At 39.2% G+C, this 72,089-nt stretch overlaps 3 protein-coding genes across 4 annotated transcripts; all 3 read left to right on the plus strand.

Annotated features, from left to right (window-relative positions):
• The first annotated feature begins 5,545 nt into the window (after positions 1-5,545).
• On the plus strand, positions 5,546-21,413 carry LOC116254472 (uncharacterized). Of its 2 annotated transcripts, XM_031629873.2 has the most exons (11): positions 5,546-5,788; positions 6,663-6,858; positions 6,951-7,025; positions 8,159-8,245; positions 8,849-8,905; positions 9,792-9,884; positions 12,443-12,515; positions 14,524-14,599; positions 14,689-14,779; positions 15,703-15,841; positions 21,274-21,413. In XM_031629873.2, exons 2-10 carry the CDS (start codon positions 6,808-6,810, stop codon positions 15,823-15,825), a joined length of 726 nt encoding a protein of 241 aa, XP_031485733.1. In that variant the 5' UTR covers positions 5,546-5,788; positions 6,663-6,807; the 3' UTR covers positions 15,826-15,841; positions 21,274-21,413. The 2 variants fall into 2 exon arrangements, with proteins under 2 accessions (XP_031485733.1, XP_031485731.1); XM_031629871.2 differs by lacking the exon at positions 21,274-21,413 and having other exon boundaries at positions 15,703-16,169.
• LOC116254473 (uncharacterized) lies at positions 18,453-21,634 on the plus strand. The gene is made up of 2 exons (XM_031629874.2): positions 18,453-18,786; positions 21,274-21,634. Exons 1-2 carry the CDS (start codon positions 18,600-18,602, stop codon positions 21,393-21,395), a joined length of 309 nt encoding a protein of 102 aa, XP_031485734.1. The 5' UTR covers positions 18,453-18,599; the 3' UTR covers positions 21,396-21,634.
• Positions 21,635-29,922: 8,288 nt separating this feature from the next.
• LOC116254168 (vacuolar-sorting receptor 1-like) lies at positions 29,923-39,491 on the plus strand. The gene is made up of 12 exons (XM_031629345.2): positions 29,923-30,534; positions 33,665-34,357; positions 34,469-34,557; positions 34,717-34,786; positions 34,927-35,010; positions 35,132-35,208; positions 35,296-35,377; positions 36,595-36,677; positions 36,751-36,817; positions 36,911-37,039; positions 37,831-37,937; positions 39,170-39,491. Exons 1-12 carry the CDS (start codon positions 30,147-30,149, stop codon positions 39,266-39,268), a joined length of 1,968 nt encoding a protein of 655 aa, XP_031485205.1. The 5' UTR covers positions 29,923-30,146; the 3' UTR covers positions 39,269-39,491.
• The last annotated feature ends 32,598 nt before the right edge of the window (positions 39,492-72,089 follow it).

The raw sequence follows: 72,089 nt of genomic DNA on the forward strand, positions 1-72,089 counted from the left end.
CAGCTGGTTCTTCTCCTTCAGTTATCCAGCAAAACCTTAATGTTTGAACTTTTTTTCCAAATAATCATTCCACAGGAAAGTGCATGAGAAAATAGTTGGATGGTAGATATTTTTCCCATATAAAGCAAACAGGTTTCCTATATCATGGGGAATCACTTTGTTGTTTAGATGAAAAATGGTTTTTCGAAATTACCCTTCATAGGTTTCCTGCTTGTTTACAAAAGTAACAATGTCATATTCTTGAGCGGCTTTCATGGAAACAGGTTCCTAGAAAAAAGCAGATTTTTTGGTTAACTTGCTTAAATTATTATTTGTGTGCAAACCTGTTCTTGACAATGAGCAGAAAAACTGCACCAAATGTGAAAGTTGTTGGCTGCGTGTATTTTCAGACAAGGAGTCAATTTCATATGGTAACTCATGGTGTCTCGAGATTTTATTAGATCTTGTAACATTTAACATGTATATATTTTGTGAATTTTCCCAGTTTTTTCAATTTTCTATCTTTTTAGCATTGATATTATCATGGACCCAAATATAAACTTAAGTTAAATTATTTTCATCATTTTTATTATCGTTAAAACATCTTTTTCACTGTTATATAGTTTTATTAACGTTTTCTTATCAGTTTCTCATTTATTTGTACATAACTTTTTTATTTTTTAAAATTTTCTAAGTTTTCTTGAGATTTTCAAAAAAAAAAAATTTGCCACTAAAAGTCTTGCGTTAAAATCCCGAGAACGATATTTATGATAATAGTTGAAAGTATATCAGTAATGCTTCGTTACATATTGATTACTTGCCAATTATTCTTGAGATACTTTTCCTGAACGTAGTTACAAAAAGCTGCCTTAGTCTTGTTAAATTTATCGAATTGTACTAAAGATTTTGCGACAACTGGTGAAAACTAATCTATTTTTGCAAATAAGCTTCAACTGAGGAGTAAATGACACAGAAGTAATTGCTGTAAGAGGAAATGACAAAGTTAATTTCAGAAAACGAGCCTTCCTCGTATGACCGAGGGTCGGTTTTGTCTGATTGCAGGCGTGAATCCAGATCCATTTAGTTGGACCAGTAAAAAAAAAAAAAAAGGTCTGAATAGCAATTGGATTTGATCTGATATGCAGTTATTGGCTACATCCAAGTATAAGTCTAGTATCTAACACGGATCCGACCAAACTACATGTAGGAGTCAGATCTGATGCCTATTCTATCCAGATTTAGTATTAGAAGGTCAACCGCAAGTGGATCTGAACTGGGTTTGAAAACGTTATACCTAAAGTTGTAACAGGGTTATTTTCTAGCGTTTAGTATCAGATTAGGGGCTTTAAATATCAATTTGTAGGGCACTTGTAAGATTTATAGACAGTTGCAAGGGAGATCCACTTAGTAATCTCAACGGATCAGATTCGAATTGGATATATCCTTAATCATATTTATTTTTTGGATATTCAGAAATCCAGATTCGAATTCGGATACGAATACAAATAAAAAAAATCATATCTGAATCCAAATCCAATCCCAGTCCAATTTTTATATCCATAACTGAATCCAAAACCAAATTTTGAACTGGCCGATTGCTTGGATATAAGATATTTATTTAAAACTGAAGCTGATTTAAATTCATATCTGAATCTGATCATATGTCATTTGTTTTGTATCCAACCCGATTTTTGAATGGGATATTAAATTATTTTTCATATCGGTTTTTTTCAAACATGTAACCGATCCAAAACTAATATATTGATATCTATAAATCCACTGTTTGTTTATAATGGATTTTGGAAGCACAGTTTCCAAATCCCTTTTACACTATGGGCTTGAGATCCAATGACATTCCAAAGATGGGGCGTGGGCGGGTCTGATATGACATCAACAGTTTTCAAGTTTGAGAGAGAGAGAGCTTGTATTTTATGAACTTTCCAATATATTTTCACCATAAGCATCACTACAAATAAATGCTGGGAGGATCCGAAATCAAGTCCAACTCTGCCACTCCGCCGTGAGCTTGATCCTCCCGGAAGACGTACATCAGTTTCAAATGAGATTTTTTTTTTTTCTTCCTTTCAATAAGTGGATCTGATAATTGATACGAGACAAACTTAGTGGTTGGGCAGCTGTGGTTGGTAAAAACATAGATGTAGTAATAGCAGGGATTCTTGAAAGACATGTGCTTAACAAAATTAATTATTTCTTATTTCAATTTATCTTAATAATTAGTTAATTTTAACTATCTTAACCAATATAATCATTGTTTTGGCAATGATATCTTTCTTAGAAACACTACCTTTCTTTAGTAATTTTCTCATCTATCTATAGATGAAGAGATGATATATATATATATATATATATATATATATATATAGAGAGAGAGAGAGAGAGAGCCGATAAAATGAGAATATATAACAAAATTTGAGGACAAGAGGCCCCCTAAATACAAAAACAATCCGCAAAGAGAGAGAGAGAGAGAGAGAGAGAGAAGTTGGTAAAAACCAAACCACTTAAGTAAGAGACAAAAGCATGATTCATTAAAATTAACTACTACGATATTTCTTTTACAATCTAACTTTATAGATATGATCTTAAGAGTAATTTGGTGAGAAACATATGTTAAGTTGGTCAATTTTTTGACGCTAATAAGTAATAACATTTTTTTAATAATAAAAGGAATGAATGACTCTTAGAACATCAATTTTTTAATAATAGAAATGTCACTTTTTTTTGTTACAAAAGTAACTTGAATTGAAACATGATTTACATTAAATTAGTGTTTATAAACACATTAGGAGGTTCACGCTTTGTTTAAAATAACTTTTAATACATACCTAAAAGGTATGATTTTTATCCCTACCCAAGTGGTCTGGTATTTACCAATCTCTCTCTCTCTCTCTCACGCACACATACACACAAACACACCAGTATCCTTACACATACAGGCAATACCTATGTAACATAAATCCAGAGTCCAATACCCTGTTAGAAAACAGTTATCCATCATTTGAGGAGCATATAGTGAGGACAAAAAAAAAAAGTCTTTGAAAATAGTTGTCCAAATAATTTCAATTTTAGGTCCTGCTTCTTGAGAATCAAGCACTGCCATTACCAACCCATGAAATTGTTGGGTGTTTCCTTCATTGTTGATGTTGTATTTGTTGTCTTTTCATGTTATTTAAGTTCCAAGTTTGTCATTGTGTTCTTGCTTCTTTGAAATTGGAATTGTGCACTAAGGATCAACCATTTGCTTTATTTGCTCGGATTAGAATACTGTGCTTGGTTTCTTTTGTTATTAAGCTTTCAAGATTGCCGTTGGTTGCTTGTAAGTTTGAGTTGTACATTTTAGTTTTTTTTTTCCAATTTTCATAATATATATATATATATATATATATATATATATAGTTGGCAAAGTTGACCATCTTATGCTTCAACTAATGCCTCACCTCGCTTCTTGCCTTTTTACAACATTGACAACTTTTACTAGATCTCTAGAGGCGTACGAAGCTTTGATTATCATGCGCCCTATTAGATGATGGCAAATATTTTTCTTGCAGACATTACAAACAAGTGTTAGTTGATAATCACTTTTGCACTTGAGAGCATACGTGAATCCAATATCTTAGAAAAAGAATACAAATTTAAGGGGCATTTGATATTTCCAGAATCATGGAATGTTAAATCAATCTGCTCATTTTCTTCAAAGAAAAGGAATTATTAAACAATCAGAGTGTTTTGTTTCTAAAATCAGGAAACTAAAAGCTGAAATTTTGATTCTATTCCAGTTTGAAGGGGAGTTATGATCCTGAAAATTTCCTTCTTGAATGAATCAAAGTGCCAAACCACCAAACGCCTCATTACAATAGAAAATGCAAATAGTATGTATTTCACTAGAAAAATAAGTTCACCAAAAAAATAAAAGTTAAAAGCTTCTTTCTTCATTGCAAGATTAATCTGTTATGCCCAAAAAAGTCCCCTAAAATTTCCAGGAGGCCTATATGGATGATGCAGCCCTGTAATGTATGTATCATACATGCGATGCGACAACATAACACCCCTGAAACTAGTTTCAAGATGACGTTGATTTGAAGGGTAGAGCCAGAAATTTGTTTTCACAGTGTTAACAATTTTTCAATTAAGAGAACGTGGCGGCTTTCTTGAATGTTGAGGCGTTTCTACATACATGTGTGAAAGGCCATAGGGCTCCGTGTGTGAGAGGGCAGGCCAAAACTAAAACTTGGATGGAATGCATCAGGTACCAGAAATCAGACACTCGGATGGCTTTAGGATTTCAATGCTTTCCAAAGTGCAGTATGAACATCTGGACGATAAAAACGAAAAGTGCAAAGTAATACTTATTTTTTCATTATATGTGAATTAAGGCTGGGCATCTTGACAAAAGTTAAGCCCGTTAACGTTATCGGGCCAGCCCAAGACCGGGCCCGTTTATGGCCGGGACGATGAAGTATCGGGTCTCGGGCTTGAGATTGTGCCCGAAGCCCGGCGCGGCCAGGCCCGATTATCTGCCTGGGTTGGGTTTGGCCTCCTGCAGGCTGTAGGGTCTCCACTTTTCAAGCTTTCCCTTCTTTTTTCAGTTGTTCTTTCCTCTTTTATTTTTCATTGTCTTTTGGAAGGGAACACTCCATTCTCGTTGATCATATGTTCCCTCTTCAATCTTTGTAATGCGATTATGCAAAGTTGTTGTGCAAGATAGGCAACAAAAGGAGTGAGACTCACAGCCATTATGCTCTAATTTGACATAAATAAAAAAGAAGGAAGAGAGACAGGCCTCTCTCTCTCCCCCCAACTCTGTGTTGCTTTCCTTTTCTTGTTTCTTTTTCCCTTTTCTTGTTGCTAGAATGTTGGGAGATAGAGGAGAAAGTCAGATGAAGCACTCGTCATAAGTCGTCCCCCATGAGATCTTAAGAATAGAAAAGATGTGGCAGCCCAATACCAGGTGAGTGAGAGAAAGAGGGAAGGAAAGAACATGGGGATGGTGGTGATGGTGTGGGGATGACGGCAGTCGTAGAGCGGTGGGTGATGGGCAACGGGCAGGACTCGTGAGCGAAGTCATGACATCGGTTATGGGGGAGAAGAATGAAAGGAAAGTATGAAAAACACATTGAAACGAAGTGGAAATCTGAAACCCTAACATAAGTAAAAGGGCAAAAAAAGAAGTTTTTTTTTTAATTACGGGCTTGTCGGGCCGTCGTCGAACGTTTGATCAAGCTCGGACTCGACCCGTTAAGTATCGGGTCGAGCCGAACTCGATAAAATCTGGCTCGTTAAGGATTTTTCAAGACCTGAGCCCGGGCCCAAGTGGGGCCGGGTACCCGGCCCGGTGCCCAGGCTTTATACGACGGATGTATAGTGTACAAAAAACGTGTTTTTTATATAAAAAAAATCGCGTCTTTTTTAAAATATGAAAATAAAAATAAGGTAAAAACACGTTTTTTTGGCGCCTTTTATGGGTCCAAATTGTTTGTGTTCCGTGGCATCACGTAAAATAATATTTGAAGATTAAAACGGCAAAACGGGAAAAAATGTTAAAAAGAAGGTCGCTTTCTCCGCCTGAAGTCGAGTTCGTTGGACTTGGGCTTAATTTTTCCTCACGTTTGGGGAGGAGGAGCTTTCTAGGGTTTTGGGAAAACTAATAAGCTCGACGTATCTGGGGATTTTGCTTCTGCTGAACTACTCGACAGATTTGTGGAACCTCTTCACTTTCTCTTACTTCTCTGCTGCATTTCTACACCACCGGCGGTTCTGTCAGCCTTTCTCGCTCCTTGTTATATCATAACAGGTACTTTCGCCATTTTTTGATTTTGATAGGAAAAATTAGCGAAACATGTTGTCCGCTTATTGACGCTGCTTCTTGCTTGACGTTTTGCCTGGCTTTTTAATTCGGTTTTGCATAAGGGTTATAAAGTATAAATTATAAACTTATATTTTTATATATGTTGGCTGCTTTCCCGTAGTTCATTAATCATAACTTCATAGGGTTATTTATTTTATTATATATTATTGTTATGTAATACTACTTATATTGTTCTTTTTAGTTTTTAATTACTAATGCGGTCGTTTATTTTATTTTCCCCTAATTTTTAGGATTTTTTAATTTTAAAAACTTTACTGTATTTTGCCAGTCCCCTCCCTTTTTTTCAATCTCGCAGTATTATACCTGAGAAAAATCTCTTTAAAACTCCAAAATGATATTTATGACCGTATAGAAAATTAGAAATATATAGCTGCAAGTACAATCAAACAGTTAATATATGGTTAAACCGTTGAAGTGCATATTTAAGCTATATTTAGTCTCTGAGTTTGTGTATTATGGATAGTGTGGTATGTTCTTTATGTTTTTAAATTTCATGCTTGATTTGTTCATTTGTTGCAATTCTTAGTTGCTTTGCTTTCGTAATAACTGTGTTCATGTATTCAGTTACTTCACTGGTGTAATTTTGCATTTCTTATGTCCTCCATTGATTCACTTGAATCATTCTTGAGAAGCATGTATTTTTTCTATGATTTTAGAAGTTGATAATGATACTTGCTCCTCTCTCTGCTCTCTTTCGCTTTTCCGTGTTTCTTCTAATGGGGCAACACCTAAGCCTTCTAAGTTCTAAGTTTCCAGTAACTGAAAATTGCCTGGTGCTTTTGGCTGTCTATTGCTGCAGTCCTTTGCTAGGTGCAAACAGTTGCTTTTCAACAAGCTTTTGGACACAACTTGGAGTCTCTTGGCATCCCCAAATTATCTGTAGCTCCACCCATTAATCTTGTAGGCGCCACTGTTTCAGAATCACTCAGAGAGGCCATAAAAGAATGGTGAAGGAAGAATCCTCAAACATCTCACCCTTGGTTGATGAACTTGTTGTTAGTCGTCTTCTCCTTCCCTGTTTTGTTTCCTGATTGTTGGAGAGTGTTTCTTTCTAGAAATATTTCATTAACCTTTTTGGTTTGTTCAGGCACCTGGAGATGTGGTTCTTGATTTGTCGAAGATGGTAAACCAGACATTGAAACTTGGAAGAGGCCTTCGGCAGGTTAAACAAATCTAACATTCCTCTTGTACCATTTCGATGGTTGCATGCTATTGCTTTTCCCCTTTAATTCCTTAATTGCGGAAATTGGGAGTTGCTGGTATGCTTATAAAATAGAGCAGGCTTTTGGGGAGATACAAGCACACGCATCTGCCCTTGCTTCACCTGCACCCAAGTTCTTTTGGAATAAAATAAATACGGCAGAAGCGCTTTGCATATGCACTCTTGACATAGTTGGTGACAAAAAGCTTTAGTTACTTTTGTTCCTTATCATAATATGATAGCTACACACTATACTGAAGTAAGTGTATTAGCTTTGTTGTATTCAGTTTTTTGGTTGTTTATCTAGTTACCATGGTTGAGGTTACTCGTCTTACCTTGTTCTACTACGCACTTCCTGTGGCAGTGCACTAAATATATTTAAGATTTCTTATAGATGGTAACAACTAAAGATCCTGAGTTGGGTCATTGATGTTTTTCATACAGCTTTGTTTGTTTGATTTGCGATATGATGTTACCGTGCATGGGATGCATATGTATGGTTCACCAGGGCAAGTTATTGTAAAGCTCAGGTCCCGTAGTGAAGGGCGTATAATAGACGGAGTCCTCAAGGCATAGGCTCAGCTCGAGGGCCTATCATTGTATTATTACATCGTTTATCACTTCCTTCTTCTTGCCTGCTATCTGCATCGAATTTCCATCTTATGTCAGTTGGGCTTCATGAAAGAGTTGAACAAGATAATTTTGTTGCTAAATGTTCATATAAATTCATATCTTTGAAGCTTGTTTAGATTAACTTTTTTATTTTCAAGTGTATGTAGAATACAACTGGAGATTTATAGTTCTTTATTGCTTCACTGTTCTCTTTTAAGTGATTAGTTTAGAAAAAGTATCATATGATGCTATGAGCATATGGCTTAAGCCTTTTGGTGTGCTCTATGTAGATAATCATTTTCTATAGCCAATTAATTGACGTCTTTGGAACTTTCTTTGTTGCTGTTTTCTTATGTTTGTTTACTTTTCCAACCAAGTGTTTATCTTATATGCATTTATCTCCTTTATTCCCTCAAAGTCACCTTATTTTTTTATCCTTTTGTGACTTGAACCTTCATGCATTGTTTACATCTTGATTTCAGGATTGCGATACAATCTCTGTGACAGCTGCTGGAAGACTTAGGTTTTCCAAACCAAATAAATACTGGGTAGAGAGCTCCCAAAAGAGGGTAAGTATTGTTGAAAATTGGCTGATTTCAGCCTATTTTATATGTCTTATGAGCTGTATGATCATTTAGGAAATAAGGTGTGCCTCTGATGTTTCTAATGTGTAGCTCTGGTCCATCTGAGCCCTAAGCATTTGGCATACATGATTACTTGTAAATATTATACAACTTGCTACCTGAGACTTGTCCATTTTCTGGAACCTGTTTGACCTTCCTTTATTTCACGGTTTCCTTCCTATCTAATAACTTAGCATGTTACAAGTTGCTTCTGTGGGAGCTGTCAGTTACGTCTTATGATTGCAGGGGAAGCATCATTTATGTATTTTTCTCCCTGTTATGTTGATAATAATGCCTTTAGTGTTGTAGTTAATGTCATGATAGAACATGAGAAGATAATTTTTCTAGAATCTTTTCGACTTTCCTTTACGCCATGGTTTCCTGTTCGTCTAAGAACTTAACAGTTAACATGTTATAAATTACTTCTGTGGGAGTTGCCTCACCATTGCAAGGTATTTGTGTAGTTGTCTCCTTGTTATGTTGATAGTAATGCCTTTATTCTTGTAATTATTGTCACTGCAGAACCTGACCCTGTATCTGTCTTTGCAGTATTTACCATCTGTTGGCGACACAGTTCTTGGCATTGTTGTTGATTGTAAATCAGATGTAAGCATTGTGGATGTATCTCATCTGGCTTTATCTGATTTGATAGTAACATGGTATCTGCTCAACATTTGCAAGGGTTTGCAATGCTTTGTTATTGTTTCTAATTTGCTGAGCTCATTATTACTTGGTATCGTGTCTAGACTGTATCTATAATGTGAATTTCATATTTCATGCATCACCTTACCATACTTACAAAATGTAAAGGAACCTCCTCATTTATCAACTCATACTTTGTGTACTTCTCTGCATGTTCTGTTTTCCTGGAACCTTCTTCAAGGCACTTAATCTAGGTGCCTTGTTTTCCATTCATTTGATTTCTTTTTCTTGGAGCTTATGGTGTTTCTGGGCATACTTGGTTCTGAATAGATGTCAATATTTGATATTGTATAGTTCTAATTTTTGTTGTCCTTTTATTGTTCCAAGTTCCTAACATCCTTATGTTTTGACAAATATGGCTTTAATCTTATCCTTTGATTTTATAGAATTTAAATGTGCCTGAATATTTTGTTGATACTTTTAATTATACATTTCTTTCGTTAGTTTTGAATCTTATTGAAATGAGTTGCCTCTGGTAAGAATATCACTTTTCCAAAGATTTGATTTTGTAATGATTTGGAGTGTTCATAATTTGTCAATCATATGTGCAGTTTTTCACAAAGAAAGTTATTCACCTATGCATGTTTCAAAATTCAACTAGCAAAGTAATCTAAGATTGATTAGCTTATATTCTTTCTTCCTTTTTCTCCATTCATGTAGATGCTCATGGACTCATGTGGTTACTTATCTTTCTGTGGAATTGTGGCTCTTTATTAATTTTTAACTTTATCATTCTTTATCCTTGTGTTCTGAGCTTAATAGTGTGGTCTTTTCATTATTTTCCGAGCAGAACTTTTGGGTGGATATAAAAGGGCCAACTGTTGCCTTCCTCCCTGTACTTGCATTTGAAGGTGGAACGAGGAGAAATATACCAAAGTTTGAGGTAAGGATTACAATGAGGGCCTTGTTATTATGTTGAAAGAACCTTACAATTTTTCTTGCTTTCTGTAAGTTGTATAGTTTACATGCAGCTGCTTTGATTGTATTGCTTATCAAGATTTCTAGGTCTTGGTTTTTTCCCTCTGTCAGCCTTTCATATTCCTTTCTCTATGTTCAGTCATGACTTCCTACTGGAGTTCAACTTTTTTGATTGCTAAATTGTGGCGGATTCTATTGAAATAAGTGATCTTTATGAAGTAATACAACATTGGCCACACGTTGTGGAAAATGGTCTACAGATTCTACACTAAGTGCTATATGAGGCATTGGCTTGCAGCACTGGAAAATCATGTCTACTTGCATCTCATTTTCTTTAATGGAATCAGTGGTAGGAGAAAATTGACGTTGGCTTGGTATTATGGTTCTTGATTTCAGCTGATGTTCAAACTGTTAAGTTTCTCTTTCATTTCATTAAAAGAGAAATCTTGTTCTGTCCTTGTAAGAATCTTATTGAGCATTGACATCACAAGTGCTGCCTATCTGGCTATCGGATTCAAGACCTTCAAGTTGAAGATGAATAGTTTTATTAATTGGATAAGTTGATGCATCTCTCAGCATAATCTGGTCCTTGAGCCCAGTAGTTAATTGGTTGCTGAGAAGCTTCAAACTTCAACTAGTTCTTTAGATGTACAAAGATTTGGTAAATTGTCAAGCGTAGGCCTAAACATTTGGGGATAACAAAAAGTGCACCTTTTTTATGTTGCTAAAAACACACTTAAGTTTTCCCATGGTTAATCAAAGAGATTCATAAGCTTTTTTCTGTCAAGTCAGTTGTTAAATCAGTGAAAATGTACTGTTTTACCCGCCAATAAAATGACATGAAAAATATGCCTCACTTAAATTTCTCTTGGGTAAATTTCTAGCATCAATAAAACAGAAAAAAATCACCTAACTAATTTAGAACTTCGATATTAATAAAGACTAATAGTTAAACATGTGCTAATGTTATTGGGCATAGTTAAAATGGCTAAGGCAAAGTGTGACATAAAATTTAATTTTGCGGAGGGTATTTTAGTAATTTACAACTCCAACCAAACTAAGCTTAGTGATGATAACCTAGGTTTAATTTTATTGAAGTTTAATTTCGATTAAATGCACAAATCCAGGTGTGTTTTTGTTTTCCGAAAACTTCCAAGACGAAATGCAAGTACTGGAAACTGGAAGGGGATCTACAGTATGAAATGCTACTTTTAGTCTTTAACAAATCCAGGGTGTTCTTAATACTTAATAGCACTGTCTTGATTGTCGTACTCAGAAAAATATAGGCAAGGTTTTTCTTGGGTATTTTTCGGCAAAGTTGTTTTTCTTAGAAAAATTTTGGGTAATGGTAAACTTTAAACAAATAAAAAATCTTAAAAATTAAAAAATAAAATAAATGATAAATTAATAAAAAATCTTAAAAATTAAAAAAATAAAATAAATGATAAACTAATTAAAATCTAAAAATCGTCAAAAAATTGTGAGAAAATCGCAAAAATTTTGCGATAAAATCGTGTGATATTCATTTTACTGAGATTTTTAAAATCTTATGAGGTTTTCATGATATTCTTTTACTTGTTTTTCTCATAAATGTCATGAGGTTTTCAAAAATCTCATGATATCTGTGATAGTGCTTCATAGAAGATTTTCCGTAATCTTCAATAATTGTCACAGCCCATAAACTACGTCTGATGAAAATAAAGGCTGTTGATCTATTCATTTTGACTTGGCTAAAGAGCTGTCATGCCTTTGTTGATGCAGCTAGGCATGCATACAGGCTGGGTTTCGGCTTTGGCCCAACAAATTGGTCTCAGGTGTGGTCCGCACACCCCACACACTTTTGTGTGCAAATCTAGGCTTGATCAACATTGATTAAGCCCTATTTTGTTTTTTCCTTTTTTTTTTCTTTCGGTTGGGTGGGGAGGAGTAGAGGTTTAAATAAAGCTCAAAGAGGCAACAATCCTTCTTCCCCCTTTAGTGGATCGCCTCTTGAAACTAGTTTCTCAATAAGAAGATGATTACACTGATCGAGTCAACTATGCCACAACCCTGGCTTGTTATGCTTGGAAAGACTAAAGCAGACTTAGTACAAGGCAAAATGATATAGATTGAAAAGGCTATATCTCATAGTCCTGTACCAACATTTCAAAAAAATGACCATTTGTATGTTCAGCAGGCACGTTGCATCCCAGGTTCATATCCATATCTAGATGACATCATATTTAGGAGCCAAAATTTTCTTGGGTCTATTTATAGTACAGTCTGCATTTGCCTATCCAACATGTTACATTTGCTTCAGTTATGTTGATGATGAACCTTTTGGTTCTTTGGGTGGACATTCAGATAGTTTCTGTGCTGTTTTGGTTCATAATGGATAAGCTTGAAGCTGAATCGAGCATTTCTGGAGACCATTTGACTGTCTTTGCTGTTTGCCTGTTTAAAACTAATGGTGGCTATCTTTGAAAATGTACCAGCATAATGGTTGTTTTGGATTTCTTTAATTGATCCAATTTTACAATGTAGATAGGTACATTGCTTTATCTCCGGGTGGTCAAAGCTAATAGTGGCATCAATCCTGAGCTCTCCTGCACTGACGGTAACTGTATAAAGATTTACATGATTTGATATCTCTTGCATAATTGAATTTGCTGTTGATAGGACAATGTGGATAATTGTTATCTTGTTTGTTTTTTGCCATTTTTTATGATTATTTGTTGTTGGACCTTATGAAGGTAACCTATGTAATTCTTTGATAGGAAGTTGCTTTTGGATCATGTAATTGGAACGAGTAAGTAGGCATTTTAAGGACCTCAAAAATTAAAGGTCATGAATGTCTTGTTTCCATGTATTAAAAGATTGTTTTTGTGACTCAATTAATGAGTCAATTGTTAGCAAAATATCAATTTGTGAAACATGATTTTGAAGCCATGTGTGCATGCATATCTGAAGAGATAAAAGAGAGGACTATCCGATATTAGCTGCATTTAATTGATTAAAATGATGAACTCCTTTTTGCAAGAACAAAAGGAGTCGGGGTAGACCTTTGCTGTGTGGTGTGCAATAAATCTTACAAGTATCATGGCCGTCACTCATGGTGTGAGACTTATACTATAAGTGTATAAGTTGGAGTTAAAAAGAAGCAAACCCAAGTATTCTATAGCAGCCTTATACACGATTTACACATGGTTTTCTTTCTTAATTTATGTGAAAAATGTGTAATTGTTGCATAAAAAATTACGTGAGAACAACCTAAGTCAACCTTTCTACCTCCTTCCCTATCCTAATGCAGATCGAGGTACTTGAGGACTGAGGAACAATGTTATGATTATCTGTTTCCATCTCATACAAAAAGCTTGAATGATTGCCCTATTGGCTGATACTTGTTGTCCTATGTCAGGTTGTATCAGCTATAATAGGTAATTTCTCAAAGCTAATTCCCTAGAACAAAGTTGATATTTTGCATTGTTGTCTGTAACTATGAGTCTGTGATAGCTATGCTCCAGGACAAGCAAAATTGGATTTGGTTTGTAAGACTTTTTAAGCATGCTATGCATTTTACTTGAAAATAGTAAATATCATTTGATGATTTTACATGTGACAACACAACATGATTCATACTTTTATAGGACAAATTTGATTGCTTGAATATTTATTTCTGGTTAGTTGATTCAGTATCATCACTGAAGGCACGAGAAATGATTTTCTGTTTTTAGATGATTTTGGGTACACATTATTTGTTCAGGAAAGGCCTTCCAATTCTTATTTTCCTGGAAGAAAAAGGACCAGTTTACCATTAAGTAACCATGTGATTTTAGGAATTCAATTATATATATTTTTTCTTTTTGTTCTCCATTGTGGCAATGGTTAAATGCAGACAAGATTGAACAAGTATATTAGATAAACGGCTCATTCTCGAGTATACCAACTTTTGAATGACTGAAATTATTATCATGAAAATTTTGAATTCATGTTCTGTTTTATTTCATTATGCGAATAATCTCATTATACTCCTTAACTTTTGTGCAGTTACTGCAATATTTCAATTTTTAACGCAGTGACACATAGGGTGTCCATCAACTTGAAGAATTTACTGATTATTTACTTCAGAAAAACAATTAGAAAGAAAAAGTTTGTTACATAAAAAAGCCTTACATTCTCTTGCTCTTTGACACTCAGGAATGGTTATAATATTATCATGCAAACCCTTTTGTCTTAATATCTTAGCAATGCCAGTTAGTCGCATGGTTCAGTATGGGTTTCATTTTGGGTTGGGGCAACAAATGTAACCTGCTAAAAATAACAGAAACTGGCAATCTGTTTGCATTTGAGATGTGATTCTATGTTCAATCTGTTTTCTCATGTTAAACGGCCTGAGTTTAGGATTTTTCCCTTTTAATATTTAAAATGGTAGGAAAAAGTTTCTTGCAATTGTGCAGTCTGAATAGTGTGTCAAGCTTTTAATTTAAGCACACTGGAAAGTGTTACGTGCATCTTTCTTGCATCAACCGAAGTGTTTCAAGTGGCTGACATAGATTTTGGATAATGGGCTCTAAGAGTTCTTTATCTCCCTCTGCGAATTTCACTAAGTTGCTTCATAATTGCAGAAAGTGGAAAAGCTGCAGAATTTGGAGCTCTAAAGGATGGTTATATGTTTGAGACATCAACAGGCTTGGCACGTCTGTGAGTGGCATTGATACTGTTCTTTTTTCATGTGCAATAAAAAATAACGGCCATCAAGGTTAGCTGCAGTTACATCTGTTTTGTGTCAGGCTGCTGAGCAAGCCAACTTGTCCAATCCTTGAGGCCCTTGGGAAGAAGCTCTCCTTCGAGATAGCTGTTGGTTTGAATGGACGTGTCTGGGTATGTTTTTATCTGGCTCAGGAGTTGACTCTTTTTAATCTGGTGATATTTTGAAAATATAATGATTCTATTGCTGGGGGGGAGAAGCTGACTTTTATTGGGAAAACGTCCCGATAGTATTGTGATATTTTCCTTCTAAAATCCTTTATTTATATGTAGTTGATTTGCTTTTAAAGAAAAATAACAGAAATGTTTCACCTGGTTAGATTAAAAGAAACTAGATCAAATAGAATGTTCTAGTAGTAATTTTGACTTTTGAAGGTATTTCTTTTGCAAAAAAGACGACATAATGATTCTTTTTTTTTTTAAGTAGATGGCCTTGATCTGTCTAAGGAGAAAAATAATGTAACCAGTGTTTGCAAGGACTTGGAACCCATGACCAATACAGTCAACACAAGCAGCAAAACAGCATAACAGAGGGTGGAGCAGCAACACAACGGTGTGCATAAGAGAGGAAGAAAGAACAAACAAGGGATAACATGGGAAGGAAGGAAGAGGCAGAGTAAGGAAGAAATAAGGAAAAAAGCAAGGGAACTAGTGGACATTTGCATGCTGAGACATAGTTTGAGGGGTACTGTACGGGTCAATTTTCATCTGCCGAATCATACAAAAATTCTCATCTTTTCGACCTTTATAAAGGAAAGGAAGAAATGAGGAAAGGGGAAGAGAAAAAGGGTAGCAAAGCGAATTAAAGAAAGGAATACAGGCAAGGGAAAAAACACATGAGAAGGGAAATTAAAAACTCCTACCTTGAAATAGAGATTATGTTAACTGTTTTGCATCTTATTTTTGTAAAAGAAATTATTAGCAATGGTTAAAGGTTTTGTCGTGTTACTTTTTTGCCAAGAGGGTCTCTGGATCTGTTTACTAGCTGTTACCAAACATTGGTAATCTTGATTCTGTCTTGTAATCCTCTTCTGCAGGTTAATGCATCCTCACCATCAACAGTTGTCCTCGTAACTAATGCAATCATGAACTCGGAGCAACTGAGTGGAACACAACAAAAAATCATGGCAGAAAAGCTTTTGCAGAGGCTTCAGCAATGACATTTGACTCGATAAGGTGCGACTAGCTAGATTCCTTGCCTATTGTTCTCCTGGATTTGGAGCTTTCGACCAGATGTTTTATTGCACCGCGTGAGAGGTTCGCAGATTGTGTGTTAGTTTAGCTTTTAAATTGATTATTTAGACGCCATTTCTAGATCCTAATTATATTTATGGGAGTGGTCGGGTATGAGTCTTTGTAGGGTTGTACTCCATTGTAATTGAATCAGCGGCAGATTTGATGTGTCTTACACAGTTTAAGTCAATCTCCTCCTGCTGGCTGTTATCAAACTTCGTGCGATTGTGCCCCAGTGCAAATTTTTAGTTGCAGGAGTTTCCTGATGTCACCCAAGTTTTTATTGCAGCCTTACTTGGTCATCAACCAACATGGAAAAGTTAATGCTGTTGTGTGTTGGATAGTTGCTGGATAGTTAAAATTTAAAAAAACCATAAAGGATGATAAATCATCACCAAAGATACAATAAACCAACATTTTACGATAACTGTGCTAATACTAATATAGTGTTGTTCTTTAATGATATATTTTTTAATTTTTAACATTCAGGACATAATATATGTATATATATATATATATGTATATATATATATATATGTATGTATATGAGAGAGGGGTAGAGAGAAATTTATTATGAGAAAAAAACATTACTAATTACATTACTAGCCACTAAGACGGAGTTGGGAGGCAAGATGTACAACAATAGTAGTTACATGTGTGATGGGCAATGTTATGTCTCAAAAGATGACGCCAAATTACAATGGAAGTAACGTCACAAATCCCTCACCTAGATAAAGTTGTGATCTGTTGAGCGCTGTGCAAATGGCATTGTTCATTGCTATTCATACAAACAACCATGTTTCAGGAAGCCAAGTTTTCGATGGCAATCAGTTGCCTTTAGAAAAGAAACAAGCTGGTGTCCCCCTTACAACATCTCTAACAAGTGAATGCCTTCTAGCCAACACTTAGTATGTAGTTTGTTTCATGCATGGGCAATACCAAAATTGTAACAAAGTTCACACCTATTAGGAAGTTGAAAATCCCACCATCTCAATCATCATGAGTTTGCAGCTTTCCTTGCACATTCAACTATGCCATACAAGTGGCTTTTTTGTCCCATGAAAACCCATTGGGAACAAATCCATACGCGGAGAAAGTAATCAGTGATATACCATAATAGCATACTCACTAGAAGATGTAGATACCCATGCAAATTAGGTGTCACTATGCACATCTTCGTCGTTGTGCTTCCATGACAAATTTGTTTTCCTATCGGCTTTGACAAAGCAGTTTGTGTGTTTGGGTAATAAGACCAAAGCACTTTTTTTTTTTTTAATTGAATAACTTGAGGTGTCACCGTGTCAAGTTATTCATCCCCTCTAGGGCTGTCAATATATCCGACTTGTATTGGATATCCAATTATACCATTCTGAAAAAAATCAGATATGTAAAAAAAAAATTAATATCCAACTAAAAAATCAGATCAGATTTGGATTCAAAAATGACATTGGATTGGATTTGAATATGCATAAATATCTGACACGATTGAAGTTGAGATTTGGGTCAGATTTAGTTTTAAACAAATTATCTATACTCAACGCTCTTACATTTTGAAAATGAGCAAATATGAATGTAAAAAGCATATTCAGATTGTGAAATTGGATTTTAGATTCGGAGTCAAACATGACTTTTCTCTTGTTTCTTCTTTTATTCTTATAATTTCTTATCCATAATACATGGTTGTTTGTTAATTCCCTTAGTATCCTATTTTGAATTACAAAAAACTGACGCATTCAATATCAATTTTCAAAATTTAATTTGATTGACATGCTTACGGCCAATTTTTGTAAAATTATTTGTGAAATTCGCAAGTATAAGATTCACGTCAGTTTGAAGGGGCTCCTACTCCTCTTGCCTACAAGGTCTTAAATAGCGTCACAGATTAAGGTGAAGTATCGTACATCTTTGATGTGTCATGACCCTACAGTTGACAGTTATGTAGTGGAGTAACACCCACTCAATCGCAATAGTAAAAAAAAATCCCTCCCTCAATTTCTCCTTTTTTTTTTGGTCTGTATTGAGGGTCCGGTTCCCATGTTGCTGCCTGAAGGCCTAGAAAGCGACTTCCTGCCGTCTTTGACTTTTTCTTGGTCAACAGATCTTCGGCCTCAAGGTACAGCGGCTGTTTCTTGAAATATCAAGTTTTTCTCTCAACTTTTAAAACGAACCGTTTAGGCTCCTCGTTTTCATGGTTTGTTGTGCCCTTTTGTTTTGGGGTTCCTTTGTGCGGCAGCCTTTCATTTTATAGCCCTAGCTTTGATTATTATTCAAATAAGCGGTTCTTTTATATTTTTCTAACAAATGCTTGACTTTTCATAAAACTGTCAAAAAAAATTTGAACTGCAATTTAATTAATTTGATAAAAAAACGTTGGTCAAAACTATAAACATGTGCGTTGAATCCGTTGATAGATGAAAGGGAATATTAAAAAAAAATATAAGCTCACCTTTATTTATTAAATTCAAATTCTTTACTTCGCGAATTGGGTATCAAATAAGCAATAGGTCTAAGCGAGAAATTCTATTTTTGTTTTATATATTTAAAAATCTCTTTCTTCACGATTTGTCCGAGGAAAAAACTTTGTCACGGAGTCACGAGAAAACAACAGCTGCTTCTTCCTTCTCCTCTCTCTCTCTCTCTCTCCCGGTGCAAAAGTACCTTCCCTTAGGCCCTGGTCTCTCTCATTCGCAGAACTGCTTCAATGGCTTACGTCGATCACGCGTTCTCCATATCAGACGAGGACGCGTTGGAACCGTCCGGCGCCGTCCAGAATCGTTCCCCTGTAAGGGAGGTCTCCCTTGCCATTGCCCTCCTTGTCTTTGGGACCCTATCGATCGCCTTCGGTCTCTACATGGCCTCTAACAAGATCGGCGGCGATAGAATTCATGGTGATCTCCTTCTCCTTGTCCCCTTCTGACATTTCCTTAATTTCGAATCCTATTTGCCTATTGAAGGGTTGTTCATTCGGTTGACTGGATGAATTTTACGTGTTGTTGTTTCATTTGACAAGTCTTTGGATTCTTCCTTCCTTCCTTAGTTGTAATACCGCTGGTACTCCAGTGATCTTCTGTGGAAATAAAATTCGCTCTGTTCTGTGTTGGCTGCTTTATATTATTTTTGTTGATTCAACATTGCAGAGTGTATCTACTGCAGATCGAGTTATGGGCTCTATCTCTCAAATTGGCTTGTTTTTTATCTAGAGCCCTCGTGGACTTTATCGCTGTCGTTATAGTGAAATCATGCAATCAAAATTTTCAAGTGCTTGCTGACGCAGGAATGTAAATTCTGTAATCATGATTCTGAAAATAATACGCATAGAAATCGTTTACATATCGATCAACTCTGTGGGTCGGGATATAATGTTTCTTCTTCCTCTTTAATGCAGTCATGTAAAAATATTTGCAAGTTAATTGGAATTATTGGAAAAAGTTCATGTACGCCGTACTGCCGTTATAATTTAATTTACTGTTTAAACTTTTAATCAACCTCTTCCTGACCTTTTTGCCCGGAAAACTAATTCAATCTTTTCTAACTGGTTAGTTCATGAATGGCGCACATGTTCTATTTGTGATGCTCCTTATAAGTGCATGTTTGCGAGGGATGGAGATGATGAAGTCTGCTTTAATATGGATTTTGGTGGTGAAAGGCGTTGTTGTTTTTGTTGATGGTGGCGGTCTCCTTTCAGTTTTTTCTTATCATTTTCTTGTTGTTCAAGCTTGGCACAATAGCTTCCACCTCAACTATGAAATGAAATCTTCCATAATAGTCTTTTAGAATTCGGAACATATCTAGCAAGAAAATTTCCAAATTAAGGTTGTGTTTTTTCTATATATCTTCCATGATACTCTTTGTAAAATTGGAAGATATCTAGAAAGAAGATCTCCATTTAAGTGTTCATCAATGTTCTTCTAAAGTGAAAAATAATGAGAAAAGATTGTCAGAAAAAAAGAATGCCAGGCTGCTCTTGCTTGGAACCATCTGGTCTTGGACGCTAAGATAGTCAAAGACTCAAAACAAATAATATTTTGAGACATGCATATATACTGGTAAATGGTGTTGAACCTCATTTTTCCACCCCTGTCTACTGACAGTCTTGTCGGTCTTTTTACATACCCTCTCTTTCTGTGTCTAAGTCACGTTTGAGTCCTTAGAAGTTTAAAACATGTTATCCATATTCCTGTCGGCCTCTTCAAGTTAAGAGTCCTGTCATTTTTAGCTTTTTATTTTACAAAGCTTAATGTCTGCTGTTAACAAGTTATTGATATTAATATGGTATCATGGAACGCTACTTCAAGAGCCTTACTCAAAACTACAATAAGATTCAAAGTTTGCATTGTATCCAGAAGCCATTTTAGCATGGTGTAATGTGTTCCAGATCATGGTCTCACAATCTTTAAAGATTCCATACTTTCTTTTTTTCCTTTGATGATACTCGGTGCCTGAGAATAGTTGGTCATATTTTTCACAGGGTTGCATTGTTTATGTGTGAACCCTGGAAATTAATATGTTGTCTTTATAATTTAAATTGAAAGCTGTTTACAATATATGGCAGCCAAAGTATATGAAGTTTATGTGCTTATGACAGCAACAACTATGAGCTTACAATGGCTCGCTTTATTATTAAGAACCTGGGTACATTGGATGGTTGTTTTATTGTATTCTCCAAAGACTTTTTTTTTTTTGGTTGAATGTTTATACTTCAGTAAGCAATTAAACAAAATAGCATGGAAGCAAGCTCATTTGCTGTAGTATCCAGCGGAAATTGTTAAAGCGCCAAGCATTGGCTAGCTAGGCATGTCTTTTGACCTTCAATCTCTCCTTCTCACTGGTAAACGGTAAAGAAAAATTGTGTTTTCCCTTTATTTGAATCTGAACTGCACCTTCCTATTGTAGCAAGCTTGTTCCGGTTATACTGACAAAAATATTTTTTCTTTTGCTATTGTGGCATATTGGAGCATTAAACCTGTCAAAGGCATATAAGATGTTGTCTATGCCTTCAGGCGTTGCTTTTGACATTGGCTAGTCAATGTCTTGTGGTCAAGTTCAGGCTATGACAAACAAAACCCATCAGATTTTAAGTGAACTATGTTATTAGCATAGGAGCCCTATTTAAATAGACAAAGAAACATTTAATTACGTTTTTTTTACAAATTTCCATGTTCTAATCATATTATTCAACAGGTTAGCACAGGTAACGTTTTAGTCTTATCACAGCAGTAATATGGTTGCTTCCAGTTCTACATTGGAGTTTATTCATGTTATCAACTGAAGGGTTTTCGTTTCTTGTGGGATACTTCATTTTGAAGTTATTTGTAAACCATATTTTCACTGAACTTTTTCTTCTGATTCTGAGTGGGTTGTGCTTTCCAATGCAGGTATCTTCTTTGCGGGATTAGGATCAGCTCTTTTTCTTCCTGGGTTTTATTACACAAGGATTGCATACTACGCATACAAGGGTTACAAGGGATTCTCATTCTCAAATATTCCACCAGTATAGACCATATTAAAATGTTTGCCACCGCAGATGGCATTTCTGGCACAACTTCGGTGGTGTTACAATTGTCTATGTACAGATCCATTTTTCTGTTTTTAGTTCATAGTCTACACTCATATCTTATGTAAATGGTCCCTCATAATCAAATTTCCACAAATGTAACACCACCTATAAATTTCAGATAATATCCTCTGTGATTATACATAACACATACGTAGAATTACACAAAAATTGTATATCTACCATGCATTATTCAGTTGTGTTTATGTTCGTAGTTATGTCAGATGCGACAGGAACACTAACACAGAGTTCCATGAATCTGTCCCAAAACTTTCGGTAGGGTGGCTTAGGTCAGAGTTTGAACTGTTATTATAGCCTTGCTTATTCAATGAATGATGTATCCCAGTCGCTAATTGACACCCCTCATATTTGAAATCCTGATGAGAGACACCCAGAAAGGCAAATTGCCTCAGAGATCCAACCTTGCCAGAGATGGATCCATGCGGCACTAGATTGAAACTGTACAGACCTGGCTCAAACAATTATGATCGGCTAGATTTCAGGTGCCCGACGAGGGTAATGTCTCAGCAATGCTCTTTTGTGGATAAGGAGACTCATCTTTCTTCAATAGGATCTTCTATGTCTTCAAGTGCCTGAGAAACGTCTCCTGAAGTGACCGATGAAAAGGACAACTTCCCTAAATATTCAGCTTTATGAATATCCTCAAAGTAGGAGATACTCTACAAGTGGTTCCTCTGATTTTTCAATCAAGCCTTATACTTTGAGCTCTTCTTCCTCACTAACCAGCTATAGGTTCGATAGAATGGATTTCTCCAACCGTTGGGTTAAAATGCTTTAATATGTGATCTAATAGCACCACATAAATCAAACCGGCAGACTTGGGAAACGTTGGAGGCACGTCTCTCTTCGAACTGGTGGGGGACTATGCTCTGTACCGTAAGGGGGTGGATCATACATTAGGGTTGAAGCGCACAGATATCTCACCACACCACCTGATACCGACACAGCTTTGGACCCTAAACCTAGCCTCAAGGAAAGAAGAGCTTCGGTGGTTGGATAACTCTCTTGCTCACCAGGTACCACAGGTTTCCAGCTCATTCATGGCATCTTAATACCAATTTCTTTTGATTTGCATAAGAGTTCGTCCATAATTCAATTAATAGATAGAGTCGAGGGTGGTGGTTGTTCAACTAAAGAGCTGGATAACTAAGGCCATGTCTGTTTACCGCGGAGCTCTAACTCCATGTTTTTTTAACCAGCAAAGCTCACCCTGTTGGCTAGTGGCCATTGAACCCTATTCGAATATCTGGTAACTGTAAGCTGAGATTTACTCATCAACCTTATCACTAGATAAAGTTTCATCTTTATCTAGCCTTTTTTCTTAAAATCTCTCTCACCCTAGCAGCTCGCTGGGCTTTGGGGGAAACATAAGGGGCTGACCTATTTATGCCCAGCAAGTTTTTGTGTTAGGGTTTAATCTCTTGTTGATTACCTTAGAGGAGCCCTTTAGAAGGAAACCCCTAAAATCTGACAGTATCCATTTGCTCTTTTACTTCTTCTTCCTCCTTCTTCTTCCTCCTCCGTCTCTGTCTCTTCCGTCACTGCTGTTAGCTACTTGAAGACAATACTGGAGCATCTGGTAGTGAATCAGTTGAGGAAAGTGAGACGCCGTTCGCCTGCCTTCACTCCAACACACCCATCCTGGATTTGAGATCTGACAAACGATTAAAGGAGTCGCCTATTTATGAATATATCACATCACTTTTAAGAGTTTGTTATTTGAAAAAGCACATTGAAGCTCTAAAGATTATTGACTTAATAAATGTTCTCAAATCAAATCACTTGTAAGATTATATCTATTGCATAAAACTTTATATATATATATATATATAAGCGTGAGGAACAATGTCATGAACGTATCGTCCCTCACATGCTTCACTTGGGCCAGATACCTTTGAATAAATTAAAAAAGCAACGAAGGGTCTCCCGATGCACACATGTTGCATTGTCGACATTCTTTCATTTTTTTTAAAATACTTGCCATCCAATATTTATATTTAAGATCGAACGCCTTAAAATTGGTGTGTGAAGGACGATATCTACCCTGCATCGTTCCTCACTTTTCTATACATATATATAGTTATTGAATTCCTCCGGCCGTCCATCTATTCAAATCTCTTACATACGCAGCCCCATGCAATGTATGATGCGATATGTGTGAGAGATCCATATGGACCATGGATATATATGAGTTCAAATTTGTCGGATGTGAGATATGGTTGGATAGCTGAAAATAAAAAACCTATCACTAAAAATTAATTACAATGGTTTATCATGCAACAGATGCTTTCAATGATCAATTTTTAATTTTTAACTGTCGAACAATATCCAACATCCAAAACACGCATGCAAACTATCCACCCTTGGTTTTAGTTAATATTTCTCTATTTGGATCCAACTACTTTTTTCGGCTAAAGATTAAAAGAAATACAAATCTAAGATTGTATTAAAGGTCCAGCTTGACGAGACCTCTAAGCACAGACAGCTTGTCAAAAGAGGAGGCAGATTTTAGATAACCGATCCTGTGCCATGTAATTTTACAAAAAGCGTAAGATTGTTGAATTGAATTCTTGATGCTTCCTTCTAAATTTGCAATAGTCCTCACATTATTCAATCAAAAACTTGTAACATTTGAAACTTCAACGATTTCACGTTGAAATTTGACGGCTTGTGAAAATGTTTTTACTTGTCCAAATAACCAGCTCCATATGTGAATCTATAAATTTTAAACCATGGAAAAACACATCTGTATCCGTATGCTAACTTTTTGAACAAAAGAATATAAAAAATGAATTTCCTTTAACCTAATATTCTACTTTTGATGCGAATACGTTTGTGGTGAAAGGGAGGGAACCCATTTGCTCAACTGCTCAAGCAAGAAGCCATAGCCCCATTTCATTCTCCTTGCTTTTGGGTTTAAAAGCCATAGCCCCATTCCATTCTCCTTGCTTTTGGGGTTTAAAGTTTATTTAGAATTTGGTTGGTAATATGGTACACCCTTTAGCTTGAATGTCGTGTCTGTCATTATTTGCAGTGCAAAAGTAACATGCTCAAGTAAAAAGATGAAGCCCCCTTTCATTCTCCCTATCTTTGGGGTTCAAATTTCTTCAAGATTTGGATGGTAATATAATATACCTTTTAACTTGAGTGTCGCACATACCATTATTTGTTGTGCAAAATAATAATACCAATGCCCCACTCAACGTCCTAACCCAACCAATCAACGATGCTTTGTTTTCCCTCTATATATTGCATAATCCTCGTTCTTTACTTCAATGAATTTTAATGCTATAGCGTTGAAAATAAGGAAAACTGCCCTTGTAATTGCATCTTTTCCCACGTCTACCCAAACAGTGATACAACAATTTTAGTAGAATCAGCTGTGAATGTAAAAAAACGTTGGAGTTCTTTTATAAAAAAAAAGGCTAAATAAAATAGTATAAAAATTAATTAAAGGCAAATTTTAAATAATTAAAAACTTAGCATGTCACGCACTTTCGAATTGCCCATTGAATAAGACAAGTTTAGCATCTAATCGATTTGAAAGGACAATTCAGGTCAATGCTATGCGATTGTATGAAAGTATTGAAAAGAATTCCCCATAAATGTGGCTTTATCTTAGAGGGGAGCTTGACCTTTCGGTGGTCAGTGTGGTTTTCTTCCGGAACGATAAAAATGGAGTGAACAGGACCGACACATTAGAAACCATGTGCATTGCATTTTCTAGTCGCCCCAGATACACATTGAATGTCAGGAAATGACGAAGCCCAACCATTTAAAAGATGCCACGTGTGCAAAGGAAACACAGTGGACCAATTGAATCGTGCCACATGGGCCGGAGGTCTTTTGAGTTCAAAATTGAGAAGTGACTGTTGAGTGGTCCTTCTGGGCCTTACGTGGAGGGACAAAAACATCTCTAACGAAAATAATTTCTAAATTTCATACCAACAAACGAAAAAAAATGTCACAACTTTTGAGGCAAATTCTAAAAAAAGTCAGAAAATGAAAAAAAAAGTTCTTTGTGGAATAAAATAATAAAATACTTTTCTTGAAAATTAAAAAATTGTTTGTTTTAAGCGAATGGTGTTTGTTAGAGGATTACTTTTATTAAAAATTATTTTTTTTCTAATAAGTGACTATTTAGAAATTTCTGCCAAGAGGTCAAGCAGATTAGATTATATATTATGGCCGAGATCATATTTTTTGAGTAGAAAATGTCCAAAATACATGTGCTGGTTAAATTGGAAACATCTCTTTATGTAAGTGTAAAAGTAATTTTTTTAAAATTTCATCTTATAAAATTACCAAAAAAATGCATTTTACTAAAAAGTAAGAACATGTCAGATCATGTTAACGGCAAAGCATGGAAAGTGCCTTCAAGAAATGAGCACCCGTTGGTTAGTTTTCGAAAAATAAGCAACAACTTGTTATTTGTCTAAATATTTGGTGCCTTCTTATAATTTTTCATTGCATAAATAGAATTTGGATGAGAGGTACAGTTGATAAGGCTATTTTTCTTTTTGGACAATCAACTAATAAATCAAATATTGCTAGGTAAAAGATAATATAAATAATCAAGCAATATTACCGTCAAACAATATGTAAATAAGAGGACGATTTGGAATTTTGATTTAAGAATGAAAATTTGAAAATCACAATTCATCCTCAAACTAGAATGGAATCAAAATTTCCAGTTTCTTAATTCTAAAAACAAAATACTTCAATTGTTTAATCATTTCATTTGCTTAAAAATCAAGCATTTTGTTTTTAAAATTTCATGATTCTGGATATATCAAACGCCACTAAAGAAAATTTATGGGAATGTGTGGGCAACTGCCCACACATGCCCTCATGTGGTTTCGCCACTCCACAAGAGGTTGGGATGTGAATGAGGTCATTTCCAAGGTTCGAGGAGGTTGGGATGTGGATGAGGTCAGTTCGGACCTGTTGCTACCAAGTGCTTTGCTTTTCATGAATACCAAAACAAAATCTATACGAAGGATCGGCTGCCACCAGTAGAGACAGGTAGAATCCTGTGCAGATATGGAAAGTTAGATGTGGGTTAGGTAGGTTAACACTGGTGTGTGGTTAAAGGGACAACCAAATTTATGTAAAAAGAAAAAAAAAAAAAGGGAAAAAGAGAAATGAAGGCTCGACTAAGGGAGCCAGGTTGGTAAAACACTAATTCAATGTTTTTACGGAACACATGTGTATCTATAAACAACCAAATATAATACATTAACAAAAAAATGAAACAAACTTTATAAAATTGCCACCACCATGTGACTCCGCCATTGTTTCTAATCAACAATTTGAAAAGAGGGAGAGAGAGCAAAGAGGGATGCCATTGCTGACTGGCAGCCTGAAGGATGTACATCTCTTAAGCGAATGAATCACTGAGTTTTTTTCTTTACAAAATGAATTGATAGTCTTGCACCATAACGTCAGCTGTGGCGCTTGGTTCAATTCATATTTATGGTAACATAGAACTTGGCACGTGCCTACCTACCTCAATTTTGGGAGAGCAAGAGTGTGCACATCACTTCAAAAGCCAAGAGTGTATACAAAAGGTGAAGTACATCAAGAGAGAGAGAGAGAGGTAAGAACTTGCAATGAGTTGTTGTATTTGTTTGTAAACATAATTCATCATTGAAGATAAAAATTGTTTTCTATTTATATAAGAAGGCTCAATGTAGACACTCAAAGCACGAAATCTCAAACATGACACTGAGTCGAATATATAAATACAGGCAAATGGACACTACACACAAAAGGAAGAATGTAAAGATAAAAGGTGCGTTTGAATGTCACCATCAACAAACTGGTTTTGTGAAAACCTAGTCTTTGAAAACTATGTTCAAAACCCAGTTTTGTGAACTTGGTTTGGGTGTTCGGATGACAAGTGAAAAACATGGTAAAAAAAAAAAAAATATCAATCTTACTTGAAAAGCTTATCCCGCCAAACACTTAGTGTTTTAAGGCAAAACACTTAGTGTTCTAAACAAATCCAGATTATTTTTACAATACATTATTACCTCACGGTTGGAGTAGAGAGGCGGGACCATCGCCCAAAAACGAGGACAAAAGGCATTGAACGGAAACGAACAAAACCACAAACAAATGGTTACTCCTTTACCAACCATTAAACGTAACGTGTTGAGAAGGCGACTGGCGGCTCTTCACACACACGTTGGATGATGGATGAAGGCACGAGGCCGGATCGGAATCGGGTTGTACCTGTCCTTGAGCGGGTTCAGTTTTCGTGAATAATAAATTCGGCTCGCATCGGCCGACCCGCGTCAATTTATTGAATACGATTGGGTCGGGCCACTTGGGCTTTTGGCAGCAGCCCACCATCAACTTTGGATGTCAACCTTTATTTGCAGCCCTTAACTTCATTTTTTAAGAACACAAATTAGGTGTTTCTAAGAAAGCCATTAGAGATGCCACACCAGTTCGATTCCGTGGCCACGTTAGTTGCTCTACTCATAAGAAAATGATTTTCATGATTCTGTATTCTATCTTTTTTAATGTGTTTTTTTTTTTTTAAACTCATCTTTCAATAGTTTTAACTGACTCACATATTATCTTTACATTTGTGGATGTGTTTAGATCTGTCCTTTTCCTTCCCTCACTCTAAACTTTCTCTTTTCCCTCTTCAGCTGAAACACCGTTTGATTGGACTACTGGCAGATTTGGACCGTTTGATTTTAGATCGAACGGTTCATTGACATTGAGAAAAAGTAAGTAATCTTTTATATATATATATATATACACACCGGCCACATAATGTATCACAATGGTAGGACCTAGGGCCCTAGATGATGGTCATGCGCCATCCCATCATTAATAATGTAATAATAGACTCCTTTTAAGAAAAAACAAAAAAAAGTTTGCGGTTTCCTGGAATGCCCAGCCAATGCTAAGGCCTCACCGTTGGTTCAAAAGCCGTTGCCTAAAATGCCAAAGCATTGACAATTGTTATGGCATAGTGACAATTTATTTGTTCATGTTGCCATTTAACGAAATTTGTGTGTATATATGGAGATACGTACAATGTATAAATTCTAAAATATATACAAATTTTGACAACACTATTTAAAAAAAAAAAAGACAACTCTGCTCCACAAGGAAAAAGAGTTCAATTGAGTTTGGCACAACAACACAACACACATTACTGATTATGGGAACCGGATACCATTGCCTCCAACGCCAGTATCGTGCTAATTTGTTGTAGTACATTCGACCGAACTACTTCAAAAAATTCAAATATAAAAACAACTAAGAAAAAGGAATGACATTCGATTGGATTCAGATTTGAGTTCAAAATTAAATAAACGTTTGATTGGATTCGGATTCTAAATTCAGTTTAAAAAAAAAAAATATATCGTATATCAAATATCTATACATTTTGAACGTGCTCTTGGTATATCACAAAGAAGGTTCTGATTCGATTGCCTACTGAAATAGTAATATTTAGGTTCAAAAGTGAAAACACGACTTGGATTGAATCGTGAGTTTAAAAAATGAATTTTGACAAGGCACTACACTTTCTTTTATCTTATCTGTACCCGAATTCGATTTCAAACCCAAACATTTATTTCAAATCCAAATATATAAACGATCGATCAAATATGGTAAAGAGTATCTCCGATCCCCCTTGACATCCCCTATGTACCAGAAAACGACACTGTTAAGCCTTACAATTATTTCAGACATTACCTTATCATTTATAATGATGTTGTTAATTTTTATGAAAAAGGTTATTAATGTTAAAAATCAATGAATATTTTGGATCATTACAAAAAAGAACAAGGTCATTGTTCCACTTTAAAAAATCGATAAAAATTTCCTTAATTTCGTATTTGTTTGACTGGTACAAACTACAAACTTATTTACTATTATTTTTTTTTCATACAAAAACAAATAATAAACCAATTGACACCAAGTTAAGCTGAACTCTTGGCGGAAAAGGGTTACACCCTTGCAACGATGATTGGTTAACCTCCGGATCACTGAATCTAAAAAAAAACTGACGACTAAAATTTACCCCTTTGTATCAAAAAAGAAAATCACAACAGCATTTAAAAAAAATATTTTCCAACTTTCCTATTTTTTAATTTTCAAAATATATTTTTTAATTGATTCACTAATTAATTTAACTGAATCGCTAATCGGACTGATCGAGCGAATAGACAATTATGCCCCTCGAGAAATTCTAATACCAGGAATGCTATTTTGTCCTTTTCCTTTGCTGAGAGCGAGATTGGCTTGACGCTTGCGTACAGTAGCTTATTACTAGGTAACAGTATTGACATTTTCGTCGACGCCGAACAAAGGGTTCAGTAAATTTCTGATAAGCTTCACAATGGAGAGCTAAATCGGACTGGGCTCCTCCTTTTTATCTGATATCGCCATCTCTGGCATTGTTACAGTGACACGTAGAGAGAGAAAGGGAGGAGTCTCGGTGAGCGGAAACACGCACTTAGGAAAGAGAGGGGAAATCCGTGCAACTTGAGGAGAGAGAGTCCTGGTGCTTCTAGAGGTTGTGTGAAGCATCTGCTCTCTTGTGTTTTTGGTTCTCCAAGCAAACAATCTTTCCTTCGGCACGAAGAGAAAAGCGAACACAGGAGTTCGTTGACGTTGGGGAAAGATAAATATATACACATATATATGGCGGGGTTGGGGGGAAGAGAGAGAGAGAGAGGAATGCATCAAAGTGGGGGAAGGTGGGAATTCGTTGGCATTTCCAGAGAGAGAAAGATGAGGCAGATACTGGGTAGTTTGATATGGGTGGTGTTCTTGATGGTCGGTAACCCCGTCCATGGGAGGTTCGTGGTGGAGAAGAACAGCCTGAGAGTGACCTCTCCCGACTACTTGAAGGACGTGTACGAGTGCGCGATCGGCAATTTCGGGGTGCCCCAATATGGTGGAACCATGGTAGGCATCGTCGCTTACCCCCACGCGAACCAGAAGGCATGTAAAACATTCGATGATGCTGGTATCTCCTTTAAGACGAAGCCTGGCGGGCTCCCAACCTTTGTGCTCATCGACAGAGGAGGTAGTAAACTATTTGTTCTCGCCTATGAAATTTTTGTTGGTAGGTTTTGGTTGATATCTTTTTTGGGCGTTTTGAGTCCTGACCTTAAATGTGTTTTATATGGTATCCCTGATCTGTTCGGTCGCTTGTTGGGTCTTTGGAGTTGGTGGGTTGGCTTCGTTTTCTAAGGCAGTTCTTGAATTTTTTACCATGTTTGATCTTGTATCTGATTCATGCCCACTCTCTCTTCTCTCTCTCTGTGTGGTTATTTTTGTTTTGGTTTGGTTGAATATACTGATGAAATGGTCTGAGCTGCTAGTTTCGATCTGTTTTTTTGGGACAAACCGAAGTTTAACCTAGAAAGTAATTCTAAATTAAAGATTGACTGGACAGAGGACGGCAAGGTGGGGAGGGAAGATATCTGATCCTGACAATAGATTGATTTTTCCATATGCCTTCGTAAAGTCGTGTTATTTCTCCTAGTTCTTTGAATATAAAAGAACCACTGGAGAGACAAGGTGAAGAGTGGGGAGAGGGATTTGAGAAGCATTTCCCTCCTATATGCAAACCGCAAGATGGAAAAACAACCTTTCATAAACTTGATATTCTCGTTAGGTTGCTAGACTTATGCCGGAGTGTGATGGTGGAAGAAGCCATGGCAAATCGGGGATACTTGCGTCTGTTACCGATTCTGTCAAGAAACTAATTTGACGCAGCTCAGTTTGGGATCTCCGGCGTTTTTACCAGCTGTTGTATTTGGCAGTTGGTTCTTCTTGAGTTCCCATACACTGGGAATTGGACTTGGCCTAGTTTGAGTTGTTCAATTGAGTTTTGTATGTTTTTTTCCTTCATTTCCTCTTTGAATTTAAAGTGTCGAGGAGTCATCTTTTCCATCAAAACGAGCAAGATGATAAAAGTACACATACATGCATGCTTTCATAAGATCCATTTTTCCTTTTCTGGTTCATGTTAGGCTAATCTCTGATATGGTGATACGTTAATATTTCTCTTCCAGATTATTGATTTCCTCTAGTCATTTATTCATGATTGCTGATCCATGCCAAGTTTTAGGCCACTAAGTCTCTCTCTCTCTCCCCCTTCCCCCCCTCTATATATTTCGTCTTTTTTGCAAAAGAGCTAAAGAGTTTTGAACCATCCATTTTAAGACATCCTGGTATGGATAGATATACTTGAATGAATATTAAAATATTAAAGTTATAAGCAAAATATGGTAAAAGTATGTCTTACTGATGCCCCGATAGATTTGGTTCTGTCACTGGATTGTGTTTATGTTTGAATACTACCAAGTTCATTGTCCCATGACATGCTACATCTAGGGTCATGCAGCTATCCCAAGGAAGATTAGATTTGCCTCATTTGGTCCAACCTGAAACTACAACTTGATTTCATGTCTAAGATGCCAATTCAAATGTTGTTTGGTTTGAGTTATAACTGCTTGTAGAACATAAACACTTTAAGTGTTGAAAATCAAGTTTGGTTTTCCACTTCTTTGATTAGACATAACCTGGACCCATCTAAATGCTACATGGACATATCAATGCAACATAGTAGGTTGAATACCTGTTTTGATCCATTGGAAGCAGTATTATCCGTACGATTACGTACTGTATAGGTTTAGAAAACCTATACGGTACGCTTATGATACATGATATGCTCGTGTATCGTAAGCATATCTCCAGTATCATATGATACTGGCGATATACCGACATATCATACAATATGGGAAAAAACATAAAAAGGGCCCGACGGCTCCTTTCTGCGTTATGTTTTAAAGACTCTACGCTCCTCTCTCTCTCTCTCTTCTTGTTTCTGCCCACTTATATAAAAAATCACTAAGGATTTATCGATTTGGGAGAGTCTACTAGCCGATGAAGAAGCTTTCTCGTAGTGGGAATGGTGGGCTGACGAGAGGAATGGAAGTGATTGACACGGGAGCTCCTCTAAGTGTTCCAGTCGGTGGAGCCACTCTAGGACGAATTTTCAATGTTCTTAAAGAGGGTTTTTGGTTTCTAACACCAAGAAGGTAAAACTCCAAGTCCTAAGGGGCTAAGACTCCAAGTCCTCAGCCTCTAAGTCCTAAGATTCTATGAAATTTTCAAGTTTAAAATTGTGATGGATGCTTATGATGTTATTTTGAATATCTGATTTCTTATTTTTTAATGTGCTGTTGATATACATGAATGTTTCTTTAAATACATTTTTCTTGATTTTTTCTGATTTTTATGGATTTTTTGTGATTTTCTCCATTTGTTCAGATTTTTAATCTTTTTTAGAAATTAAAAAATTAATTTTACGATACGCTGTGTTATGTTTGCGGTACGTTACAATACGGCGTATATAGGTCGGCCCGACTGATACGCGTTACGCTACGCCTTTTACAACATTGATTGGAAGCCTAGATAGAGGGAAGGTCCCAAGATTAGGTTTGCCTTTTTTGGTCCAATCCAAATTAACAACTCAAGATACTGATTTAAACATATATTCATAACCTCATTTCAACATCAACTGGGATCCAATTTGAATTAGAGTTATAGTTGTTTCTTGAATGCAAACACTTTAGTTTTGTTGACAATTGAGTTTGGGCTCCCCATCTCTTTGACTGGAGATATCCTTGACTCCCATCTAAATGTGTTGCGAACATATCAGATGCATCACAATGGGTTGAATATCCTATCTGGTCCATTGGCAGCTTAGACAGAGCAAAGGGGCCAACCTTGTATATCCGGTGAACATGTGACAATGACCAAAAGTTTGACAAGTTCAAATTTTCTGCAGAATTCAAGCAAAGCGATAAGTGTCCGTCAAGTTAGTCCATGTGAAACTCAAGATGTGGCTGAAGCTTGGTTTCTCTCTTAACAAATTCAATGTCATTCCTTAATCTTGGGTTAATAGATTAACAAATTGAATGTATAGGACAAGACAATGATAAGTAATTTAATATTGTGATCAACTTTTATGATCTCCCTCTGTTGGGGGTGGGGGGTTGTGTGTACATGGATAGTGTCTGTTCTTTCTTTTTCCATCTTATACATTTTGAATTTCTTTGATGCCAATAGCACTTTAGAAGTGGATGTGCATTGTTTTTTTAAGATCCACTTCTGATTATTGTAAAAAAAAAAATTGCTTTCAGACTGCTACTTTACATTGAAGGCTTGGAATGCACAGAAAGCTGGAGCAGCTGCTATATTGGTTGCTGATGACAAGGTTGAGCCTTTGATAACTATGGACACCCCTGAAGAAGAAAATGCAGGGGCAAGTTACTTGGAAAACATAACTATTCCCTCTGCACTCATCAGCAAGGGTTTTGGTGATAGCCTCAAGAAAGCTCTAGGGAATGGTGAAATGGTCAACATTAATCTAGACTGGAGGGAGTCACTTCCGCATCCTGATGAACGTGTTGAGTATGAATTTTGGACAAACAGCAATGATGAGTGCGGACCGAAATGTGACAGTCAGATTGAATTTGTAAAAAATTTTAAGGGTGCTGCTCAGATACTTGAGAAAAAAGGCTATACCCAATTCACACCTCATTACATTACTTGGTACTGCCCTGAAGCATTTATTTTGAGCAAACAGTGCAAATCTCAGTGCATTAACCATGGTAGATATTGTGCTCCGGATCCAGAACAAGACTTCAGTCGAGGTTATGATGGAAAAGATGTTGTGGTTCAAAACCTAAGACAGGCTTGTGTTTTCAAAATTGCCAATCAAAGTAACAAGCCTTGGCTGTGGTGGGATTATGTGACGGATTTTGCAATCAGATGCCCAATGAAAGAGAAGAAATATAACAAGGAGTGTGCCGATAAAGTCATTACATCCCTTGGTACGTTTTGCATGCTAGCTGTTAAAGGACCACTAGTACGAAGTTGACATTGAGTTGGGTGGATCTTGATGTATCTTCAACAATGTCGTAATTTGTTGAAATTCTTAACAGGTTTGGATGTTAAGGAGATAGATAAATGCATTGGAGATACTGAAGCAGATGTTGAGAATCCCGTTCTTAAGGCAGAGCAGGATGCACAAGTGAGCAGAAACTTACTGTTTCCTTGACAATTCCTTTTTCCTGGTTACTCTTTGTAAACCTGTAATATGTTTCAGTTGGTTTATTTATTGTTTCTCTCTCATTCTCATACCTGACAATGAACATCTGTGTGCCACTTGTTTGTTCTTTATTTTGATCAGATTGGGAAAGGTGATAGAGGAGATGTAACTATTTTGCCCACTCTTGTCATTAACAACAGGCAATATAGAGGTAAACACCTGGGTAACATCTTTATCAATTGTTTAATCTCTCGCTGTGTTTAAACATTTAAGCCAGTTCTTGTTTTAATCCATCAAGGTGTTCATTTTCACATTTAAACTTTATATCGGTTTCTCTTGCCTTTTTGTTAGGAAAATTGGACAAATCTGCAGTGTTGAAAGCTATATGTGCTGGTTTCCAGGAGACCACTGAGCCAGCTGTTTGTCTGAGTGATGGTATACTTGATTTTTTTTGCATTTTTTTTGTTTTGATTTTGGTAAACAATATTTTTGTTTTATGACAGACTATTGCCCTTTCAATAGCTGTTAATTTGCTCATTTCCCCTTACTTTATCAGAGATTGAAACAAATGAATGCCTGGATAAAAATGGTGGTTGCTGGGAGGATAAGGCTGCAAATGTTACTGCTTGCAAGGTACATTGCGGTTATAGCAAACACATCAACATGTCTTTTTCTTAAGTATGTCCAATTGATTGATATTTTGTACTTGTTTTATTGAAGGATACATTCAGAGGAAGGGTATGTGAATGTCCAGTTGTGAATGGCGTGAAGTTTGTGGGGGATGGGTACACTCATTGTGAAGGTAAAGCCTCTGATTTTAAGTGGTTTTGTACTCTAAGATAAAAGGATTTATAGTACTTCTGGTAGATCTGGTGGAGTTAGATGTTGTTCACAGAAAGCAATGTTTGTCTTGTGATTGGTCGATCTGTTGTAATCACTAGTTAATTTTCCGGGTGGATGGTGTACTTGTTTACTTGCCAAAAGATTTAAATTCATACACACAGGTGTATGGTGCTTACATATTCATGGTATGGTGTGTGCGTGCTTGCTTAGGGTTGCTAATCAAACTGAGCAGTGCATGGCTCAGGTTGGTTTGGCTTGCTTTAAGCTCACTAATGGTCAACAAGGAGGTTCAGCAAGCTGAGATACAAGCAGTTTTGGTAACTTAAAATGAGTCAGCGACAAAAGTGAGATTTTGCCTTGACAGTCTCCAACTGAGCCAATTTAAAACAGTGTAAAAGGTGCTAAGAAAGTGTTTTACTGTTAGGATACACGGAGAGAAGTAAATAGGTGAAATCTGGTTCAGTTCATTTTATACCAAATCAGGCTATATGTATCTTACAATAATCAGATTTTCATTTGGAGTTGGAGCCAGATGCAAAAGCAGCCCAGCCAAGAATGGTAATTGGAATAGTACATCTTTGGGGAATTTCCAATAAACAAGCTAAGTTCTTGTCATTTGGCTCATCTAAGCTTGTAAGTGCTCATTTGAACTTGTAAAATGTGCTCAGTAAGTCTTTGAATATGAACTACAGGTGCTTTGTCATATATGCTCATTAGCCCTATATCTGGAAAATAAACAGTTAGTGCAGGAAAACTTGTAGAAGTGTGGGCTCGGTGAGGTTTTAGTTCAAAAGTTTACTACAGTCATAAAAGATTGTAGATCACTCAAGTGAGCTAGGTGAAGAGGTAAACAATCAGAGCCTGAATAGCTGCATCTTTTTCTACTTGATTTTCTTAGCGGGTGTTCTCTGTGTGGATGTGTGATCCTAGATACATGACATGCAAGGAGGGCAAGTGCCTGAATCTCATGGTTCTTGCAAACCTCTGTCTAAGTGAACTAGGTCAGGATGTAAACAAGCAGAATCTGTACAGTTTGCGTTTCATCTGCTCAGTGTTTTTAATAAATGCTTTTTGTGTAAGTATGTGTTTGCATACATTCATGCACATGTATGAGGGTAACTGCATGTGTGCACTTGCATGTACAGACTTTCATTGACTGCACATTGATTTTTACAGCTTCTGGAGCTGGACGTTGTGCAATTAATAATGGTGGTTGTTGGAAGAAAACACAAGATGGGGTCACATACTCTGCTTGTCTGGTAAATGTTTTCATATTTTGGTTCGCTTCCTAGGGACTGCATTCTCAAGTTATCAACATTCTCCATCATGCAGGAAAGCGAACCTAAGGGCTGTAAGTGTCCCCCTGGATTTAGAGGTGATGGTGTGAAGTCATGTGAAGGTACTTATTTAACTTATTACTAGCATCTCTTTTAACCTTTCTGTGGTACTCTAGAGCTGTCTATCCATTTATGTAATTAATTGTGTTCTTCAGATGTGGATGAGTGTAAGGAGAAGCTTGCCTGCCAATGCTCTGAATGCAAGTGCAAGAATACATGGGGAAGTTATGAATGTAGCTGTAGTGGTGATCTTTTGTACATGAAAGAACATGATGCTTGTATAAGTAAGCCCATCTAACAACTTACTCTTCTTTTTCATTTGCATTTAAAAGCATTTTCTGCCTTTTTTTATGCTAGAAGAACTCTTGGATTCTGTCGTGCTTATTCCCCAAATGAAATAATTTAATCAATTTTTTACCCTTTGTTCATGTGGGAATATCAATGCAAATTCCTTAGGTATCTTTGTTGATGTTTTCTTTCAGTTATAACAATTTTGGTTTCTCTTGGTCTTTTTAAAGTTCACTGAGCTTTGCTAAGGACTAATTTCTTTAGTAATATTCTGCCTGCTGAGTATTCGGACAACATTGTTCTTTAAAAATTGAATGCAGCAATTCCATTAAGCATAATAACAGGTGGAAACGTAGATGCAAATGATGTTTTGTTCATTACCTTTTGTTCCTCAAGATTTTCAGGTGTGGGGTATTGTTTACTGGAACTTTTAATGCCCTTTTTTCATTGTGTCAGGTGGTTTTATTTAGTAGCTTTTTGGTGTGTTATGGTGGCAGGTTTGATTAATGCATTAAGTCATTTTTATTGGTTAAATTTTTATTGATTCTAAATTAAAAAAGGAAGATATGAACGGTTCAAGGTTGCCTTTTCTGAATGTAGTGCTTTGCATATTCCAAACATCACTACAGCATGAGGTTAAATTACTCTCTAGTTCCGTGACTTAGATATGCTGTTTATTTGTTGTTCCTGGAAGCATGTATTTAATTCTTAATGTGGTCTCTGAAAGTCAGAATTTCTGTTGATTTCTCAGTTTCTATCTTTCCTAATTCTTTGGTATATGGTTCAGGCAAGAAACCTGCATCAAAAGTTGGTTGGAGCTTTATGTGGATTATTTTTCTTGGCTTTGCTGCAGCTGGCATTGGTGCATATGCTATCTACAAGTATAGGATCAGGGTAAGTCTTTTCCTTTAGATATATTTTCTCTTTGTTGGGAGGATGTGGATGTATTTATCATTCATGCAATGGTTCATGATTGATACATTCATGTGAGGAGAATGTACGTGGTCCCAAGTGCATATTTCATGAGGCATCAGGTAACCTGGTCATAATTTAGTTGCAACTTACAACCTCTAGCTAGCATCTATTAGGTTGTCCGGAGCTTCGTTTTTTCAGTGAAATTATGAACTCCTACTTTTACATAATATATAAACTTAAGGGAAAAGCAGACTATTTTTTGGAAATTTTTTTATTTAGAGGATGTAAAAAACATGAAGCCTTTATATGATGAAGGGAATCAGTAGGTTGGACGGGCAAAGTCTGCCACATCTTTGTCACAGAGCTGCTTTAAACCTTTATTGGCCATTCTTAGTATGGGACTCAACAATTGACCACTTACAGTCCGTAAATATAGAGCTGCTTCAAAATGTAATGTGGGGATGATTCAAAAATGGCCCAAAATATCATATTAGGCTCAATTTAATGCATGCAAATCATATTAGAAATATCTGAAAGTTGGTTTTTCTTTTGGATGCTAGCTTTTGAAATTCAAGTGTACTCACATGTTCAAGTGCTCCTTTACTCTAAAGTGGTTTTTAAGTAAAACATTTCATGGAAGGTTCCATTTGAATTGAAAACTTCTCTTTGGTGTCATCACAAAACTTTACATCATTTTCAGACACTGCTAAGTGGACTTGATGCAAAAATCTACCGAGTCTGGAATCAAGTTTATTGCGATGTTTCTCTGTTTATCTAATAATAGGACTAAGGGCATGTGAGAGAGTTGTCTTGTAGTGCCTGGCTGCAAATATAGAAACAAGTGCATGTGAAAGAGTTGCCTGCCAACTGATGTGTGTGGTTAGGGTTGAGCTGGAGTCTATGATTTCAAAGTTTGGGTGAGTTATGCTAAACGAGAAATAATCTTTTTAGGCACTTGAACTCTTTCAGATATAATGGTAGCTTAGTAATGTTGTGCAATTATGGGCGGTAGAGGTTCCAGAAGCTGATGAAGTTGATGCGTCTACGTTAACTATTAATTTCTTGCTTGTGCTCTGATTTTTTTGAAAAATGATATACCCACACCCTGCACCTGTGTGACATGGCAATGCATGTATGCTAAAAGTTACATTGCCACCCTATTTATGTGACAAAACTTATGATTATTTTTGTTTCTCATCTTGCTTTTTCAGAGGTACATGGACTCAGAGATCCGTGCAATCATGGCTCAGTACATGCCCTTGGACAATCAAGCAGAGACAGGTCCAAATCATATTCGCGGTGACATCTGATTTGGTCAACAAAAGTTCGTATCCTTATACTAGCTCAACTGGGAATAACCCATGTTTTTTATGGGAATCCTTTCCCAAGTTGGTGTTGCTGCCACTGTTACTGCTGTACATGAGCACACGTGGTAGATCCTTTTTGTTTATTTCTTGCCTTGTATATCCGATGAAGACCTTTCTATCTTCAAATTCTCTTCTCACTTAATTATCAAAGTTGAATTGTTACTTATGGCATGCTTTCCTTGTTCATCTCCCTCGCTACGGATGCTTTAATTTTACTTGTGAAGACAAAAGGTTCTGGTGTCTGCTGAGTCTGATTCTCAGCCTGGGTAAGCTCCCTTTGGTTATTGATCAGGCTTGAGACTGAGCTGCAGCCTGGGTAAATTGTGTGGTTTCACCCTTTGTGTTATCTGGGTAAAATGTTTCTCTCCCTCGAGCTGAACCAGGAGCTCGAAAGTTTTGCCATTCATAATCTGTCATGTTTCAGGCCTTGGATGTCCGGAGAGATATGAAGAGTTGAACATTTTATTTGAGAGCAGAACATTCAGTTCAAATGCACAAAACATCCTTACGGTTGCTTTTAGCAACGTTGATGGTATCGAATTTCTTGTTTCAGAGTACTATGCGATACTAAGTTTTGGTTGGTGCAAAGGCTGTTGGGCTATTAGTTTGCTTTAAAACAAAAAACAATAAAAGAATTAAAAACATGTAAATGTTTTTTTCTTGGAAAACCAGTATGGTCGAATAACCGGTGTCAAACTTATGATAGGTATGGTACTACAATGAAAACGGCGCCAGTGTAGAGGCGTCCTTTTTACCATTCTCGCGTAAGCTCAATTCGGTAAGAACGAGTGTCCTGAGCCCGTGCAAATGGTTTGGTCAACCTGCTCGTTTTCTGCAGGATGCCATCTTTTTTTTAGGATTTTATCTTTCTTTAGTGTTCTATATTAAGTTCATTTGATGTAGAACTAGAATAGTTTTCAGAAGTCTCGTAAAAATGTTTATTTTATGTTTATTGCTAACATAAAGAATGCAGCCTTAGGTTATTCCAGGTTCTGGCCGTAAGAAAGCTTTCCCTCATTAAATTTTCTCGAAAGCAGAAATTTTGTTTCATCTTGGATGGATTTCCATTCTCAATTTGCTCTTTGAACAGAAATTCTGGTCTATCTGGAATGCATCAGCATTTATGGAATGGGCTACGACTTTAAAGGTTAACAACCCTAGAAGAATGTTGGCCCTCTTATTTCTCTTGCCTTTAGGGTCAGGGTTGTGTTGGAATGTAATAGAGGGTTGTGTTGGAATGTAATAGAGTATTGTAAGCCTTTTATTTGTGTCACTATTTCATAAAGTATCATTCGCGGTAATTGAACATGGAACGTGTTTTTTATATGCTAGTAGGGTCGACCAGGTATATTAAGTTAGATTTCATGTCATTGGCAGGTGTAATGTGTGCATTGTTATTAGATGCACACCCACACGCTGAGTTTATGGGATGGTGCGACTATGATGTGTCGCGTGCCTGATGCACAACTATTTTTCCTTCGTTTGCCGGTCGCCGCCTCATTGCCAAACGCCAATTGTCAAAAGTCTGCTGCTGCTACTCGTCTCTCTACTGCCATCCATCTCCGACAATTGTCTCCCTATGTTCCTTTGTCTTGAGATTACTCTCTCTCTCGCTCTGACATGAGCTGCTTGAGTTCGTCCAACCAGTGCTCCTCATTTCTTCCTTGAAACAACTGCAGTTTCAAGGCCACAATGCCTGGTAACATAGAAGGTATCCTGTGAAGATGGCATGATGCATTACCGACCCTACTGTTTCGGTTTGCCGGTTTCTGGCCATCGCTTCAATTTCGTGGTTTGCATAGACAGCACCGCCGCTAAGTTCATCAATGGTGGCTATTTCACTCATGGGTGGTTGTGGCGTTCTATTCAAGATGGACCTTGCTGATATTATTAATTTGTTACTGCAAGCACCCTTCGACTTGTTTCGGCTTCCAATGACCTGGTTTTGGTGTCGCCTAACGCTAGTTCAGGATTCTTTTGTCACAGGGAATGCTACTGTTTGTCTTAAGGGTGACCGGCGACTAGCCACCTTTTCCCACGTTGTTTTCCATTTTTAACATTATTTTTGTGAATGTTACATACTTGACTTTTTTTTTTTTGTCGTGATACTTATACCATCAAGTGTCACTATGCTATACATCATTTTTATAAACTTACCACATCGTAATCAATGCACTTAACAACATTAGATATATATGTATGTATGGAAGCACTTAACAATACTAAGTATATTTGTATGTGGGCAAACATACATATATGCACATTAACACAATTATATTTTGAGAGTTCCCAACTTTTAATTAGTTTACACAACAAGGTTAAAAAATCATAGCCCAACCGTTCAAAAATTTTTACTTCCAAAGGTGTACTGGGCAAGATTTTCTCCTTAAAAGGGTGAAACGTTGCTGGTCAGGTCAGACTAGCAGCGCGGCTGGTCTATCAACAGGTCAGACTGGTCAGATTCGCGGCTGGTCTATCAACGTTGATGCGACCTACCCATGAACTGCGCCACCACGTTCATTGCACTTCATTTTTTTGTGTTTTTTAACAAATTTGATATTATTAATATATTAAAATAATAAATTAATAATAATAATAAATACTTTACCGCACCACGCATCTTGGTGACAGCCCACGACACTTAGATCCGTACGTAAGCCCAAAAAAACTTGAGAGAGGAACGTAAAAGAAAGCCCAAAAAACTTGAGAGACTAAAAAAGAAAGTAGCGGCTTTGGACTCTTCAGCATATGCCCTTCTTTTCCCGCACTTTTACGCAATTTATAACTAAGATCAGAGGACCAAAGCACGGTGAACCAAATTTCTTCATTCTCCACAGCAGTTGAGGGGATCACGAAGAACCACGAGCAAACTTTCCCTCTTCACGTAAAATAAAGTTTCCCATCTCAGAGATTTAAGATTTCACAGCCTGTCATAGGGAAATGACATGAACAAAACCTTTCTTTATGCCTCCAGCCAAAAGTACGGTTTGTGTTTGTGGATGAGGCAAAACCGCGCACTTTCTTGGCTTCTGATGGTTGGACGAGGTTTTTTCACCTACGAACGGCACTCTAGATGGGAAGAGAGGCTTGCCAAATCTGCTTTTAAAAAATCAAAACACGCCAAAACCAGGTTTTATAGCAATTTTTAGCCAAATTTCGTCTTGCACCACCTAAACAAGGTCGACGGTGTCATCTAACAGGATTTTGGAACATAAACATTGTGCAACTATGTCATAAAGCTCCCATCATTAAGACTGTCGCTTTATAAGAAAAGGAATAAATTAACAAAAAAAAAAAAAGAGAGCAATTACACGAGCAGAAAGAAATAAATATCAGAGGAGGAAGATCGAACTCCAACAGGATCCACCGTTCGCCACTGACAAAGTAAAGCTACGCATATTTTTCCTGTCAGTTCAAACTGTCACCTTCACCATCTCTGTTCCAAGATCCTATTGTAATCCTATACACGTAGAATGCTGCGGTAACCCCGCTGCATGAAAGCAGTGGCTTTTAGAAACTCTGGGATCAATAAACATATCTAAGGTTCTTTAAAGCAGACAATCTAGTCCACAAAATTAAGGTAGTAGTAGTAAGAAGTCTTGGTAAATGATAGCACAATGAGTACCAAGAGGATTTATGTATGAAAAATGCTGGGATTAAAGAACTTGTTCAATACATGTTATCAAGTGCATTAAAGACTTGTTTGCATCCCAAATTTTCATTGGTTTTGGAGTGCTCCAGAAAAATGAGGCTTTTGTTTTGAAAGAGAAAAGAAAGTGACTCGCCCGTCGATACGAGGATCGACCGTTCCCGGCGCCTTTACCGGGGGTAATCAACCCAAGGACTATGTTTATCATTGATGCATTTCGTTTTAACTTAAACATCTTTTTGATTCTATATGCGGTGTAGAAAATATTGAAAGTTTGAAGTTTCAAACTTTTGAAAAGGTTCTTGAACAATTGCTTGAAAATGTGAAATGTCTTGAGGAAAAAGAGGAACTAGTAAATATCATTTGAAAAACTTGTGAAATCATTTTGAAATTACTTTAGTGTTCTCTTAACTTTAAGTAGGTTTGAGATTTTGCTCTAATTCGGTTACCACTTAACTAGAACTCCATCCCTTCTTGCTTAAGTTCTTTTGGAGAGGTGCTTGTGATCATAAGTGAAATAAAGAGGGTGAGAATGCATGGATGCATTTAGCCTATATGATTGAAAAAATGTAAAACATTCATACCACAACATTCATCTAAAGCCATTCCTACCACAACATACATCTAAGATTTCGTTGTTATAATTATTATATATAAGAAGGAAAAGTTTTTGAAAATGGATAGAGATTGTAGACCATCAAGCATGATTCCAATATTGGGTCATTACTTGGTTTGTGGTCTTATTGAAGTTGGTAAATAGAAAGTTCGTGAGAAGTGAATGTTAAAAAGAATACAAGAGATAAAACACTCTTATGAAAGGAAAGAGAGAGATATAGAGAAAGACATGCAAACATGTGTACATACCATCATATATACACATATATGATAGCTTAAGAGAAAAAGATGTATTGATTCGAAAAGAAAGAAAGATTTTAGAGAAAAAGAAAAATATCATACGCATATATGGGTATGAGAAATTTTATAAGAGAAGATATTTGTCTTGAAAAGAGGAATAAATATTTGAAAGAACGGAAATGAAGCACATGTACATACGTATTCATGCACATATGAAAATTTATAAAATGGAAAGTGAAAGCATAGAGAGAGAAAGATGGGGGGTCATCATGTTTGCAAAAATGTATATAATATGTGTATACATCCATAGCTTCACAAGATTAAAAAAATCAAAGAACAACTTAAAATTACCAACTTCAAGTTTAATATGGGCCGGAGGGGAGCTTGGACTCATGTAAGAGTCTAAGCTAAGACCCTAAGGCCATGTTAGAAGGTTCTTTTTGAAAATGTTTTAGAAAATATGATTTATATAAGCATATAATATTATTATTTAGTTTGTTGTAAGAGATATATTTCTTCCACCGTTGGGTATGGAAGAAAACAAGCAACATAACGAGGCACTCGTTAGGGTTCCTAATGTGATTATTAAGAAGGAAACTAGCGCAAAATGACATGGAAATGCATATTAACATGTACATTTTCGTGAAGGTTTATCTCGGGTTGGACAAGTCCCAACCTCAAAAATTAATATGAAAATAAAGAGTCCCCAAACCATACTCTCATTCCCGCCATACATTCACATGTAAGTAAAGAACCAAGCAACTATGCATGCATAATATATAGATAACATTCAAAGAAGGAAAGAAAGAAAGAGGATGATGGAAAAAGCAAAGTTCAATTAGGAGGGAAGACATGATGTAACTATGAATTGATATACCACCTCATCTTCTCATGTTCCCGGTGCACTTGAGTATAGCCTCTTGACTCTAAAATAGAGATTGAGAGCTATCTCTTTTGGCCATGAAGAAATGAGAAAGAGAGAAAAATAAGAAGAAACAAAAGAACAATAAGAATGTATTCATGAAAAGAAAGAACATGATTGAAATGAAAGGTCATCTCTATCTTTCCATGCTCCCTGTCACTTTGAGTATAGCCTCTTGTCTCTAAAAAGAGATTGAAAGCTACCTTCTTTAGCCGTGGGGAGATGAAGATGAGGAGAAAATGTAGAAAGAGAAACAATGTTATATTTAATAAAAGAGAAAACATGATTCAATCATGAAATGAAATATCATCTCATCTTTTCATGCTCCCAATGCACTTGAGCATAGCCTCTTGTCTCTAAAAAGAAATTGAGGGCTATCTCCTTTGATCATGGAGAGAGGAGGAAGAAAGAAAATAACAAGAACAAGACTATATTGAAAAAATGAAATAACAATAACAACAAAAATATATTCATTAAGGAAAAGAACAACAACAACAAGAATATATTGAAGAGAAAAAAAAAGAGCAAAAAGATATTAATAAGGAGAAAGAACAAGAACAACAAGAATACTTGAAAGAGCATGATTTAATCATAAAATAAAATATTATCTCATCTTCTCATGCTCCCGGTGCACTTGAGCATAGCCTCTTGTCTCTAAAAAGAAGTTGAGTGCTATCTCCTTTGGCCATGGGGAGATGAAGATAAGAAGAGAAAATAAAAACAACAACAAGACTATGTTTAAGAAAAAGAAATAGCATAATAATAAGAATATTAATGAAAGGAAAGAAGGGAGAAATGAGAGGAATGAAGATTACATACCTCTAATGGGAAATGACCTAAGGAAGATGAACACCTTCACTTGAAGATCCCCTTTTGAATGAAGCTCCAAGAGTGTTGTAGCTTGCTCTAAGTTGGAGAAGAAAATGGAAAGAGGAAGAGGGAGAGAGAGAGAGTTCAAGAGAAACTCTAAGTCTTCAAGTGAGAATACACTAGAGTTTCTCCCAATGACCAATCTTGCCCAAGAGGGAGGATATGGGGGGTATTTATAGAGGATTTTGGAGCCAAAACCCAAAATTTAAATTTTTTGACCTAAAAAGACTAAAATCACCCTTCAAAAGGAGATTTTTTGGTCAAAAGGAGGGGCAAATTGGTCCTGTCCACCCAAAAAGACTAAAATTACCTTCTAAAAGGATGTTTTTTGGTCAAAAGGAGGGGCAAATGGGTATTGTTTACCAAAAAGACTAAAATCACCCTCTAAAAGAAGGTTTTTTTGTCAAAAGGAGGGGCAAATCGGTCTTGTTTAAAAAAGACTAAAATCACCCTCTAAAAGGAGGTTTTTGGTCAAAAGGAGGGGCAAATCAGTCTTGTTTGACCAAAAAGACTAAAATCACCCTCTAAAAGGATGTTTTTTGGTCAAAAGGAGGGGTAAATTGGTCTTGTTTACCCAAAAAGACTAAAATCACCATCTAAAAGAAGGTTTTTGGTCAAAGTGAATGGTAAATTAGTCTTAAATGATTGATTTGGATCTGAACTTGGGTTTTGGATCTAAAAGTAGTATTTTGGATTTAATTTAGATCTAAGAGTAGTATTTTGGATTTAATTTAGATATAAGAGTTGTATTTTAGATTTAATTTGGATCTGAAAGTAGTATTTTGGATTTAATTTGGATCTGAAAGTTGTATTTTGGAAATCTTGTGCCTAAATTTGAATTTCGCACTTGGATAAAACATCATAGTCCTTTAGAAAAATTTGGGGTGATTACAAGACTCCACTAATATCCTGAACACCCTATGATCTGATTTTCTAGACATAGGCCATTGATTGGGGACATGTAAGAAGATGAATGTGCATGAAATACTTGGTCATAACACTGAGTGATTAAAATCAAATGTTTCTGTAGCACTATAAACAAATAACTGGGATATGTCCTCTAGAGTCTAGATCACCACACACGCCGAACAAACATTCTGCCAACTCATGTCAGGTACAAAGAACCACCTTTAATTTGTAAATGACTGCAAATACTGTTCAAGGAACAACTTTAGTTTCCAAAATGAACACAAAAGAGATGTATGTGAACTGGAATAAAGATGAAAACGAAACGTGAATATGCTAAAATAGGATGAAAAAATGGATCTAACTTGGAAAAAGCTACAAAGTACAAACCTACTGCGGATGACAAAAAATTTAAGAGACATGAATAGTAGCATACCTAAATTAATAAGTGTCAAATTTCCAATAGAAAATATAGAAACCAGAACTATGAGAACCATCAGAACCAGAACCTGAGATAACATTTTTTAGCATCAAGAAATTTGACTCTAATTTTTTGGATCGTATAAGGTTTCGCCTCAAAGCACTATCTGAGGTTACCACATGACATGACTTGCCTTTTTCCCTGCTTTATCTTAAACTGCACCTAGAGCGTTAAAGACAGTTCTTCTTTGGATAAGGTGACTTCTTTGAAAGAAGGATTACATTTATAGGAGATGTGGAAATATATAGGGTCCATATTTCCTACATATTTGGCAATTTTTCTTATAAAATGCATCAAATACACTGCTGAATTCCTTCAACAGCTCCTCTAGGCGCTTGGGATTGTTATAGCCTTGCCCTCGACGACAACTTGCTGCGTCAGCTGGTTCTTGATCAGATGCCACCAGCAACATTAGGGATACAACCTTACCTTTGAATAGTTTGGCAGCAGTTGTTCCTCATTCGGCTTCTTAAAGGGAGCAGTTAGAGTCTATCTACTCCCTCCATTTTGATCAAAATGCATTTGCATGCCTCCGAAGTCCCACACCACTTCGCCCAGGCTGCGCAGCCATTGGATCCCTAGCACCAAATCGGCTCCCACCATGGCCAAGGTGAACAATCCAACTGAAAACTTGTGACCTTGAATTTCTAGCGTTTCAAGTGAACATCAGCCCTTGCATTTCAGTGTGCTCCCGTGTCCCACCACCACGTTGAACGTGGGCTGCTGCTCGATGGTGCAACCTAAGGCTTTAGCTGTCTTTTCTACAATGAAATTGTGGGTGGAGCCCGTGTCCACCAACACGCTGACTCTACGTCCTCTCAATGATCCTTCAACTCGCATTGACTGAGGTACTTCGTCCCCGCTAGCGCGTATAGGGAAATTTCTGGTGGTAGGCTGGCTGAAGACTCTCCCAGCGTCAACGTTTATTCCTCCGGCATAGTGACTTCTTCCCCACCAGGTGGCTCATCTTCTTCGTCCACCAAGTACGTATGCAGTTTCCTGCAGACGTGCCCTGCTGACCATGGTTGGTCACAGTGGAAACAAATCCCTCTGTGTCGTTTATCCTTAATCTGCTCTGGTGTGAGGCGCCTAATGTCCTATCGAGATGTGGAATGCTGTTTGACTTCGTGTGCCGATGGAGGAACATTCTCGGCTCATGATCCAAGGCTCTTGTTGCCTTTGTCGATACCCCACAGCCTGTTGCCTCCACCAAGACACCTATGTTTCTCTTCCATCATTTGCGCTATCTCAAAACAATCTGGAAGCGTCCGGGGTTTGGTAACCTGCACTTCAATCCTAATTTCCTCCTTTAGGCCACCTAAGAATGCTCCCACAAGTGCTTCAGTCGGCCATCATCTGACCATGTTACTAACCTCCTCAAAGTGTTCTTGATACTTGACGATCGATCCCTTCTATTTGATGGTGTACAGTTTGACATTGTAGTCAAGAAATGCCGAAGGTCCAAAATGAGATTTCATGGTGTTGACTAGCCCATCCCATCCTGGTCTGCCATGAAACATCACCAACCACTTGTACCATCTGATAGCAGATCCGTCGAAGTGGATGGAGGCGTGACCCACCCACTGCTCGCCGGTGATTCCATGGCACTCGAAGAATTGCTCTGCCTTGAAGATCCAGCTCAGAGTGTCCTCCCTTGAGAATAGAGGGAAGTCCATCCTAGGCTGCTTCCAAGGCCCTGCGCCTGTTCCTCTGCTGCCGCACATGAATTTAGAATCGGGCACCTCCCCTGACTGAGGGGGAGGAGGAGGAGGAAGAAAGGAAGGAGGGGGTCGAGGACGACGGAACTCACCGTTAGCCGTCTCTGTTCGCTCGATACTGGGCGACCCTGATCCACGACTCGGCTGAAGCATATCCTTGATCCTCATCACCAAGCCGTGTTGATCAGCCATTAAAGCCTGCATCAAAGCTTCTGCCTCCTGGTTCTGGTTTTCGAGAGCATGCAGTTGCTAATTCATCAATGCCATCGCTTCCTCCATATGCTCCCTGTGCGCCTCCATTGTTGTCATGACATCCTTCGAGTCACCTTGTTGGGGTTGGCATTGGCTCTGATACCAATGTTAGCCTACGACTAACAGAGAAAGGCAACTCATGCACCCTATTTCCGGTGAAAGCCCAACCTCACTGAAATCTCTAATATTTCATTGATGATTAAGTTTAATGCACTAACAAACTTATATACTTCGACTCTTTAGATTGGGATGGGATTATTATCCCTAATATCCACCCGATCTGTGATTCTACTGAATTATACTGAAATGGATCCTTGCTTGACCCACAGGTCCAGTCCATAACAATACTCCCCCCTTACAAGACAACTTGTCCTCAAGTTGTAAATTCTGGAAAACGAGGCTGTATGTCTTCTACTAATTCCTAGGTTGCTGGCAGGTCCTCATAAGTGTTCCACTCAATGAACCATTCAATCTGCAGCTGCTTCCCCTGTCTTACCCTTCGAGTTCCCAACCTGCGGTAGGGATGTAGGGCTGCTGGTTCAGTTAGTGTAGGAGCAGCTCTGGCCTCCATGCTTGTGGGTGGATTGAAGCAGGGTTTCAACTTTGAAATGTGAAACACTGGGTGGATTAAACTCCCTTCAGGCAACTCAAGTTCATAGGCCACAGAACCTATCCTGCCTTTAATTTGGTATGGGCCAACAAACCTTGATGCGAGCTTGCCACTGTCCTTCTTCGCTGCTGAGCCCATGCCATGGATAGGGCGGTGAAGGAAGACCCATTCTCCTTCCTTCAGTTGCAAATCTCAATGTCTCCTGTTATACTGTATCACCGTGCAGTTTTGGGCGACAGCTAAGTGCTGTTTGAGATCTTGGAGGACTGCATCCCTATACTACAATTGAACATCTACATCTTCTTCCCTTGCTACTGGTTGGTATCTTCTTGAGGTGGCGGTCCATAGACAACTTCGAAGGGTGTGATCCATGTGGAAGAGTGCCAACCAGTGTTGTAAGAATATTCATAAACAATAAGGAAACCCAAATAAAATGTTATTTCCAATGCCATGGGATACAATTGATTAGCTAGGTTCAGCCTCAATGGGGAAAATGGAGCACCTGACAATGCAATTCAGCCCAGCTCAGATAGTCTGCCCACAATTTTGGATGTTGCCTGTTGAAGCATCTGAGGTAAGTTTCAATGCTTTTGTTCACTATCTCTGTCTGCCCATCCGATTACGAGTGATAGGCTGTCGACATCTACAGCTTGGAGCCTTGAAGTTGGAAGTATTCCTTCCAAAATGAGCTCAGAAAAAGGGAGTCTCGATGGCTGACTATTGTCCGAGGCATACCATGGAGTTTTCCCACGCAGTCATCGAAAGCTCTAGCCACTATCTTCACCGAAAAAGGGTAGGATAATACTATGACATGGGCATGCTTCAATAGACGATCTATCACCACCAAAACGGCTGACTTCCCCCTAGATTTGGGTAGCCCTTCCATGAAACCCATTGAAATATCCTCCCAAATACAGTCGGGGATAGGAAGTGGCTGTAGTAACCCTGCGGGTTTCCTGGTTTATTGCTTGTCTTGTTGGCAAACTTGGCACCTCCTCACATAGTCTGTGATTGACCTCTTCATCCCAGACCAATAGAAGGAGGATCGCATCCTCCTATATGACCTTTCTACTCCCTCATGGCCTGCTGCCTTAGAGTTATGGAAATGCCCAAGGAGTGTCTCCCTTAGCTCCGATTCAGGAGGTATAAACACCCTTTTGTGGTAGTACATGTATGGTTCTCGCCACACATAACATGTGGTCGGGCTACTGCTTATGCGCCTCTTAATGTCTTGTATAGAGGCTGCTGCCTGATGCACCTGCTTAATCCTGTCCCACAGCTCCATTTGCGCATAAGAGAAGGTCATTAGGGCCATTAGAAACTCACCCAACTGATCGGTAGCACGTGACAATCCGTCCACCGCTCGGTTTTCCTTCTCTTTTTGAAACTGTACTTCGAAGTCAAACTTCATGAGGTTAATAATCAAGCGTTGTAAGATTGGGGACAAGGATTGCTGCTGCAAGCAATATTTGAGGCTGTGGTGGTAGGTTACCACCATGAATCGGCGGCCCATCAAATATTGTTTCCATTTCAAGAATGCAAGAACGATGGCCATCAATTCTCGTTCGTAGGCCGACCTTGCTTTAAATGAAGGCCCCAACATTTTGCTGAAAAACGCTATGGGCAGCTGTTCTTGGCTGAGGACAACTCCAACCTGGCCTGATGTGTTCGTTTCCACCACAAAAGGAAGATTGAAGTCGGGCATCCTTAGAACACGTGGAGTCATGATGGTCTGTTTCAACCTTTCAAATGCTTCCTCCTCTTGTCATTCCCATTTGAACATGTCCCTCCTTATCAGCTCCACCAGTGGCACAGCGATCCAGCCATAACCTTGTGTTGACGGATATTGGTGTACAGGTCCAGGTCTGGACCTGATCCAGTATGTCCTAATTAGGGCATACTTATATCATTGTAACCGTAATCTTTGAGGTTAATGAAATCTTAAGAGAGAGAGAGAGTCTGGCGGCTAGTGGGCACCAGCTCCTCCTCATCCGTGGTTTTTTTCCTCTTGTTGAGGGTTTTTCCAAGTTACATCGTGTTCCTCGTTTTCTCTTTCTCTGTGTTTGTGTTTCTACATGGTATTAGATCCAATGAGGTTGGGACTTTTTTGGTGATAGTGGTGTTTTCTCCACCCGCCGTTGCTGCTGCCACTGCCGCTGCTGCCGTTGTCCTCACCGCCGCCGCCGTCATCATCACCGCCGCCGCTGTTTCCAACCGACTGCATCACCCTATGCGCCGTCGACCTTCTCCCTGATGTCAACCTTCTCCCTTGCTCCGCCGCTGTCGACCTTGCTCCTTGACGTCGCCCTTGCTGCCGCGACTTGCTCCCTGACGTCGCCCTTGCTGCCGCCGCTGGTGCCTCCTGTTGTCACCGGTACCTCCCGTGTTTTACCGCCGCCCGTGCCCTTTGCTGGATTGGCCTGAGATTATGGCAGCCTCTTCTTCGTCTACCGTTAACACCAATCAATTTGAAATCAGGGTTTTTAAAACTGAGAATGTTCTCGTTCAGGTCATTACTCTTCGCCTTACAAAAGAGAACTATTTCCCATGGTCGGATGCTATGACTATGGGGATTGCTGCCTGCGGTCGGATTGCCTATATCGACAGAAGGAACCCTGAACCGGCAAAAACAAGTGGTGCCACTCACCACATGACAGGTAACCCAAAATTATTTCATAAATATAAGTTATCTTCGGGAAGGGAACAAGTTTTTCTCGCAGATGGTTCCTCTACTGTTGTGGCAGGCAAAGGGACTCTGTCCTTGTTGGACAAATTTCATGTGCGGGGGAGCATTACATGTCCCCCAGTTTCCCTTAAATCTCTTGTCAGTTACTAAAGAGCTAAACTGTGAACTCATTTTTTCTGCCAACCGTTGTGTTTTGCAGGACTTGGTGACAGGGAAGAGGATTGGGATTGGTTTGGTGTCTGATGACCTATATCGTCTTCCCATACATGTGGCTACAGCTCTTGTGACAGCGATTAGCAAGACAGAGAAACGAAGAGGAGATTGTCTTCAGTCCTTTTTGTACTGGCATGAATATTTTGGGCATTTACCTTTTGGGATTTTGAAACAGTTGTTGCCCGATTTGTGTTCTTCTTTGAATTTGTCTTTGATTTCCTGTGATGTGTGTCAGTTTGCCAAACATGTGAGGGCTTTGTACCCTAATTCTACTAGTTGTGTTAATGAAGCTTTTTCCTTGGTTCACTCGGATGTGTGGGGTCCTTCGAGAATTCATACCCGTCAAGGTTTTCAATACTTTATCACTTTTATTCATGACTTCTCTCGGGCTACCTTTGTGTACTTGTTAAAAGATCGCAGTGAGGCCTCTCATATCATAGAGACCTTCATTCTTCTTGTGCATACTCAATATGGTGGAACTATTAAAACCTTTCGGTCCGATAATGCCCGTGAGTATATGTGTCAATCTGTTGAGAATTTTCTTCGAGAAAAGGAGATTGTTCATGAGACGTCCTATAGTTATACACCCCCACAAAATGGGGTGGCTGAAAGAAAAAATCACCAACTTCTTAATGTCACCAGGGCCCTTCTGTTTCAGAGAAATCTTCCTAAACACTATTGGGGTGATGCAGTTCTTACTAGTGCGTATCTCATCAATCGCATGCCCAGTCGTGTTCTGAATGGTCGGACTCCCCATTCGTTACTTCCCGACAGTCGTCAACCATTTCTACTCCCCCCTCGTGTTTTTGGTTGTGTGTGTTTTATACATAATCACAGTTCCAATATTAAGAAACTTGATCCCAGGTCTATCAAAGGTGTGTTTCTTGGGTATTCCCCTAGTCAGAAAGGATACAGATGTATTGACCCCACCACTGGCCGAGTTTATGTTACGAGGGATGTTACTTTCTTGGAACTTGCCTCTTACTTTGGTGAGAATCCTCTTTAGGGGGAGAAGTCTGTGGTTATGGAAGAGTATTCTCAGAGTCAAGAGCTTCAATTTACAGATTTTTTGGACTACAGGAAAGCAGAATCTCTCACTATTGTTGATGTGCCTGAGAAGGAGGAAGGGTGTGACACTGGAATTGAGAAGGAAGACCATCGTTTGTTTGGACAGGTCTATTCTAGACGAGGTGCTCGGACAGAAGAGGTGACTTGTGGTGCGAGATCTACTCCAATCCCAATGCCACTCATTCCCTGGATGAACCAAGTCCTACCTTGAAGACTCAAGATGAGGTTGAAAAGGAAAATGAAGATCTTTCCATTGCCTTGAGAAATGGTGTCAGGTCATGTACTCAACACCCTATTGGTAATTTTGTATCTTATTCCAGACTTGGCAAGGATTACAAGTGCTTTGTTTCTTCTCTTTCTTTGGCTGTGATTCCCAGGACCGTTGTTGAAGCTCAAAGTGATTCCAAATGGGCTGATGCTATGAAAAAGAAATGGAAGCCTTGAGAAGAAACATGACATGGGAGGTTGTGAAGATTCCTGAGGCGGCTCACTTGGTTGGATCCAAATGGTGTATACCATCAAGTACAAACTAGATGGAAGTGTTGAAAGATATAAAGCTCGTCTTGTGGCCAAGGGGTTTAGCCAAAAATATGGGATTGATTACTTGGAGACCTTTGCTCCTGTTGCGAAAATGAAGACAATCAGAGTTGTTATATCCCTAACTGTGATGAAGGAGTGGAAGATGTACCAACTAGATGTTAAAAATGCCTTCCTCAATGGTGACCTCGAAGAAGAAGTATATATGCATATGCCTCCAGGATATGAAGAACCAGAGAAATGTTGTAAGCTGAAAAAGGCTTTATATGGCCTCAAGCAGTCGCCCAAAGCATGGTTCGAACGACTGAGACGAGTAATGCAATATCATGGGTACAAACAAGGGAATGGAGACCACACACTATTCATGAAGAAAAAGGAGGGCAAAGTCACCCTTTTACTTGTCTATGTGGATGACATGATTGTCACAGGTAATGATGAGGAGGAGATCATCAAGTTAAAAGGGTTACTGGCTACGGAATTTGATCTCAAGGATCTTGGCAAGCTGAGGTATTTTCTTGGTATTGAGATTGCTAGATCGAGTACTGGTCTTGTGCTAAACCAAAGGAAATACGCATTAGATCTGTTGGAAGAGACTGGTAAGTTGGGGTGTAGACCTGCTTCTACCGCACTTGACATCGGGCACAAGTTGAGTCTTAGAGATGGAGAGTTGCTCTATGAAGAAGCTAAGGGAAGATATCAATGTTTGGTTGGGAAGTTGATTTACCTTACCCTCACGAGACCTGATATCACTTTCGCGGTGAATGTATTGAGTCAATTCATGCATGCTCCTACTGATGCACATCTGAAGGCTATGGATAGAGCATTATATTACTTGAAGAGACATCCTAGCAAGGGACTCTTGTATGTAAAACAAGAGACTGTAGAGGTCGAGGGGTATTCCGATGCAGACTGGGCAGGCTGATACCAGACGGTCTACTACAGGGTACTGTGTCTACCTGGGAGGAAACCTTGTAGTATGGAGGAGCAAGAGATAGGATGTATGTTCTCGAACTAGTGCAGAGGCAGAATATAGAGCCGTTGCTATGGGAGTGTCAGAGTTACTATGGTTGAAAATATTGCTGACTGATATTGGAATAGAGATTGAATGACCTATGAAGATGTATTGTGATAACAAGTCTGCAATCAATCTAGCCAACAACCCTGTTCTACACAACAGAACCAAGCATGTTGAGATTGATCGTCACTTTATTCGTGAAAGAATTGATGCTAAAGAGTTAATACTTCCTTACATGAAGTTTGAAGACCAAACCGCTGATGTTCTAACGAAGGCTCTATCCTTAACTTCGTTCGAGAGAAATGTATCCAAATTGAGCATATTTGATATGTGTGCTCAACTTGAGGGAGAGTGTTGATGGATATTGGTGTACAGGTCCAGGTCTGGACCCGATCCAGCATGTCCTAATTAGGGCATACTTATATCATTGTAACCATAATCTTTAAGGTTAATGAAATCTTAAGAGAGAGAGAGTCTGGCGGCTAGTGGGCACCAGCTCCTCCTCATCCGTGGCTTTTTTCCTCTTGTTGAGGGTTTTTCCACGTTACATCGTGTTCCTTGTTTTCTCTTTCTCTGTGTTCGTGTTTCTACACCTTGCACGAATTTACGGTAGTAACCTGCAAGGCCCAAAACGAGCGCAGCTCCTTGACAGATTTTGGAGGTTTCCATCTTCGATTGGCCTCCACCTTATCCCCTTCCATCTCGACCTTTTCTCGACTGATTACATGCCCCAAATATGGAAGCTGCCATGTTCTGAAGATGCACTTAGCGCTTTTTGCAAGGTTCCAACATAGACAAAACCAGTTGTAAGTGCCTCAAATGCTCCTCTTCGCCTGCACTATAAACTAGGATATCGTCGAAAAATACCAACACAAATTGGCATAGGATTGGTCTTAACACGTCATTCATTAGTGATTGGAAGGTGGTTGGGGCATTAGTAAGCCCGAAGGGCATGACCTTGAACTCGTACAGCCCCTCGTGAGTTCTAAATGTTGTCTTGGGGACTTTTGCGGGCTTCACCCTTATTTGGTGATAGCCTATTCGAATATCCAACTTCGAAAAATAGACGACCTCATGTAATTCATCCAAAAGGTCTTCAATTTTAAGAATGGGGTAGCAGATTTTAATGTGATAGCAATGAGAGCTCGATAATCCACATAAAACCTCCAACTTCCTTCTTTTTTCTTGACTAGCAATGTAGGGGACGCAGAAGGGCTGTCACTCGGCTAGATGATCCCATCCTTAAGCATTTCTCGCACCATTTTCTCCAGGTTCTCCTTTTGATAATGGGTGTACCTGTAGGGGCACAGTTTCATGGCCCTGGCTCCTGTCTGTAACACGATGTGGTGATCACTTACTCTTGCTAGCGGTAGTTCTCTCGGTGCGTCAAATAAACTGATGAATTCCTTCAACGGCTCCTTTAGGGGCTTGGGGTTCATACAACCTTACCCTCGATGACAATTTGCTGTGTCCGCTGGTTCTTGATCAGACACCACCTGCAACATTAGGGATGCAACCTTACCTTTGAATAGTTTGGCAGCGATTGTTCCTCATTTACCTTCTTAACAACATCAATTGGAGTCTGTCTACTCCCTCCATTTTGATCAAAATGCATCCACATGCCTCCGAAGTCCCACACCACGTTCCCCACGCTGCCCAGCCATTGGATCCCTAGCACCAAATCGGCTCCCACCAAGGCCAAGGTGAACAATTCAACTGGAAACTTGCGACCCAAAATTTCCAGTGTTTCAGGTGAACACATGCCCTTGCATTTCAGCATGCTCACGTCTCCCACCACCACGTTGAACGTGGGCTGCTGCTCAATGGTGCAACGTAAGGCTTTAGCTGTCTTTTCTATAAGAAATTATGGGTGGAGCCTGTGTCCACCAACACGCTGACGCTACGTCCTCTCAATGATCCTTCAACTCGCATTAACTGAGGCACTTCATCCCACGAGTGTAAGGAAATTTTTGGTGGTAGGCTGGTTGAAGAATATCCCAGTGTCAGTGTCTCTTTCTCTTGTGTAGTGACTTCTTCCCCACTAGGTGGGTCGTCTTCTTCGTCCACCAAGTACTATGGTGGTTTCCTGTAGATGTGCCCTAGTGACTATGGTTGGTCGCTGTAGAAATAAAAGACGCACAAGAACCGAAGAACACACACAAATGTAACGTGGAAAACCCTCAACAAGAGGGAAAAAACCATGGGTAAGGAGGCCTGGTACCCACTAGCCACCAGACTCTCTCTCTCTTAGAAACTTCAATAACTTGCAAGATTAGGTTTACAATGGTATAAGTATGCCTAAACCAAGACACACTGGATCGAGTCCAGACCCGGACCCAAACATCAAGATTCGTCAACACTCCCCCTCAAGTTGAGAATACATATCAAACATGCCCAACTTGGATACATTTCTCTCAAATGGAGTTACATTTAAAGCTTTAGTTAGAATATCAGCAGTTTGGTCTTCAGACTTCATGTATGACAATGTTAACTCCCTGACGTCAATTCTTTCTCTGATGAAGTGACAGTCAATCTAACATGCTTTGTTCGACCATGAAGCACTAGATTGTTAGCGAAGTTAATCGCAGACTTATTATCACAATACATTCTCATAGGCCCTTCAATCTCTATCCCAATATCTATCAGCAAGATCTTTAGCCACAACAACTCTGATACTCCAGTAGCAACAGCCCTATATTCAGCCTCTGCACTTGAGCGGGAACAAACATCTTGTCTCTTTCTTCTCCAAACAACTAGATTCCCCCTCAAGTAGACGCAACACAGCCTGCCCAGTCTGCATCAGAATACCCTTCAATTTCAATAGACCTTTGTTTCACATATAGAAGTCCCTTGCCAAGATTCTTCTTCAAGTAACACATGATTCTATCTACAGCTTTCAAGTGCACATCCGTAGGTGCATGCATGAACTGGCTCATCACATTTACAGCAAAGGTGATATCTGGTCTAGTCAGAGTGAGGTATATCAATCTACCAACTAGACGTTGATATCTCCCTTTAGCTTCTTCACACAAAAGTTCATCATCCTTGCTGCCAAATTTGTGCTCAGCATCCAGAAGAGTAGAGGCTGGTCTGCATCCCAGTTTTCCTGTCTCCTTAAGTAGATTGAAGGTATACTTCCTTTGACTAAGCACAAGAGTTGTACCTGATCTGGCAATTTCAATACCAAGGAAATACTTCAACTTGCAAAGGTCCTTGAGATCAAATTCAGCCGATAGTAAACCCTTTAATCTTGCTATCTCTTCTTCATCATCACCTGTAACAATCATATCATCAACATAAACCAACAGTAGAGTAACTGTATCCTCTATCCTCTTAACAAACAGGGTATGATCTCCATTTCCTTGTTTGTAGCCATGCTTCTTCATAACAAGTCTGAGACATTCAAACCATGCTCGGGGAGACTGTTTGAGCCCATACAAAGCCTTCTTCAGTTTACAGCATTTTCCAGGTCTCTCAAAACCTAGCGGCATACACATATACACTTTGTCTTCGAGATCTCCATTGAGAAAGATATTTTTAACATCTAGTTGGCACATCTCTCAACCCTTCAGTACCGCCAAAGAAATAATTACTCTAACAGTCTTCATCTTCGCAACTGATGCAAACGGCTCTAAGTAGTCGATCCCATATTTCTGACTAAACCCCTTGGCCACCAAACGTGCTTTGTACCTCTCAATGTTCTCATCTGGTTTGTACTTAATGGTATAGACCCACTTTGACCCAACCAAATGAGTTGCCTCAGGAATATCTACCACCTCCCATGTCTGATTTCTGTCTATGGCCTCCATCTCTTCTTGCATAGCATGAGTCTACTTAGGGTCACCCTGAGTCTCTGTAACATTCCTGGGAATCGTAGCCACAGACAAGGAGGATACGAAACATTTGTAGTGCTCAATGTAGAGTAAGAGACAAAGTTACCAATAGGGTGTTGGGTACATGACCTGACACTCTTTGTCAGGGCAATGGGATGATCCTCCTTTTCATTTCCTGTCTGACTTTCTCTCTCAACAGGTTGCTTCTGAGCATGACTTGGGTCATCCAAGGAAGAAGTAGGATTGGGATTCGGAGAGGACTTCTCACCATCAATCACCTTGTCAGTACAAACTCTTCTCCTAGAATACACCTGTCCAAACAGATGATTTAATTCTTTTTTTGTCACCATAGGGCACTCTCCCTCCTTTTCATGTTCATGTACCTCAATAGACGTCTCATCTTCATCTTTTCCAAGCACCTCGACAGATGGGTTTTCTTTGCGCCTGTAATCCAGAAAATCTGTAAACTGAATTTCTTGAGTTGGAGGATGCTCTTCCTTGGACATTAACTTCTCCCCCTGAAGGGAATTCTCACCAAAATAAGAGACATGTTCCAAGAATGTGACATCCTTGGTAATGTAAACTCGACCAGTGGGGGATCTAAACATTTATACCCCTTTTGAGTAGGAGAATACCCAAGAAATATTCCCTTAATTGATTTGGGGTCAAGTTTTTTCACATTCGGGCTGTAGTTATTGTTGACAGATCTTGATGTATGGGTTCGGGTCTGGACCCGATCCATTATGTCCTTGTTTGGGCACACTTATACCATTGTAAACCCTAATCTTTGATGTTAATGAAGAATTAAGAGAGAGAGTGTCTGACTGCTAGTGGGCACCGACCTCATCACCCGTGGTTTTTTCTCCCTCTTGTTGAGGGTTTTCCACGTTACATAAGTTGTTCTTTACGCTTATACTTCTCAACATGGTATCAGAGCTTTGAAGTTCTGGTGTTACTGATTTGTCTTTTGTTTGTATTCGTGTTGGAGGAGGGTTGTTCCTGGCACTGTTCATCGCCCGACACTGTTCATCGCCCGGTACTATTCATCACCCGACTCTGACGGGTTCCTTCATGCGCCCGATGCATGCGCCCGACGCCTCGCCCAGCATCGCCTGACGCCCCCGATGCCCCATCAAGCGTCGCCCTGCTTCTGCCACCGTGAGGTTCCCAGCGTCTCTCCTCTGCATCTTCCGGCGACCTAGTTCCGCCCCTTTTTCTACCGCCGTGAGGGTCTGGTGTTCCCATCTGCATCGTCTGCTACCTTCATCGTGGTGTTCCTGCCGCTTACTCGCAGTAGCTCCCTGCTGCTTCTGTCTATCTGTCTGCTGCTTCTCTTCTCAACTCCCATCGTCTTCTCCCTTCTCCGTCTGCCCTGGTTGCCCGACTCTACCTTGCATACTGTCGTGAGCTCTGGTGTCCTTCCACTTCTGGATCGCTTCCCTGCATTTAGTCACTCATAGTGTGCCATTGCTGTCCAGCGTTGTTTGCTGTTGGTGTTTTGCCGCTGCTCGCTGTTGTTGTTCCTTTTTTTTGCTCTCTTTGTGGGGCTGGTCTCTAATTATGGCAGCGTCTTCCTCGTCCACCGTCAACACTGATCAATCTGAAATTGGGGCTTATAGAACTGAGAATGTTCCCATTCAAGTCACCACTATTCGCCTTACCAAGGAGAATTATCTACGATGGTCTGCTGCAATTACTATGGGGATCGATGGTCGGGGACGAATTGCCTATGTGAATGGTAGAAAGGTCGAACCTGTTGTGGATAGTATGGCTTGGGATACATGGTTTCTTGAGGACAACCAGGTAAAACTTGGATTGTTAATTCAGTGTCTTCAGATACTCAACCCCTTATTCTTCGTAAGAAGACTGCTAGGGATATGTGGATTTGGAGCAGATGTAATGTCAAAAGAAAAGAAAGGTTCGTCTATATCAACTAATGAAGAACGTGTATGCTCTGTGACAAGGGGATCTCTCAGTCGCAGATTTCTACGCAACATTAAAATCTAAGTGGAAGGATCTTGACTACCATTCTGATCTTACATGTAGTTCTCCTCAAGACCAGATGCAGTATATGGCCAAGGAGTGGGAGAATAGGGTATTCCTTTTCTTAGCTAGACTGAACGATGAGTTTGAAAATATAAGCAGTCAGATTCTCAACTCTGAGGAATCCTTCAGTATTGAAGATGTTTATTCTCGTGTTGAAGCTGAAGAGCAGAGGAGACTGATCACAATGGGAGAAAGGAGGATCCCATGTCTCACAATGAACAGTCTGCCTTCATTAGCCGTGTCTTTGTGGGAACTACCCGTTCTTCCCGTAAATGTACTCACTGCAACAAACTTGGTCATACTGTTGACTTTTGTTGGGACCTGCATCTAGAGAAGAAGAATAGTAGGGGGCAGCCTTCTAGTGGAAAGAAGCCTATGTCGAATGCAACGAATCCTAGTGATGGTAAAGTTTCTATTTCTGCAGAATAGATTCGTGAGTTACGCGCATATTTGAGCCAGATTGATGTTGGTCAGGCAGACACGTCAGATGAGGTGAAGCTCAATCAGGCACTGGCTGTTTCAGGTGAACAAGGTACTTCTTGCATGGGAGAGTAGATTGTTGATAGTGGTGCCACTCATCACATGACTGGCAACCCCAAACTCTTTCATGACTACAAGCTATCATCGGGGAAGGAACGTGTGTTCCTTGCCGATGGCTCGTTCACCTCTGTGGCAGGGAAAGGGAGTCTCTCTTTGTTGAACAATTTTTTAGTGCATGGTGCATTGCATGTTCCCCATCTTCCCTTAAATCTTTTATCTATGAGCAAGATTACCAAGGAACTCAACTGTGAACTTATATTTTCTAAAAAACGTTGTGTTTTGTAGGACTTGGTGACGGGGAAGAAGATTGGGATTGGTTTGGTGTCTGATGGGTTATATTGGCTTCCTATACGCGTTGCCACAGCCCTTATGTCAGCAGTCAGCTGGACAGAGAAGAAAAAGGAAGAGTGTCGTTAGTTGTTTTTATATTGGCATGAACGCCTTGGTCATCTCCCTTTTGGGATTTTGAAACAATTGTTCCATGAATTATGTTCCAGTTTAAACATTTCCATGTTATCTTGTGATGTGTGTCAGTTTGCGAAGCATGTTAGAGCTTCGTATCCAATTTCAAATAGTCATGCTAATAAAGCTTTCTCCTTGATTCATTCTGATGTGTGGGGGCCTTCAGTCATTCATTCTCGTGGTGGTTTTCAGTACTTTATGACTTTCATAGATGACTATTCCAGATGTACTTTTGTTTATCTGTTGAAAGACCGTAGCGAAGTGCCTCATATTATAGAAACCTTCATCCTCCTAGTGGAAAACCAGTATGGTGAGTCTGTCAAGACATTCCGGTCGGATAATGCTCGTGAGTATATGTGTCTCACTGTCGAGAAATTCCTTCAAAAGAGGGGGATTATTCATGAGACATCTTGTAGTTATACTCCTCCTGAAAATGGAGTTACTAAGAGAAAAAACCATTAGTTACTAAATGCCACCAGAGCCTTACTATTCCAAATGAATCTTCCAAAATATTATTGGGGAGATGCAGTCATTACTAGTGCCTATTTGATTAATCGCATGCCTAGTAGAGTGCTAAATGGTCGTACACCTTACTCCATGCTTCCAGGGAGTAGCCGACCTTTCCACCTCCCTCCTCGGGTCTTTGGATGTGTGTGTTTCATTCATAATCACAGCCCGCATGTAAAAAAACTTGACCCCAAATCAATTAAGGGAATATTTCTTGGGTATTCTCCTACTCAAAAGGGGTATAAATGTCTAGATCCCATCACTGGTTGTGTTCACGTTACCAAGGATGTCACATTCTTGGAACATGTCTCTTATTTTGGTGAGAATTCTCTCCAGGGGGAGAAGTCAATGTCTAAGGAAGAGTATTCTCCAAGTCAGGACATTCAGTTTACAGATTTTCTGGATTACAGGCCTGAAGAGAATCCATCCGTCGATGTGCTTGGAAAAGAAGGAGATGGGACATCTATTGAGGTACATGAACAGGGGGAGAAGAGAGAGTGTCCTATGGAGACAGAAAGAATGCAATCGTCTGTTCGGGCAGATGTATTGTAGGAGGAGAGTTTGTACTGACAATGTGATTGATAGTGAGAAGCTCACTCTGAATCCCAATCCTACTTCTTCCTTGGATGACCCAAGTCGTGCTCAGAAGCAACCTGTTGAGAGAGGGAGTCAGATAGAAAATGAAAAGGAGGATCTTCCCATTGTCCTGAGAAAGGGTGTCAGGTCATGTACTCAACACCCTATTGGTAACTTTGTATCTTATTTTAGATTGAGCACTGACTACAAATGTTTTGTATCATCCTTGTCTGTGGCTGTGATTCCCACGAGTGTTACAGAGGCTCAGAGTGACCCCAAGTGGACTCATGCCATGCAAGAAGAGATGGAGGCCTTAGATAGAAATCAGACATGGGAGGTGGTAGAGATTCCTGAAGCGGCTCATTTGGTGGGGTTAAAGTGGGTCTACACCATTAAGTACAAACCAGATGAGAACATTGAGAGGTTCAAAGCACGTCTGGTGGCCAAGGGGTTCAGTCAGAAATATGGGATCGACTACTTAGAGACATTTGCCTCAGTTGCGAAGATGAAGACTGTTAGAGTTATTATTTCTTTGGCAGTACTGAAGGGTTGAGAGATGTGCCAACTAGATGTTAAAAATATCTTTCTCAATGGAGATCTCGAAGACAAAGTGTATATGTGTATGCCGCTAGGTTTTGAGAGACCTGGAAAATGCTGTAAACTGAAGAAGGCTTTGTATGGGCTCAAACAGTCTCCCCGAGCATGGTTTGAATGTCTCAGACTTGTTATGAAGAAGCATGGCTACAAACAAGGAAATGGAGATCATACCCTGTTTGTTAAGAGGATAGAGAATACAGTTACTCTACTGTTGGTTTATGTTGATGATATGATTGTTACAGGTGATGATGAAGAAGAGATAGCAAGATTAAAGGGTTTACTATCGGCTGAATTTGATCTCAAGGACCTTTGCAAGTTGAAGTATTTCCTTGGTATTGAAATTGCCAGATCAGGTACAACTCTTGTGCTTAGTCAAAGGAAGTATACCTTCAATCTACTTAAGGAGACAAGAAAACTGGGATGCAGACCAGCCTCTACTCTTCTGGATGCTGAGCACAAACTTGGCAGCAAGGATGATGAACTTTTGTGTGAAGAAGCTAAAGGGAGATATCAACGTCTAGTTGGTAGATTGATATACCTCACTCTGACTAGACCAGATATCACCTTTGCTGTAAATGTGATGAGCCAGTTCATGCATGCACCTACGGATGTGCACTTGAAAGCTGTAGATAGAATCATGTGTTACTTGAAGAAGAATCTTGGCAAGGGACTTCTATATGTGAAACAAAGGTCTATTGAAATTGAAGGGTATTCTGATGCAGACTGGGCAGGCTGTGTTGCGTCTACTTGAGGGGGAATCTAGTTGTTTGGAGAAGAAAGAGACAAGATGTTTGTTCCCGCTCAAGTGCAGAGGCTGAATATAGGGCTGTTGCTACTGGAGTATCAGAGTTGTTGTGGCTAAAGATCTTGCTGATAGATATTGGGATAGAGATTGAAGGGCCTATGAGAATGTATTGTGATAATAAGTCTGCGATTAACTTCGCTAACAATCTAGTGCTTCATGGTCGAACAAAGCATGTTAGATTGACTGTCACTTCATCAGAGAAAGAATTGACGTCAGGGAGTTAACATTGTCATACATGAAGTCTGAAGACCAAACTGCTGATATTCTAACTAAAGCTTTAAATGTAACTCCATTTGAGAGAAATGTATCCAAGTTGAGCATGTTTGATATGTATTCTCAACTTGAGGGGGAGTGTTGACGAATCTTGATGTTTGGGTCCGGGTCTGGACTCGATCCAGTGTGTCTTGGTTTAGGCATACTTATACCATTGTAAACCTAATCTTGCAAGTTATTGAAGTTTCTAAGAGAGAGAGAGTCTGGTGGCTAGTGGGTACCAGGCCTCCTTACCCATGGTTTTTTCCCTCTTGTTGAGGGTTTTCCACGTTACATTTGTGTGTGTTCTTCGGTTCTTGTGCGTCTTTTATTTCTACAGCGACCAACCATAGTCACTAGGGCACATCTACAGGAAACCACCATAGTACTTGGTGGACGAAGAAGACGACCCACCTAGTGGGGAAGAAGTCACTACACAAGAGAAAGAGACACTGACACTGGGATATTCTTCAACCAGCCTACCACCAAAAATTTCCTTACACTCGTGGGATGAAGTGCCTCAGTTAATGCGAGTTGAAGGATCATTGAGAGGACGTAGCGTCAGCGTGTTGGTGGACACAGGCTCCACCCATAATTTCTTATAGAAAAGACAGCTAAAGCCTTACGTTGCACCATTGAGCAGCAGCCCACGTTCAACGTGGTGGTGGGAGACGTGAGCATGCTGAAATGCAAGGGCATGTGTTCACCTGAAACACTGGAAATTTTGGGTCGCAAGTTTCCAGTTGAATTGTTCACCTTGGCCTTGGTGGGAGCCGATTTGGTGCTAGGGATCCAATGGCTGCGCAGCGTGGGGAACGTGGTGTGGGACTTCGGAGGCATGCGGATGCATTTTGATCAAAATGGAGGGAGTAGACAGACTCCAATTGATGTTGTTAAGAAGGTAAATGAGGAACAATCGCTGCCAAACTATTCAAAGGTAAGGTTGCATCCCTAATGTTGCAGGTGGTGTCTGATCAAGAACCAGCGGACACAGCAAATTGTCATCGAGGGTAAGGTTGTATGAACCCCAAGCCCCTAAAGGAGCCGTTGAAGGAATTCATCAGTTTATTTGACGCACCGAGAGAACTACCGCTAGCAAGAGTAAGTGATCACCACATCGTGTTACAGACAGGAGCCAGGGCCATGAAACTGTGCCCCTACAGGTACACCCATTATCAAAAGGAGAACCTGGAGAAAATGGTGCGAGAAATGCTTAAGGATGGGATCATCCAGCCGAGTGACAGCCCTTCTGCGTCCCCTACATTGCTAGTCAAGAAAAAAGAAGGAAGTTGGAGGTTTTATGTGACAACAAGTCTGTCATTAACTTGGCTAACAATCCAGTGCTCCATGATCGAACAAAGCATGTTGAGATTGACCGTCACTTCATCAGAGAAAGAATTGATGTCAGGGAGTTAACATTACCATACATGAAGTTTGAAGACCAAACTGTTGATATTCTAACTAAAACTTTACATGTAACTCCATTTGAGAGAAATGTATCCAAGTTGGGCATGTTTGATATGTATGCCCAACTTGAGGGGGGAGTGTTGACAGATCTTGATGTATGGGTTTGGGTCTGGACCCGATCCATTATGTCCTTGTTTGGGCATACTTATACCATTGTAAACCCTAATCTTTGATGTTAATGAAGAATTAAGAGAGAGTGTGTCTGGCTGCTACTGGGCACCGACCTCCTCACCAGTGGTTTTTTCTCTCCCTTGTTGAGGGTTTTCTACGTTACATCAGTTGTTCTTTACGCTTTTACTTCTCAACAGTTATGAATAAAACACACACATCCAAAGACCCGAGGAGGGAGGTGAAAAGGTTGGCTACTCCCTGGAAGCATAGAGTAGGGTGTACGACCATTTAGCACATGACTAGGCATGCGATTAATCAAATAGGCACTAGTAATGACCGCATCTCCCCAATAATATTTTGGAAGATTTCTTTGGAACAATAAGGCTTTGGTGACATTAAGTAACTGACAGTTTTTCCTCTCAGCAACTTCATTTTGAGGGGGGGGGGTATAACTACATGATGTCTCATGAACAATCTCCCTCTTTTGAAGGAATTCCTCTATAGTGAAACACATATACTCACAAGCATTATCAAACCGGAATGTCTTGACAGACCCACCATACTGGTTTTCCACTAGGAGGATGAAGGTTTCTATAATATGAGGCACCTCGCTACGGTCTTTCAACAAATAAACAAAAGTACACCTTGAATAATCATCTATGAAAGTCATAAAATACTGAAAACCACCACGAGAATGAATCCCTGAAGGCACTCACACATCAAAATGAATCAAGAAGAAAGCTTTATTAGCATGACTATTTGAAATAGGATATGAAGCTCTAACATGCTTCGCAAACTGACACACATCACACGATAACATGGAAATGTTTAAACTGAAACATAATTCAGGGAACAATTGTTTCAAAATCCCAAAAGGGAGATGACCAAGGTGTTCATGCCAATACAAAAATAACTGACGACACTCTTCCTTCTTCTTCTTTGTCCTGTTGACTACTGACATAAGGGTTGTGGCAACGCGTATAGGAAGCCGATATAAACCATTAGACACCAAACCAATCCCAATCCTCTTCCCTGTCACCAAGTCCTGCAAAACACAATGGTTTTTAGAAAATATATGTTCACACTTCAATTCCTTGGTAATCTTGCTAACAGATAAAAGATTTAAGGGAAGATGGGAAACATGCAAGGCACCATGCATTAAAAAATTGTTCAACAAAGAAAGACTCCCTTTTCCTGCTACAGAGGTAAAGGAACCATCAGCAAGGGACACACGTTCTTTTCTCGAGGATAGCTTATAGTCATGAAAGAGTTTGGGGTTGCCAGTCATGTGATGAGTGGCACTGCTATCAACAATCCATTTTCCCATGCAAGAAGTACCTTGTTCCCCTGAAACGGCCAGTGCCTGATTGACCATCACCTCATCTGGCATGTCTGCCTTACTAACATCAATCTGGCTCAAATATGCTCGCAGTTCATGAATCTGTTCTGTAGAAATGAAAACTTTACCATCACTAGGATTCGTTGCAGTCGAAACAGACTTCTTCCCACTAGAAGACCTCCCCCTACTATTCTTCTTCATGACCAAGTTTGTTGCAGTGTGTACATTTACGGGAAGAACGGGGAGTCCCCACAGAGGCACAGCTAATGAAGGCAGACTGTTCATTGTGAGACATGGGATCCCCCTTTCTCCCACTTATGACCAGCCTCCTTTGTTCTTCAGCTTCAACACGGGAATAAACATCTTCAATACTAAATGATTCGTTAGAGTTAAGAATCTGACTCTTTATATTTTCGAAGTCAATCATTCAGTCCAGCTAAGAACAGGAATACCCTATTCTCCCACTCCTTGGTCATGTACTGCATCTGGTCTTGAGGACAACTCCGTGTAATATCAAAATGGTAGTCAAGGTCCTCCCACTTTGATTTTAATGCTACATAAAAATCTGCGACCGAGAGATCCCCTTGTCGCAGAGCATACACGTCCTTCATAAGTTGATACACACGAACTCTTCTTTTCTTTTGACCATACATTTGTTCTAAAATAATCCACATATCCCTCACAGTCTTCTTATGAAGAATGAAGGGTTGAATATCTGAAGACAACGAATTAACAATCCAAGTTTTTACCTGGTTGTCCTCGAGAAACCATGTATCCCAAGCCATACTATCCACAGCAGGTTCGACCTTTCTCCCATTCACATAGGCAATGCGTCCTCGACCAGCGATCCCCATAGTAATGGTAGCGGACCATCGTAAATAGTTCTCCTTGGTAAGCCGAATGGTGGTAACTTGAATTGTTACATTATCAGTTCTCGTTGTCCCAACATCAGGCTGATCGATATTGACTGTGGAGGAGGAAGACGAGTCGGCCATGATCACCAACTATAAACGGCTGGCCAACAGAGGCACACAGCAGCGACAAGCCCTAAGGACGCACCTGGGAGTCACCGATAGCAAGAACACGTCGGACGGCGGCAAAGGGCAAAGATGCAGAGATCCCATGTCTGAGACCTCTGTAGGCTGGTCATAAGTGGGAGAAAGGGGGATCCCATGTCCCAACAAGAAGGCAGCGATCGCGTCAGAATCTGGGCGGCAGCGATCACAACATGCGACACAGCCGGGCGGCGGCAACGGCAGCCGGGCGACACAGTAGGGATCTGGTCGGACGGTGGCAGAAGAGCAAAGGGCAGCAGCAGGCACAGGCGACGCAGCCAGGCGGCGGCGGTCGCGGCAGCAGCAGGAGGTGGTTCAGGGTTGGAACTTCACAACCCTAAAAAAAAAATTCCAAGCTCGCTAGCTCTGATACCATGTAGAAATAAAAAACGCACAAGAACCGAAGAACACACACAGATGTAACGTGGAAAGCCCTCAACAAGAGGGAAAAACCCACGGGTGAGGAGGTCTGGTGCCCACTAGCCGCCAGACTCTCTCTCTCTTAGAAACTTCATTAACTTGCAAGATTAGGGTTTACAATGGTATAAGTATGTCCAAACCAGGACACACTGGATTGGGTCCAGACCTGGACCCAAACATCAAGATCTGTCAACAGTCGCAATGGAAACAAATCCCTCTGCATCATTTATCCTTAATCTTTTCTGGTGTGAGGCACCTAATGATCCAAGGCTCTTGTTGCCTCTGTCGATACCCCACAGCCTGTTGCTTCCACGGAGATGCCTGCGTTTCTCTTCCACCATTCGCATTGTCTCAAAACAGTTTGGAAGTGTGCGGGGTTTGGTAGCCTGCACTTCAATCCTAATTTCCTTCTTTAGGCCACCTAAGAATGCTCCCACAAGTGCTTTAGTCGGCCATACTCTAACAGCCACAACCACTCGGGACAACACATCGATGCCCTGGCTGTGCCCAGCTGCATCCTATTCATGACCGATTCACTGATAAAGAAACGGACTGGGAGGACCAACCAACTAGACCTAGATGCCCACTTGCACAATATGGGCAAGCCGAATTGAACCTGTTCCATGATAACCCTCCAGTAGATCAAGGCCGGCCACTGCCACGCATAAAGTTCAATTTTTCTAGGTGCAGTGGACAGAAGGCACAAAAGTTGGTCTATAAGGTCCACCAATATTTTTGAGTGCCAACTTGTACCCCACAAACAGTGGGTCCCTACAGCCATTTTGCACTTTGAGGTTGAGGCTATGATAGGCTACGACGGAACCGACCAACCCCCACTTGGGACGAGTTAGTGAGAGAAGTTTCCATTGGGTTTGGTGATTCGTCCTTTTGGGATTACATAAAAGAGTTGAAGGCACTCCAACAAAAGGGAACCGTGAGAGAGTATCAAGCGGAATTTGAGGACCTTAGCAGCATGGTCCATGATTGGCCCAAAGGTGCACTCATTTCCACCTTCATTGGAGCGTTAAGGAGGATATTAAGCTAGAGATTTTGACAAACAAACAACAATAGCTTCTACTGTTTTCGAAGGGCCAATCTCATTTAGCATTCCTCCTTCACTACCCTAGCACCACCAATTAGACACCGAGTTCCTATCCCTATCGCCACACCAGCAGCGACTCGTCCCACCGAGCATCCACGACAGGCCGATGCTCCCCAGCCTCAGCCAGCATCCCAAACCCGTTATATTATCCGGCAAGAAAGCAATGAATGCATCCAAAAGGGTCTGTGTTTTAACTGCGACGAGAAGTGGGAGTGCGGGCTAAGTGCATGGTCCGTAGGATCCACCAAGTGACTAAGGAAGGAGTGGAGGCCGATTTCAGCAATCTCCAGCTAGCCCTTGAGGGAGAAATATCTAAACTGGAACTTGACAGAATAGAGGCACTGACACAAGAGGATTCAGACACAACCAAGTCTATTTCTCTATGGCGTGCACACTCACCCCTAACTCATTGAGGGTACAAGGTCATATTGGACAGTATAGTGTGATGATCTTGATAGATACCAGAGCCACACATAACTTCATTAGTCATACTGTGGCTGTCATGAAGGAGTGCAGCCTACGGGAATGCCCTACTTCTGAAGTCATGATGGGTGATAGCATGAGAGTCCCATGCAACCCCGTCTTTGAAGAGGTGGATGATCAGGTCCAAGAGACACACTTCTGAGTAGACCTATACGTACTTACAAGTTGCGGAACAAATGTAGTGTTGGGTGTCCAGTGGCTTGAATCACTCGGTGATGACTATAAGGTTCCCTCAGCCCAATGGAGAACTAGCCCTCATTAAAACCATTGATCATCAGTCTCCCCAAAGAGGGCCTTCCGAGACTTGCAAGCCCACCAGCCCGTGTATTTGTTATTAGCCTACACACAAGAGAGGCAGACAGAAAGGAAGAGGAAGTGCAAGAGGAGATGACCTCACTTCTAGGAGAATATACCGATGTCTTCCAAGAGCCCACAGGTCTAGAAGAATTTTTATATAAATTTTGATCTTTCACAAACGTGCTCAGCATGATGGTGAAAGAGGACACAATTACAGACACGCAAAACAAGACCCATTATCCTCAATAAATGTAAAATTGGCAGTCAACTTTAGCAGGCAAGCCGTTGTTGGCTAAAACCCAATAAACGAAGGGCAAAGGATGAGGTGGCCTACACTAGTCATAAAAATCCTAGTGCTTTACTTAGTTCCAAACAGTAGATTGAATCTGTCCAAATTTTATTTTTAACCACTCACATACTCAACATGGGAGGAAAACAAATAAAATTTTCACAAGCATCAATCTAAATCGTGAGCTATGTCATGGTGCTTCAATCCCAAAGCCAACTTTGCCTCTACACGGTACTTGTCTTTTGTTGTTTAACTCATTTATCTTAAAAATGTCATAGCCACCATTTTCAGTTTTCCTACTGAAAGTAGTTTCTGTGGAACAAAATATGTCCATTTTGATCTTTATATGGATTTCAATCTTGTCCTAGTTATGGAATTTTGTAAGCTAGGCACCACTTATCAATTTGGCCTGACTAACTAGAGTTAGCTATCTTGCTTCCTGCTTTGCACATCTGATTCTTTATCCGTTATGTTTAGGTGGTAAAGAAGAGTCGTGCACCAAACTAGAATGAGGAATTCCAACTCATGTTAGAGGAGGCACCTACATGTGAAAGGGTTCACATTGAACTTATGAGCAGAAAAAAAGCTTGACTTGTCATAGGAAGCTTACCCACCATTTACGTTGCCTTTTGACTTTTTGTTTCCAATCACTCTTATATGATCATCTGAATGTTGTGCATGTACATGGCAGGAACCACTGGGCCATGTGGATATCAATCTAGTTAATGTGATCAATAATGGACGTATTAATGAGAAATATCACCTAGCCAATTCAAAGAATGGAGTCATACACATTGAGAT

Source organism: Nymphaea colorata, chromosome 5, assembly GCF_008831285.2.
Source record: "Nymphaea colorata isolate Beijing-Zhang1983 chromosome 5, ASM883128v2, whole genome shotgun sequence".
NCBI lineage: Eukaryota > Viridiplantae > Streptophyta > Magnoliopsida > Nymphaeales > Nymphaeaceae > Nymphaea > Nymphaea colorata.

What these genes read in the sequence shown, in the direction of transcription:
- LOC116254168 (XM_031629345.2), top strand. Translation starts at nt 30,147, where the DNA reads ATGGCGGGGTTGGGGGGAAGAGAGAGAGAGAGAGGAATGCATCAAAGT. An exon ending in CAAATGTTACTGCTTGCAAG is followed by an intron (nt 35,209 to 35,295) that starts GTACATTGCGGT and finishes GTTTTATTGAAG; the next exon opens with GATACATTCAGAGGAAGGGT. An exon ending in AGAACATGATGCTTGTATAA is followed by an intron (nt 37,040 to 37,830) that starts GTAAGCCCATCT and finishes TATATGGTTCAG; the next exon opens with GCAAGAAACCTGCATCAAAA.
- LOC116254473 (XM_031629874.2), top strand. Translation starts at nt 18,600, where the DNA reads ATGGCTTACGTCGATCACGCGTTCTCCATATCAGACGAGGACGCGTTG. An exon ending in CGGCGGCGATAGAATTCATG is followed by an intron (nt 18,787 to 21,273) that starts GTGATCTCCTTC and finishes TTTCCAATGCAG; the next exon opens with GTATCTTCTTTGCGGGATTA.
- LOC116254472 (XM_031629873.2), top strand. Translation starts at nt 6,808, where the DNA reads ATGGTGAAGGAAGAATCCTCAAACATCTCACCCTTGGTTGATGAACTT. An exon ending in CCTTGGTTGATGAACTTGTT is followed by an intron (nt 6,859 to 6,950) that starts GTTAGTCGTCTT and finishes TGGTTTGTTCAG; the next exon opens with GCACCTGGAGATGTGGTTCT. An exon ending in GTTTGAATGGACGTGTCTGG is followed by an intron (nt 14,780 to 15,702) that starts GTATGTTTTTAT and finishes CCTCTTCTGCAG; the next exon opens with GTTAATGCATCCTCACCATC.